Source organism: Pseudophryne corroboree, chromosome 2 (genome assembly GCF_028390025.1).
Source record: "Pseudophryne corroboree isolate aPseCor3 chromosome 2, aPseCor3.hap2, whole genome shotgun sequence".
In the NCBI taxonomy this organism is placed as follows: Eukaryota; Metazoa; Chordata; class Amphibia; order Anura; family Myobatrachidae; genus Pseudophryne; species Pseudophryne corroboree.
Window position 1 is genome coordinate 359,668,012 of NC_086445.1, and position 72,089 is coordinate 359,740,100.

General features: G+C 43.3%; 4 pseudogenes; all 4 read right to left on the reverse strand.

Annotated features, from left to right (window-relative positions):
- Positions 1 to 18,340: 18,340 nt before the first annotated feature.
- Positions 18,341 to 18,459, reverse strand: LOC135052186 (5S ribosomal RNA; annotated as a pseudogene).
- Positions 18,460 to 18,652: 193 nt separating this feature from the next.
- LOC135053538 (5S ribosomal RNA) lies at positions 18,653 to 18,771 on the reverse strand (annotated as a pseudogene).
- A 4,930-nt stretch (positions 18,772 to 23,701) lies between these two features.
- LOC135052188 (5S ribosomal RNA) lies at positions 23,702 to 23,820 on the reverse strand (annotated as a pseudogene).
- A 193-nt stretch (positions 23,821 to 24,013) lies between these two features.
- LOC135053550 (5S ribosomal RNA) lies at positions 24,014 to 24,132 on the reverse strand (annotated as a pseudogene).
- Positions 24,133 to 72,089: the final 47,957 nt, after the last annotated feature.

The window sequence follows — 72,089 nt, forward strand, 5'->3', positions numbered from 1 at the left end:
AGTTTGGCAGCTTTCCTATATATTATTAATGAAAATAGTTCTCTGTGCTGTACAGGTTAAGTCTTTCATCTAAACACACATGCATACAATGATAACTGATCAAAAATAAAGGTAGAAATTGTATGCCTTTGCTTAAAAGACATTTTTCCATTTTACATGGACATCACAATAAATCTATTTTTATTCATAATACAGTATATGGGAAAACTAGGCAGACTAGAAAAATGCACAACCCCTGGACAGCACTAGACAGGGACACAGGGCCTGATTCAGACCTGATCGCTGCTGTGCATTTTTGCAGAGCAGGAGATTATTGATAGACTGCACATGCGTATGCACCACAATACGCACACATGTCACCAAACAACAACAGGCATCACTGAACAGAAACAGGCTGGTGCAAAAAATTCAATCACACAGCCATTTGCATGCTGATTGACAGGAAGAGGTCATTTGTGGGTGGTAACGGACCATTTTCAGGGAGTGTCAGGGAAAACGCAGATGTTTCCAAGCATTTTAAAGAAAGGTATGAGACGTCAGATCCTGAACCGATAAGTAGTGATGAGCGGGTTCGGTTCCTCGGAATCCGAACCCCCCCAAACTTCACCCTTTTTACATGGGTCCGAGGCAGACTCGGATCCTCCCGCCTTGCTCGGTTAACCCGAGCGCGCCCGAACGTCATCATCCCGCTGTCGGATTCTCGCGAGATTCGGATTCTATATAAGGAGCCGCGCGTCGCCGCCATTTTTCACTCGTGCATTGGAAATAATAGTGAGAGGACGTGGATGGCATCCTCTCACTTTGTTTCAGGGGGCTGCAGTGCAAATATCTTTATTCTGGGGACCAGCAGTAGTATAGGAGGAGTACAGTGCAGAGTTTTGCTGACCAGTAACCACCGGTATTATACGTTCTCGGCCTGAAAAACGCTCCATATCTGTGCTGCATTGTAGTATATAGTAGGAGTACAGTGCATAATTTTGCTGACCACCAGTATATAATATATAGGAGTACGGTACAGAAGGCCACTGCTCTACCTACCTCTGTGTCGTCAAGTATACTATCCATCCATACCTGTGGTGCATTTCAGTTTTGCACAGTTTGCTGACCACCAGTATATAATATATAGCAGTACGGTACAGTAGGCCACTGCTCTACCTACCTCTGTGTCGTCAAGTATACTATCCATCCATACCTGTGGTGCATTTCAGTTGTGCACAGTATATATAGTAGTAGGCCATTGCTATTGATACTGGCATATAATTCCACACATTAAAAAATGGAGAACAAAAATGTGGAAGGTAAAATAGGGAAAGATCAAGATCTACTTCCACCTCGTGCTGAAGCTGCTGCCACTAATCATGGCCGAGACGATGAAATGCCATCAACGTCGTCTGCCAAGGCCGATGCCCAATGTCATAGTAGAGAGCATGTAAAATCCAAAACACAAAAGTTCAGTAAAATTACCCAAAAATCAAAATTAAAAGCGTCTGATGAGAAGCGTAAACTTGCCAATATGCCATTTACGACACGGAATGGCAAGGAACGACTGAGGCCCTGGCCTATGTTCATGGCTAGTGGTTCAGCTTCACATGAGGATGGAAGCACTCATCCTCTCGCTAGAAAAATGAAAAGACTTAAGCTGGCAAAAGCACAGCAAAGAACTGTGCATTCTTCTAAATCACAAATCCCCAAGGAGAGTCCAATTGTGTCGGGTGCGATGCCTGACCTTCCCAACACTGGACGGGAAGAGGTGGCGCCTTCCACCATTTGCACGCCCCCTGCAAGTGCTGGAAGGAGCACCCGCAGTACAGTTCCTGATAGTCAAATTGAAGATGTCATTGTTGAAGTACACCAGGATGAGGATATGGGTGTTGCTGGGCTGAGGAGGAAATTGACAAGGAGGATTCTGATGGTGAGGTGGTTTGTTTAAGTCAGGCACCCGGGGAGACACCTGTTGTCCGTGGGACGAATATGGCCATTGACATGCCTGGTCAAATTACAAAAAAAATCACCTCTTCGGTGTGGAATTATTTTAACACAAATGCGGACAACAGGTGTCAAGCCGTGTGTTGCCTTTGTCAAGCTGTAATAGGTAGGGGTAAGGACGTTAACCACCTCGGAACATCCTCCCTTATACGTCACCTGCAGCGCATTCATCATAAGTCAGTGACAAGTTCAAAAACTTTGGATGACAGCGGAAGCAGTCCACTGACCACTAAATCCCTTCCTCTTGTAACCAAGCTCCTGCAAACCACACCACCAACTCCCTCAGTGTCAATTTCCTCCTTACACAGGAATGCATATAGTCCTGCAGGCCATGTCACTGTCAAGTCTGACGAGTCCTCTCCTGCCTGGGATTCCTCCGATGCATCCTTGAGTGTAACGCCTCCTGCTGCTGGCGCTGCTGTTGTTGCTGCTGGGAGTCGATCGTCATCCCAGAGGGGAAGTCGGAAGACCACTTGTACTACTTAGAGTAAGCAATTGACTGTCCAACAGTCCTTTGCGAGGAAGATAAAATATCACAGCAGTCATCCTGCTGCAAAGCGGATAACTCAGGCCTCGGCAGCCTGGGCAGTGAGAAACGTGTTTCCGTTATCCACCGTTAATTCACAGGCAACTACAGACTTGATTGAGGTACTGTGTCCCCGGTACCAAATACCATCTAGGTTCCATTTCTCTAGGCAGGCGATACCGAAAATGTACACAGACCTCAGAAAAAGAGTCACCAGTGTCCTAAAAAATGCAGTTGTACCCAATGTCCACTTAACCACGGACATGTGGACTAGTGGAGCAGGGCAGACTCAGGACTATATGACTGTGACAGCCCACTGGGTAGATGTATTGCCTCCAGCAGCAAGAACAGCAGCGGCGGCACCAGTAGCAGCATCTCACAAATGCCAACTCGTTCCTAGGCAGGCTACGCTTTGTGTCACCGCTTTCCATAAGAGGCACACAGCTGACAACCTCTTACGGAAACTGAGGAACATCATCGCAGAATGGTTTACCCCAGTTGGACTCTACTGGGGATTTGTGACATCGGACAACGCCAGCAATATTGTGCGTGCATTACATCTGGGCAAATTCCAGCACGTCCCATGTTTTGCACATACATTGAATTTGGTGGTGCAGAATTATTTAAAAAACGACAGGGGCGTGCAAGAGATGCTGTCGGTGGCCCAAAGAATTGCGGGCCACTTTCGGCTTTCAGCCTCCGCGTGCCGAAGACTGGAGCACCAGCAAACAGTCCTGAACCTGCCCTGCCATCATCGGAAGCAAGAGGTGGTAACGAGGTGGAATTCAACCCTCTATATGCTTCAGAGGATGGAGGAGCAGCAAAAGGCCATTCAAGCCTATACATCTGCCTACGATATAGGCAAAGGAGGGGGAATGCACCTGACTCAAGCGCAGTGGAGAATGATTTCAACGTTGTGCAAGGTTCTGCAACCCTTTGAACTTGCCACACGTGAAGTCAGTTCAGACACTGCCAGCCTGAGTCAGGTCATTCCCCTCATCAGGCTTTTGCAGAAGAAGCTGGAGATATTGAAGAAGGAGCTAAAACAGAGCGATTCCGCTAGGCATGTGGGACTTGTGGATGGAGCCCTTAATTCGCTTAACCAGGATTCACGGGTGGTCAATCTGTTGAAATCAGAGCACTACATTTTGGCCACCGTGCTCGATCCTAGATTTAAAACCTACGTTGGATCTCTCTTTCCGGAAGACACAAGTCTGCAGAGGTTCAAAGACCTGCTGGTGAGAAAATTGTCAAGTCAAGCGGAACGTGACCCGTCAACAGCTCCTCCTTCACATTCTCCCGCAACTGGAGGTGCGAGGAAAAGGCTAAGAATTCCGAGCCCACCCGCTGGCGGTGATGCAGGGCAGTCTGGAGCGAGTGCTGACATCTGGTCCGAACTGAAGGACCTGCCAACGATTACTGACATGTCGTCTACTGTCACTGCATATGATTCTGTCACCATTGAAAGAATGGTAGAGGATTATATGAGTGAACGCATCCAAGTAGGCACGTCAGACAGTCCGTATGTATACTGACAGGAAAAAGAGGCAATTTGGAGGCCCTTGCAGAAACTGGCTTTATTTTACCTAAGTTGCCCACCCTCCAGTGTGTACTCCGAAAGAGTGTTTAGTGCAGCCGCTCACCTTGTTAGCAATCGGCGTACGAGGTTACTTCCAGAAAATGTGGAGAAGATGATGTTCATCAAAATGAATTATAATCAATTCCTCCGTGGAGACATTCACCAGCAATTGCCTCCAGAAAGTACACAGGGACCTGAGATGGTGGATTCCAGTGGGGACGAATTAATAATCTGTGAGGAGGGGGATGTACACAGTGAAAGGTGTGAGGAATCGGACGATGATTAGGAGGTGGACATCTTGCCTCTGTAGAGCCAGTTTGTGCAAGGAGAGATTGATTGCTTCTTTTTTGGTGGGGGCCCAAACCAACCAGTCATTTCAGTCACAGTTGTGTGGCAGACCCTGTCGCTGAAATGATGGGTTTGTTAAAGTGTGCATGTCCTGTTTATACAACATAAGGGTGGGTGGGAGGGCCCAAGGACAATTCCATCTTGCACTCCTAGATGGGCCAGGTGTTTGTGTCGGCCACTTGTGTCACTTAGCTTAGCCATCCAGCGACCTTGGTGCACCTCTTTTTTCTTTGCATCATGTGCTGTTTGGGGACTATTTTTTTGAAGTGCCATCCTGTCTGACACTGCAGTGCCACTCCTAGATGGGCCAGGTGTTTGTGTCGGCCACTTGGGTCACTTAGCTTAGTCATCCAGCGACCTCGGTGCAAATTTTAGGACTAAAAATAATATTGTGAGGTGTGAGGTGTTCAGAATAGACTGAAAATGAGTGGAAATTATGGTTATTGAGGTTAATAATACTATGGGATCAAAATGACCCCCAAATTCTATTATTTAAGCTGTTTTTGAGGGGTTTTTGTAAAAAAACACCCGAATCCAAAACACACCCGAATCCGACAAAAAATTTTCAGGGAGGTTTTGCCAAAACGCGTCCGAATCCAAAACACGGCCGCGGAACCGAATCCAAAACCAAAACACAAAACCTGAAAAATGTCCGGTGCACATCACTACCGATAAGCCTGTTCTCATCGCACTGTAGGAGTAGGTCCTGGGCTGTGCACAGACTGCACACAGTGGAAAATCATTAGATGGTGAGTGCGGTGCGAACGGATTTGCAGCTGTCCGCTGACTGAGGGATTTTTTGCAGCTCAGCGCACACATGCGTTCACACACATGCAGGGAATATACACTCCCCTTGGGCAGTGACTATCTAATCGCAGGACAACAAATTTAGCAGCCCAGCAATCAGGTCTGAATCACCTCCACAGTCAGAGAGCAGACAGCTGGGATTTGCCACTGGCAGTGGAGAGTAGGGTGCGCCAGCATGGGAGCAAGAGCCTGGTAGGATGTGCAGTGTTGGAATGGCTGGGGGCCTAGGGAGAGCTCATTTGTACATGCCCAAATCATTGTCTGCCTCACTGGCCCAGACAACTGATGGCAGACTGGAGTGCACTCCCATGTAGGTAGAGCAAGGCACAACTTTGTAGAAACACTGGTCTGGCCAATGGGCTGACTGACAGCCTGTCAGTCATTATTATAGGGCTGGCTCTGTAGCACAGCAATACAGCAGAGACATTTTACTCCAGCTGATGGGCTGGTTGGTGGCTTTCAGACCGACAGAGTAAACTGCACGGCCACAGATTTGGTTGGCTAACAGTGACACTACTGCTGCACAGCTGCAATAAAAAAAATAAAAACAACATCAGGCCCTTGTTTGTTTTCACCCATCCCCAGCAATGGACTGGTTTCATTCTGTCTTTTTCTTAACCCAAGCATACCAGAAAGAACGACAGACAGATCGGTCTTCTGTGGGTGACTAGGGCAATTATGTATGTTGGGGTCAGTGCGATTTCTTTTTTCATGTTGGTGGTCATTTTGTTTTATTTTTCCCTGTCTGGGACCATTAGGTTTGTTTCTTTTCCTGTGGGTGTCAATGTGTTTTATTGTTTTCTGTAGGGGCCAATGTGTTTTTTTTTCCTGTGGGGTCTAATATGTGCATTTAATCCTGTAGAGGCCATTGTGTATTATTGTATTTAGTGGGGATCAATATGTTTTACTGTTTTCTGTGGGGGTCAATGTATGTGTTTTTTTTCCATGTGTTTTATTTTTTTCTTGTGCAATGTTTTTAAACTGCACACACTTATTCATACAGAGTTATAGTTCAGATTCAGACCAAGAAATATATTAGAAATGTCTTGGGCACTCTGTAAATACCAAATTGCTTTCTCACAAATATTTAAAATGCCCGCTCTAATATATATTGTAGACGCCTGCACATCTTATTACCATATACGATGAATGTGCGCTATACATCGCAAAACACTGCATCCCATAAGAGAAAACAATACACCCACACATTATCTGAGTTCCAAAGCTCATTGATGTATATATTTGTTATTAAGAGGATATGGATTCAATATATTACAATGTACAGTATACCTATAGTTACATGGTTACAACTCATACAGTAAGTAGTTAATAAATACAGATAAATACAGTTACATACAGTTACAGGCCAGCGATACAATTACCATATCTTTCTCATATAAATTTGTCTCTCCATATCACTCTCTCTCTCTCTCTCTCTCTCTCTCTCTCTCTCTGTAAAATCATGCAGGAACTGATCTGGCAGCAACTCCATCATCATCTGATACAAAACAGCAACTGAGAACTGTGTGATCAGCAATGTTATCTAGTTTGGGGGAGGGAACTTTCTCATTCATGATGAGTCACTGGTTTGTTCATATGCTAAACAGGTTCAGCCTTGAAGACATCCAAAGGACTGGCCTGAGTTTCCTGTCTATTGTACTAATAAGAGTGATTTTAGCTTTCATACATTTAATCATAACTATTTGTTGCAATGTCCTACAACTTAATAACAAGTATCAAATGAATCTACACATTAATCTGCATGATTTAATACCAAATATGACAGGCCTATCTTGTTTCGTTCAAATAATACACATACATGGCATTACTTCATTATATAATTTTAAATCATCATGATGTCTGGCACTTGATATTATTATAATTATGTACTGTATGAAATAAGTGTTGAATCCATCTCTGTGGCATGTCCGTGTAAATGCGTGTGTTACCATATATTGCTGTGCTCGCTGCGCGTATTTGCAAGTATAGCGACTTATGTGTGTGTACAGTTTGTATGTTCTTTCTATGTAATATTTTTGACTTTGACAACTCCTAGGTTGTTACAAAGCATTGGCTAAACAGAAGCAGATGTAATGTAGTATGGGCATGTTGCCAATGGTGGTTGTGTTTAGAGATTCTGAATTGTTCACATTGGAGGCCATACTCAGAGAGATGATCTGTACCTAGCATAGGGCTGGTGAAAGTTTCGATGGTGCGACCGATTGTGGCATCTAAAGATGCACAAAGCATGATTGCTGCATCTGTAAATACTGAAAATGGGCATCTCAGTACTTGCATATTCGAATGTATAGATGTACTGTACACCAGCGAAGGCATTATAGCAGCATTAGCAAAAAGTTGTGCAAGGAAGGTCGCAACTGCATTCAACTCAGAGTCAGGCCCTATGAGGAAGAATCCCGCCGCCTTTTTGACAGACCCCACCTCCTTAACAGACCCGCCCCCATTAGAGCTGCTTCCATAAATTTCCCTGGCTAGTTCATCAATGAACTCATCATCTGTGGACTGCAGCACTGTCTGTGGCTGTGTCAGACTGTCACTGTCATCAGTGAATTGCTGTGGGCTGAAGTGTGACTGTCAGTGAAGATTAAGGGCTTCGGGCTGTGTCAGGGTATGGCTCGTTGGGTCGACCCAACTTAGGTCGACACTCATTAGGTTGACCACTGAAGGCCGACATTGCCATTAGGTCAACATGCATTAGGTCAACATGGGCGTTAGGTCGACACATACTAGGTCGACAGGTCAAAAGGTTGACATAAGGTTTTTAACTGTTTTTGCTTACCATTCCAATAGTAGTCCACGTGGATTGTTAAGTATGAAAAATTTAAAAAATGTAAACAATTTGTGAAAAATGCATGTCGACCTTTTGACCTGTTGACCTAGTACATGTCGACCTACAGATGGGCCCACGGTTATCTTGGCTAGTTTGCTGTGCCTAGGCACAACATGGTTTATTAACACAAACCCTTCATCTATTGTTCTCAGCTGCAATACAATACAGAGAACAATACAGCAGGGGATTAAGTTATTACAGCAGGGGATTAAGTCCGACTGCCCAGTCTCAGTTAATCCTATTAAAGGTCAAGGTAAACATGGACCCATTTGTAACGACCATGTCGACCTAATGCATGTCAACCTAATGGCATTGTCGACCTTCAGTGGACTACCTAATGAGTGTCGACCTAAGTTGTGTTGACCCAACGACTGTAACACCTGTGTCAGTTTCATTAGTAAAGGGTTGTGGGCTGTAGCACTGAAACTGTGTCAATGTTAGGAAAGTCAATATTATAAAAAAATAAAACACGTGTTTAGGACAGGTTCAGGCACCACTGAAAAAAAATAACATTCAATGGGTGCCACCATTACTAATAGTGCTGTGAATCAGAGTGTTAAAAAAATTAAAACGTATGTTGTTCAGGCACTGTACTCAAAAATAATGTTCAGTAGGTACCACAGTTACTAACAGTGCTGTAAATCGCACTGTTAAAAAAATTGAAAAGTGTGTTGTTCAGGACCTGTACTTAAAAAATAACATTCAGTAGGTTCCACAGTTACTTAATGCATTGTTAAAAAATATAAAATGTTTGTGTTGTTTAGGCACTGTACTTAGAAAACAATAGGGCCGATTCAGATGCGATTTTTGTACTGCGATCAGATAGCCGCCACCTACAGGCACACTTTGCAAGTGTGCGATCGCATGTGTAGCAGAGCTGCACAAATTGATTTTGTGCAGTCTCTGTGCAGCCCAGAACTTACTCAGCCGCTGCGATCACTTCAGCCTGTCCGGGACCAGAATTGACGTCAGGAACTCTCCCTGCAAACGCTTGGACATGCCTGCATTTTTCCAAACACTCCCAGAAAATGGTCAGTTGCCACCCACAAACGCTCTCATCCTGTCATTCTCCTTGCGATCGCCCCTGCATTTGGAAATTTGGCACCATCATGTCGCTGCCTGGCGATCCCCATTGCCACGGTCCATCGTGCTTTCGCATTGCGGTGTGTACTCATGCACAGTTCAGATCTGATTGCAGGCTGTGAGAAAACACAGCCTACTGATCAGGTCTGAATCGGCCCCAATGTTCAGTAGGTGCCAGTGTTACTAATAACTATGTGAATTGCAGTGTTAAAAAAAATTAAACATGTGTTTTTCAGGCCCTGTACTTAAAAAAAATTGTTCAGTAGGTGCCAGTGTTACTTTTTGTGAGTCAAAATGTATCAGTGCTGGAGCAGCAACCCAGTACCAGTGGTGTGGATGCTGCCAGTCATGATAGTACTTAAGCATCTACTGAAGGTGATCTAGGGGGCAGAAAATTGAAGAAAGTGCATCTGAAATCTAAACAATATTTCACAATATTAAAGAAACATCAACTCTAAAGGGGAAAATTCACTGTCAAAAATGTAAAATTGTCAACATGCCATACACCACATGCAGTGACAAGGAATGGCTCAGGCCATAGTCTTTGTTTGCTGTGATGGCCCTGCTAATGCTAGTGTTGATTCATGCTCTAGAATGTCTATTGTAGAAGCTGGGGCCAAACACAGTCCGGACTCTTCATCTGTAACCTTATAAGATGATGCAACAACTTTTTCGCTCTGAGTCTAGTAGAGGTGTCACTTTCAAAACAGACAAATCGGTGCACCCCAAAAAGGAAAGTACACTAAAGGCCAATATACACTACAAGACTTGAAAGATGAACAATTTGGAAGATGAGCAATTTCCCTTGAACTCCCTGACAAATGATATTGAGTGTACACACTGAGCAATTTTACAAATGATCTGAATGACGAACGATCTGCTCTGCTGGTATTGAAGGGATTGAGCAGCATGCATGGAAGACTGACAACCTGCTTCAAACGAGCGTGTGTGCATGCATTGTTCATCGTTCGCTGTGTACACAGTAGATGATTTGAACAATAGATTGTTCAAAATGGCCACTATTGCCCAAACCAATTAAAACAATCTTTAGTGTGTATTGGCCTTAAGGCTAAAGAACATACTGTGTGCTCACAAAACCATGAGGAGAGTCTAGGGGTGCGCATGTTAGCTAGGTGTGAGTCTGACATTTCTGACACTGCACTCATAGAGAAGCCTACAGTACTTCCACTATTTCTGCACACTTTCAACATGTGGGAATGAGCAGTGCACATACAGCTGGTTCTATAGAAACTGAGGATGCTACTGTGGAAGTGCAACAGGATGATGGGGATATTTGTGTTTCTGATGCTAATGAGGATGTTGATGATGAGGATGTTCTTTGTGTCAAAGACATAAGTCAGCCACCAGTGGCAGCAGTTCTTGCCCATGATAAAAATGCCATTGCCATGCTTGGTCATTTCACCAGAAAGACAACCTCTTATGTATGGAATTATTTTGACCCAAATCCTGATAATTGTTAAGACATCTGTACCATTTGTGAGGCCACAGTAAGTAGATATAGAGATATAAACTATCTAGGAACATTCTCCCTGTTACGTCATTTGGAGTGCGCTCATGCAAAGTATTTGGGAAAATATGGTAAAATAACACTGGTGCATGCAGGAGATGCTTTCTGTGGCATGAAAAATTGCTGGATATTTATTTTATTCAGCAACTGCCTGTAGAAGATTGGAGCGACTGTAAGACCAGTTCAATTTCTAATGCCACCAACTGAAGCAAGAGGAAGTAACTGGGTGGAATTCCAACCTTTAAATGCTTCAGTGAATGGAGGAACAATAACAAGCCACCCACGTGTACACAAAAAGCCATGACATAGGGAGAGGAGAGGGAATGTATCTTAGTCCAGTACAGTGGCAAATACTTTCCATTTTATGCAAGCTGCTGAAACCATTTGAAGTAACAATCAATGAAGTCAGTTCAGACACTAGAGCACTGAAGTCAGCACAGACACTGCAGTTTGAGTCAGGTAATTATCTTAATTATTAACTATTAATTAACTATTGGAAAAGCAGCTAGAGAAATTGAAGGAGGGAATTAAATGAAGCAATTCCGCTAAGTATGTTGTACTTAGGGCCTAATTCAGACCTGATCGCTCCTCTGTATCTGTGCAGAGGTCTGCAATAAAATAGCTTTAGCCCATAGAGAGTGAAAACCTGGCCCGTGCAAGTGTGTGAATGCATGCATACGCCGTGTGAAAACTTTGCCAGACAGCAGACATCTTCAAATCCATTCGCAACTCACTCACCATTGAATGATTTTTCCAGTCTGTGCATAGCCCAGTACTTACTCCTATAGTGCGATACAAACAGGCTGATCAAGACAATCAGCAATTTGCTCCCAAACCCCAGAAAATGGACAAAAACTGACACTCAGACAAGTTGTTTAAATCAGTTTCAAACAATTTATTTTAATGACAGTTTTTGTTCATTTTCTGTGGTTTAGGAGCAAATTGTTAGTTGTCATTTGCTCACACACATTACCAGATTTTCATTCCAACCAACCAACTAGTTGGATGGTTGGATGAAAGGTGGTCTAATGTATGGCCGACTTATTCATGCCAACCAAATTAGAGATAATTAAACTCAAAAAAAGCATTTAGATCCTACAGATTGTAATTGCTGTATGTGCTGAGTGTAGAAACAGACGCTATATACAAATAGTAAAAGTATTAGAAAAAATAAACAATTTTTGCACTAATTTAATAATTTCAAATGTTCAGTAACATGACAAAATATTCTGATGATGGCTTTTACACTATAAGTAAAATAGTAAGCATTGCTGCACACATTATCAAGACATTACGTCAGCAATTAAGTTAGGCAAACTGTAGAAACTTTAATTAGAAAATATATTATTTGCTACAATCTGCTAAAATATATTCAACTAATTTACAAAAATATGCTAAGAGATAGAATATACAATGTACGAGTAATCTATGTAAAAATAGCATAAACACAGTATCTGTTAAAAGAGTGTAGAAGCCATTTTGGCAAGAGGGGTTAAAGTACTGTAATGGTTTTGTCGTTGGGATTTGTGTTGATTGAGAGTATCCTTTCATGAGCCTATTTATGTCTTAAAGCATTCTTTGAATGTATTGATTGATTCTATTATATGGGTCGTACATGTATCTCTAAGATCTTCATTTAACCTTGAGGAAATAGGATAGAACATAGATAACAAATAACAGATTAAAGCGCCATGATTGTTTGAAACATAAAAAAACTCATGAACAGAAAAGAAAGAGGTTTTACTAAAATTTGTGCAATTCTTGTTGAGATAGAAACTTTTGCAGAGAAAATAATAGTATGTAGAATAGTTCAAAATGCAGTAAAGAAATAAGATCTTATTGGAACACTTTTCTGTGACTATCATAGTTCTTCCCTATTACAATACACCAAACTCATATGACTTATTTATAATACTCTATATCTTAATCATGAAGTACCTGCTGTATGAAAAAGCAGATCAAGAGTGAGTAGGTTACCAAGAAGTTGTAACTATGGAATGATATAATTATCCCATGTGACTTATAAATAAGCTGATGTGAATAGCCCAAAGATGGATGTTTTACTATGTCCCCTTTGACCTTTAACATACAGAACAACAATTAGTTTACTGCTGAAAAAAAATGTTTTCTAGTTGGCACAACCAACATAACGCTTCCCACTCTTCTTAGAGTGAGTGTGTAGTTTATCCATTATTTCCCCATTTGATGACCACTATGTTACTCCCATCACTTCCTAATAAATCAAAACTAATCCACTTTCTTGTCATCAGCATGTTGTTATTCTTGCCAAGAAAACAAAGTGGAAAAAAATAGTATTTAAGTGGGATTTAAGTGCTATATTTGTTCATCACATAAAGAAAATGAGAGAAGATCGGCTTTTTGTACAAGAAATGCAGGGACACCCATTGATATACTGTAGCTAGGAACATTTTTCTATTGTCAGTCTTTATGGCTGCATATTTCATTATATTGATTATTAGGCAGAAAAGTTATTTGAAGGTACTTCTGAGTTCATCAGGTACTCACAATTAAAAAGAAACATTACTTTGTTGATTTTTTAAAAAAAGTTCTGTATATAAATAATATAAATATGTGTTTTCGTATACAGTATATCAAAACAATATTTTGATATACTGTATAATAAAATGGGGAAAGGGGGGTGGAGTCAGGGCCACCTTTTTGTATGGGCTCAATGGGCAGTTGTCCAAGGGCCCCAGGAATATAAGGGCCATAGGCTGAAAGCTAAGGGTCCCCTTTTTCCAGGGGTGCAAATTTTTTAAAATCCACCCTGGGGAACCGGAGATATTCAACTTCAAAGCAGTGGCCCCTTCCTAGCATGTTTAGTTGCTCTTCCCAGTCAGATATCTCGGGTTCTGTCTGACTTAGAGTTTTTCTGAGGGTAGACTCCAAAATCTGGGACTCCCCCCTTTCAGCAGAGACTGACAGCTTGTCTCTACTATAATTAAAACCAGAGCTATCAGCCTTCCAGCAGCTAGTCCTTGCTCCAGCTTCACACGCCTGTTATGCAGTTTTATAGTTTTATCGGTTAATTGCTCTGACTCCTGAACTCTGATTCTCAAGTCCCCAGTACCTCCTGAAAAGTGACACTTTCTACTTTTTATCCCACTGAAAGCTAAGAAATCCATTTCCAGGAACTGGAGTTATCTGCAGTCAAGCAAGCTGTCCTAACACCGGAAAATGATGAATATTAAGCCCACTCCACTATCCATCCATCCCCTGAATATTTAACCTCCCTACCTCCCTGGAAGTCATGTACTGGGACCCCTTCATTCAGACCAATTCACCCTTCTACACTTTAGTGCTCTCCCTTCTGCCTCATCTCCCACCATCTGTGCAGTAAAGGATTAATTAGCAAAAATTTCTGTTCCAGGTCCTACATGCTGAGTGGAAGATAGAACACCCCCTTACCATCCACAGGACATCAAAGCTGCAACTGGGTGCACCGCCTACCGCTGATGGATGCGTAGGGGCCCAAGTGCATTGCTTTGCCCAGGATCCTACACTGATGTTAAGACAGTCCTGGGTGGAGTATGTAGGGGAAAGCTTCCTTGTGTAAAGTGAAAAACACATACAATATCTATTTGGTGGGGGAATACAATTAGTCATGGGGTTTGGCATATGGGGAAAAGCTCTGGGTATGAAACACTGGAGTAATGCATCGTAGCCCATTGAGGCTGTGTAAAAATGTAGAGTAAGTGGGTTTCCCTGTGCATTAAACCCCAGAGGAAGCCTTTTTATCACACACTTTTCCTGAAGCTGCAAGGAAAGGTTACCTTTGAGGTTTAACGTGCAAGTTAAACCCCACTGACTGAATCGTAGGCTTCCGGTAATAAACCGCTAGTTAAACACCTTGGATAATTGGAATCCCCCAATAATGTCAGAAGACAGGAAAGCCCAACAGATACTAAGTAGAAAACACAAAAAATAAGGAATTTGGATAAGGAACTTGGCAAGTTTATGCATTTGGAATAATGGCCAGACCACAATCGATACTTCACTAGAGATAAGGAGACTGAGTTAGAGTACTTCACACCTATTGTCTCTCCAGCATGACTCTTTTAGATGTTAACAATGAAAATAGATAAGATGGCTATAAGCATAGCGTATTTACAGTGTGCTTGAAAATGGGAACTGTAATTACCGAGGAATGCAATAATGCTTGTTTTAATACCAAGCAAGTGTCTCTTTGTACAAGTTTTTTTTAATATTAGATAAAAACTGTTAAATTTCAAAAAAATAAACAAATAAAAGTTTTCCTTGCCCTGATATAGTAGGAGCTGCTGCATTTAAAAAAAAAAAATGAACACAACATAGAAACATATATAATTCTACAATAGGCATCCAAAAATAATGCGTGAATTTAAGAACATTTTTTTATGTGATACAATGAGAACATAAGACATACAGTAGAAGTATAAAGTGGATTTAAATGACTATTATTTTTCCACTACATAAATGGTGCCGTGCACTTTATAGTCGTACATTAATTAAATGTAAATAACAATATCACATTTAAAGTTAACGGCTAACTTGAGAGCTAGACTGTCTATTTTGTTTTAGAAACACCAATAACACTTACTGTAAAAACAAATGTACAGTATATGTTACATCTATTACTACTACTAGTAGAGGGAGATTGTGCTTTTATTTTGTTCCTGGAACAAATCAAGGATAATTAAATCTTTCCATTGTTGTTTTGTTTTGAGCTTTTTTCTAAGGGTTTGATGCACACTATGTATGCCTTAGTTTGTAATCAGTTTTAGTTTGCACTTTAGTTGGAGTTATAGGGTTTACACAAGCACCTGCAGTGAGCAGCCCGGCAGTCTGTTGTGGCTGCTGGCTCACTGAAAAGCACAGTCTGCGTTCCCCTCCTCCATTGCTGTTTTTTTACATTTGTTTGTTTGTTGTTTTTTTGCTTAAGTTGTTTTGTTTCTGTTTACTGAGCCTTTTCGGAAAATCCTACTTTGAATGTTTTCTGTTTAGTTGTTTTGGTTTAATGCAATCTTGCAAGAAAAAAACATGAAAGTTGTTGATTTATTGACTGAGTGAAGACAGCAACTTAGAGCAAAAGTACATAGATTTCTAAGAGTCAGTTTTATTTATTTTTTGCCTGCTTGCATGTGTAATTTAACATTATTGTGTTCATTTAGAGTTAACAGCACATCCTGCTAAAGGGCACAAAAGCAGTTTTATTTTGCATTCAGGGAAAATACTGCCTACTTTTGTGTGTAGCAAACAAATACTGGGCAGTTGAGCTAGAAAATGTTGAGTTAGTTGTATTTGTTTCCTCAGCCATCAGTCATTACAGTATGTCTAGTTTTATTATTCCTGGTATCACCACTAATCATGTATATTAGTAAAACTGTTCCATCACCAATTACTACTTTATCTATGACCCCTTGATACACACTTCTGCAACCGATTGCATTATCCTCTACATTGCAGAGGACAAGTTGGGCTCATCCTCTGCACATACTGTACCTTCAAACTGAAGAGGACAAGTCTCACAACTCGTTCACAATGACAGGGAAGGAGAAAGGATGTGAATAATGGATGGAGAGACTAAGCATTTTAAAGGGTAGATGTATTTAACCTTCTAAATAGGAAAAGTAGAAAAATGCCACATAGCAAGCAATCAGCTTCTTACCAGAGGTGGAACTAGTGGCAGTACAGCTAGTGAATTGCACTGGGGCCCGCCACAATAAAGGGGCCTGCAGCCAGCTGGATTATATTGAGTAAAACTGACTCATTTTACACAGCTGCTATGCCACGGGCCTTAACAAAGAGGGATGGTGCAGTCCGCACCCCTCTCAGTCTCCCAGTTCCTTTGCTCTATCTGCACTTGCTTGTTAGGAGTGTGCTTTGTGAATTTTGTGGATCCGAACTTAACCAAAACCTGATTTGGAACCTCCCATGGTTGTAATTTGGATTTAAAATTTTTTGCAAAAATGACATGATTTTAGCTGTTTTTATATATATATATATATATATATATATGTGTACTGGAAAGATATCAGCGCCACGGATGCAGTATCTTATGTGTTAACACTAGAATGGGAACCCTACAGGTAGTGTGACAAAAAACTGCTTGATATGTTTGCACTCCCTTTTGTATCTCAGGGTGTCAGCTCGTTACCTCAAATAGATATAGGTATTGGTACCGTTACCTATGAAAGTGGTTATGTGGACAAGGGATGAGGTGGTAGAGAGCGACCAAAGGTGCCAAATAATTGTTAAAAGCAGTGTGATGTTATAAAAAAAGGGGTATACAAATTTATTGCAGTGGAACGCACTATACAAAACTGGTTATAAAATCATACAAGCTCATATAAAAAAGATATATATATGACTCATGTAAAAAACATAAAAAATAAAAAATTTTACAATTTAAAAAAGAGGAAGAAAAGAAAAAGGCATGGTGACATAAAACACATGTGTTGTTAAAAAATCTTAGAAGTATCACTCCGGTATAGAAGGTAAAAAATACTTAAAAAAGGTTTAAAAGGCACATGGGAATAAAAAAAAAAAAAAAAAAAACTTTCAAAAGATTTTAAAAAGAGGAATCAAGAATAGCTTAACTTAGTAGTGAGGTTGTGATCAAGGAGTAGCACCCAACGCGTTTCGTCCTATCTGGACTTCATCAAGGGGTAATTTGAGACTAGAGACAAACCATACTTATATATCCAAAATAAAAGGAAGTGATGTCCACATCACTTCCTGTGATCAATTAGCATAACTATTCAGATAATGTAAAAAATAGGTGGTAACACACTATATGAGATGCAGATATTGATTTGAGCCTTGGAGAGGAAAAAACGAGTGAGAAACAATAATAGAAACAACTAAAATTCATAATAGACGCTCAGAGCCGCAGACTTCCGGTCCGGGCTCTGCGTGACGTCATATCCGCCCCACATCCGGTGTCCGGCGCATCGTACTGCGCCTGCGTTGTTCTTGTGCGGCGGAGGTTGCTGTGTTGTTGATTCCCTCTGGACGGTTGCCTGGTTACCCGGCGGGCTTGTTATGTGGAAACATCAAAATCTTGCGGCAGCCATTTTCTTGTAGTCTGAATGCACGGCGGACATTCTTAGGTAATATGAGAAAGACTTGTGGCGGACATGCTTTGAGAGTCTGTATTAACAGAGTATCGTCTGTATGTAAAAACTGGATCCACAACTGGGTCAGCTCCGGATTGAGTATAAAACAGAAGAAGGATAGATTCAGTGTAAATGGTCAATAATTATAAATATGAAAGAAACAGTTGCTTCATTAAAACTGTATGGAAATTAGGGATTCTTAGGTTTTTTAGGATAGAATACTTAATAATAGCCCATAAGAGGACCAACATGGGAAATTTATAAGTGGAAAAATTATGATCCTATGTACATATAAGTATTATATAAAAAAATATAAAAAAAAATATATATATAAAAAAAAATATATATACATAAAAATATATATAAAAAAAAATATATATATAAAAAATATCCCAAAAATTATGCAGAGTCTGCAAATGAGGATGCACTAAAATAAATATAGTAATTTCCATACTTTGGAAATATCTTAAGACGTCATTCATGAGTTGCTGCATATACACAGTTTTTCATCATGCATTTACAACACCCGGTCTTCCAAGTGGGTCTCCCATCCTTGTACTAGCCGAGCCCAGCCTTGCTTAGCTTCCAAGTTCGGACGGTATTGGGCGTCTCCAGACTGGTATGATTGTAATAGTAATAAGGAGAGGCCTTTAGTGTATGCAGCAGACTGATGACGAGAGATATTCGCTAATTTAGAGTATGGTTTTAGTAAAGCAGGGACCCGGACATAGATAAATAATGTAGAAAGACAGGGAGGCAGCATATATCAATAAAATAAGGGTTGAGATCGGGATATTGCTGGGTTTGGGATTCCTTATGCAATCTTTTCTTACAGCACCTGGTCTCCCCTGGAGGTCACCCATCCAGGTACTGGCCAGGCCCAACACTGCTTCGCTTCCAAGATCGGCCGGAATTGGGCATGTCCAATGTGGTATGGCTGTAATGAGGAAGCAGAGGTTCCTTGTAAACCAGAGACAGGGAGGGAAGATAGGTGGGGAAAGGGGAGGGGGGGGGGGGGCGGAGGTAGGAGAGAGTGTGGAACCAAGATTGTATGAAGGAGCGATGGCTTACGTTACAAGAAGGGTGCTATCTCGTATCCTTCATTGAAGCCGTCCGGATGGAGAGTGTTCAATTCATAAATCCAGAACATTTCTCTCCTAGAGAGGAGGTTGGAAAGGTCTCCTCCTCTTTCTCCCAACGATACCAATTCGATACCTTTAAAAGTCAATGACTCTGGATCCGAGTTGTGGCATTGATGGAAATGTCTTGATACTGCGTGTGTGAGGACTTTGTTCTTTATATTCCTGATATGTTCTTGGATACGAAGTTTCAGGATTCTTTTGGTTTTGCCAATGTACTTCAGACCACAGGGACATTCCAGAAGATATATTACAGATGGTGTGTTACAATTGATGAACTGTTTAATTCGATATTCCTTCTTAGTGGTAGTGTTGTTAAAGGATTTCCTGTTGCGATGAAGGTATTTACAAATGTTGCACTTTCCACACTTAAAGCTGCCTACACATTTTGGCATGGGGTTCCTAGTTTCAGGGTTTCTTAGCATGCTAGGTGCCACCAGGTCCTTCAAACTTTGCGACTTTCGGAAAACTAGTTTGGGTTCTTGAGTAAGGTATTCCTTTAAAATGGGGTCCATTAGTAAGATATGCCAGTGTTTTTTGAGTGTTTGTTTGATAAATTTCTCATGTCTGCTGTATGTCGTGATGAACTTAACATTCTCTTCCATATTTTCCTTAACTTTGTACTTCAGAAGTTCGCCCCTTTCCAATTCTTTGGTTCTAGCCATAGCTCCTTCCAAGAGTTGTGCAGGGTACCCCTTTTCCTTGAATCTCTCCTTATAGATTTCCAGTTGCTGATCCCTTTCTTCATTTCTCTTACAGTTACGTGCTACTCTGTTGAACTGGGAGAAAGGGATGTTGTCTTTCCACTGTTGTCGGTGATTACTCTTGTAGTGCACGTAGCTATTCATATCTACCTTCTTAATAAAGTTGCTCGTGATGATATCACTACCTGAGTGTGTCAAGACCAGGTCTAGAAATTCAATTCTTTCGGTGTCCTCCATTGCTGTGAAGCTGAGATTCATATTGTTTACCGAGATATGTGTTAAAAACTCTTTAAAAACCTGTTGATCCCCTTCCCATACAATCAAAATGTCATCAATATATCGTTTATAAAAAATGATGTTGTGTTGGTACGGATTATTTGTAAAAATGTATTTGTTCTCCCATTGTCCCATGAAAAGATTTGCAAAGCTCGGTGCAAAGATAGTCCCCATGGCTGTGCCACAGATCTGGAGATAAAATCCATCTAAAAACTTAAAATAATTATGTTTTAAAATGAAAAGCATAATTTCGCACAGGAAAATTCTGTGCTCCTCTGTGATTAGATGGTCCTTGCTGAGGAATTCGTTGCAGGCTTCAATCCCTTTGTCATGTTCTATGCAGGTGTATAAAGATTGTACATCTATTGTGACCCATCTGTATGTATCCTTCCACTGGAAATTCTCCATCAGGTTCAAAACCGTTGTAGTGTCCTTCAGATAAGCCGGTAGTTCCATGACGTATTTTCTTAAAAAGTGGTCTACGTACTCTGAAAGGTGTGAAGTCAGGGAATCAATACCTGCCACTATGGGTCTCCCCGGGGGATTTTCCAAAGACTTATGTATTTTCGGGAGGAAGTAAAATATGGGGGTGGTGGGGTTGGAATTTAAAAGATACTGGAATTCCTCTTTAGTGATGATTTCACGTCTGAAACCTTTTAAAAGCATTGTCCTTAATTCTTCTACAAAGGTTTCCTTAGGGTCGTTTTGTAATGGAATATATGAAGCTCTATCACCCAGTAATCTGTTAGCTTCTGTGGTATAGGCTTCTCTATCCATAATAACCAACCCCCCCCCCTTATCAGCCGCTTTTATAACGATGTTTCTATTCTCCTGAAGTCTTTTTATTGCTTCTGTTTCTTTATTCGTGAGGTTTCTTTCCTTAATTGGTGTGGTGGTAGTGTCACAGAGGTCCTTTTTCACTAAGTCGTAGAACAGGCCCACATAATGTCCCTTGGATTCAAGGGGGTAGAATCTGGAAGTGGGCTTTAGGCCAGATTTTGATTGTTCATAGTTTTGTATAATTGCATCCTCTTTTTTAAGGAAATGACGTTTGAGGGTGATTTTCCGTATAAATTTGTTTAAGTCAATGAAGACATCAAATTTATTCATTCCTTTGGTGGGTGCAAACAAAAGACCTTTACTTAGCAAGGTGGTTTCGTGTTCCGTCAATACGTGGCTGGAGAGGTTATGGATACCTTTTGGGGCTGCCGGTTCTATTCGAGATTTCTTCTTTTGAACAGGTTCTTTCCTCCTACCCCCACGGCGTCCTCTTCTTCTTCGAACCTTCTTTTCCGTGGGGATGTATTGGTGGTTTTCCATTTTTCTGTGGTCCTTGTCATACCTCTGGGATGGTGAGCAGTACTTGGTGATAAAAAAGGCTCCTCTGTGTTGGAGTCCAATCTCTGTAATGTCGAGAATCGATTGGTGGTTCTGATAGGGTTCAAGGGTTTTCCCCTTGTAGTGGTCTGCGGGTACCTCTGTTTTCTGGGGATGGATTGCCAGTAGTCCTTATTTCCTTTTGGCTCCTGTCGTTCTCCTCTGTTGAACCTACCCCAATTTTTCACCATATTGTTCTCATAGTCCTGTCTGTCTCTAGTAAACTTCTTTTCTTTGTTCTTGATCACTTCTTCCTCTATACGTTCTAGTTTCTTATTTAGAACTTTTTCATTGATTCTGAAATCCTCTTTATCCTTATGCGTCTCCATTTTGTTCTCAGCCTCTTTGATCTCTGATTCCAGGTCTGAGATAATGCGTTTCTTTTCTGCTATGAGTAGTTTCATAAGGTTAATGGAACAGTTATGTAATGTGTTGTCCCACTCCTTCATAAAATCCTGGTTGTCCGTACCAAAGGTTGGTTGTTTCGATAGCCTAAGTCCTCTGGGGATCCTATTTACACTGACATAGTGTTCCAGGCCCCTGATGTCCCACCATGCTTTGACTTCTTTTGTCAGAAGTCTTTCTATACTCCAAAACATATCGTCGAGATTGTTGGTATTTTGTTCAATCTCTGGAGTAGCAGTTTCATTGAAAATTCTTTGACATAAGTTACTCCTTTTGTTGGTGCGTTCCTTTGTTCCAAACATACTGTGTGTGATGCTGGTCTCCTCCAGGCGGCTGAAAGCAATAATACCAAGAGAGAAAATGTGTACTGGAAAGATATCAGCGCCACGGATGCAGTATCTTATGTGTTAACACTAGAATGGGAACCCTACAGGTAGTGTGACAAAAAACTGCTTGATATGTTTGCACTCCCTTTTGTATCTCAGGGTGTCAGCTCGTTACCTCAAATAGATATAGGTATTGGTACCGTTACCTATGAAAGTGGTTATGTGGACAAGGGATGAGGTGGTAGAGAGCGACCAAAGGTGCCAAATAATTGTTAAAAGCAGTGTGATGTTATAAAAAAAGGGGTATACAAATTTATTGCAGTGGAACGCACTATACAAAACTGGTTATAAAATCATACAAGCTCATATAAAAAAGATATATATATGACTCATGTAAAAAACATAAAAAATAAAAAATTTTACAATTTAAAAAAGAGGAAGAAAAGAAAAAGGCATGGTGACATAAAACACATGTGTTGTTAAAAAATCTTAGAAGTATCACTCCGGTATAGAAGGTAAAAAATACTTAAAAAAGGTTTAAAAGGCACATGGGAATAAAAAAAAAAAAAAAAAAAACTTTCAAAAGATTTTAAAAAGAGGAATCAAGAATAGCTTAACTTAGTAGTGAGGTTGTGATCAAGGAGTAGCACCCAACGCGTTTCGTCCTATCTGGACTTCATCAAGGGGTAATTTGAGACTAGAGACAAACCATACTTATATATCCAAAATAAAAGGAAGTGATGTCCACATCACTTCCTGTGATCAATTAGCATAACTATTCAGATAATGTAAAAAATAGGTGGTAACACACTATATGAGATGCAGATATTGATTTGAGCCTTGGAGAGGAAAAAACGAGTGAGAAACAATAATAGAAACAACTAAAATTCATAATAGACGCTCAGAGCCGCAGACTTCCGGTCCGGGCTCTGCGTGACGTCATATCCGCCCCACATCCGGTGTCCGGCGCATCGTACTGCGCCTGCGTTGTTCTTGTGCGGCGGAGGTTGCTGTGTTGTTGATTCCCTCTGGACGGTTGCCTGGTTACCCGGCGGGCTTGTTATGTGGAAACATCAAAATCTTGCGGCAGCCATTTTCTTGTAGTCTGAATGCACGGCGGACATTCTTAGGTAATATGAGAAAGACTTGTGGCGGACATGCTTTGAGAGTCTGTATTAACAGAGTATCGTCTGTATGTAAAAACTGGATCCACAACTGGGTCAGCTCCGGATTGAGTATAAAACAGAAGAAGGATAGATTCAGTGTAAATGGTCAATAATTATAAATATGAAAGAAACAGTTGCTTCATTAAAACTGTATGGAAATTAGGGATTCTTAGGTTTTTTAGGATAGAATACTTAATAATAGCCCATAAGAGGACCAACATGGGAAATTTATAAGTGGAAAAATTATGATCCTATGTACATATAAGTATTATATAAAAAAATATAAAAAAAAATATATATATAAAAAAAATATATATACATAAAAATATATATAAAAAAAATATATATATAAAAAATATCCCAAAAATTATGCAGAGTCTGCAAATGAGGATGCACTAAAATAAATATAGTAATTTCCATACTTTGGAAATATCTTAAGACGTCATTCATGAGTTGCTGCATATACACAGTTTTTCATCATGCATTTACAACACCCGGTCTTCCAAGTGGGTCTCCCATCCTTGTACTAGCCGAGCCCAGCCTTGCTTAGCTTCCAAGTTCGGACGGTATTGGGCGTCTCCAGACTGGTATGATTGTAATAGTAATAAGGAGAGGCCTTTAGTGTATGCAGCAGACTGATGACGAGAGATATTCGCTAATTTAGAGTATGGTTTTAGTAAAGCAGGGACCCGGACATAGATAAATAATGTAGAAAGACAGGGAGGCAGCATATATCAATAAAATAAGGGTTGAGATCGGGATATTGCTGGGTTTGGGATTCCTTATGCAATCTTTTCTTACAGCACCTGGTCTCCCCTGGAGGTCACCCATCCAGGTACTGGCCAGGCCCAACACTGCTTCGCTTCCAAGATCGGCCGGAATTGGGCATGTCCAATGTGGTATGGCTGTAATGAGGAAGCAGAGGTTCCTTGTAAACCAGAGACAGGGAGGGAAGATAGGTGGGGAAAGGGGAGGGGGGGGGGGGCGGAGGTAGGAGAGAGTGTGGAACCAAGATTGTATGAAGGAGCGATGGCTTACGTTACAAGAAGGGTGCTATCTCGTATCCTTCATTGAAGCCGTCCGGATGGAGAGTGTTCAATTCATAAATCCAGAACATTTCTCTCCTAGAGAGGAGGTTGGAAAGGTCTCCTCCTCTTTCTCCCAACGATACCAATTCGATACCTTTAAAAGTCAATGACTCTGGATCCGAGTTGTGGCATTGATGGAAATGTCTTGATACTGCGTGTGTGAGGACTTTGTTCTTTATATTCCTGATATGTTCTTGGATACGAAGTTTCAGGATTCTTTTGGTTTTGCCAATGTACTTCAGACCACAGGGACATTCCAGAAGATATATTACAGATGGTGTGTTACAATTGATGAACTGTTTAATTCGATATTCCTTCTTAGTGGTAGTGTTGTTAAAGGATTTCCTGTTGCGATGAAGGTATTTACAAATGTTGCACATATATACTTATTGAGACATAAAAAGGAAAACATTAATACTGTAAAGTACAAGCCAGGCATATATGATACAATAGGAGGAAAGATATGATTAGTAATAATAGGGTGCATTCTAGAAAGTATAATTGAGAATAGCCCATTCTGTCTATTCTCATAATGTTTCAAAATAAGTAAAAGTAAAAGTATTTATTCAGCAAGACCAGGTTGAATAGAGACTATTTTAAAATGGGGAAGTCCTATTTTCCAACACATACATATTGTACCATGTGGTTAATCTAACTAATTTCCGGATACCATCCTTTTCCATATCAGATAAAGTGAGAATGTGTGGTAGCCATACATCAAAGAACTTGGATGCTCTTGATTCCATATTTAAAGTACACTTGACCCAATCCATATGGTACACATAAATTAACCTAGAAAGCATAAGTGACATGCAGATGTGGGTAGGTTGTATCCATTGGGATATGATAAGTTTTTTAGCGGTGGCTGCTATTTTAGTTAAAAGGAGGTGAACCCCTGTTTTTGGTGTAAGAGTAAGGGATGGAGAGTAATAATTCCACATGGCCCATCGCATAGTAACTGTAAATGGAATGTGGAGAGGATATGTACTGTAAGTTTGGACGTCAGACCAACATTTTTGTACTATAGTACATGTCCATAAACAATGGGCAATGTCGGCCTCAGGTAATGAACATTTAAAACAGTGAGAGTTATTAGAGACCCCAGTAATGTATCCTAATTTTGAGGTATAATAGGCAATCTCCTATATAATAGCCCAGAGTGACTGTGTGGATAACACTGGGCGTGGCTAGGAGCTCTCTTTGGGTTAGCAGCAGGACTATCACACCCAGTCCACAGCTGATTGGGCGAGAAATGCCCTCCCACACAGTTCACATCCAATGGGAGGCTCTGCTCTTTGGCTGCTGTGTGTTCCCAGAGCAGGATTAACAATGGGGCTGATGGAGCTGCAGCTCCATGTCCACACCACAAAATATGCCCACTGCATCTGCAGCAACATACCCTCCAACACTGCAGAGCACTCTCACCTTTTACATTAATTCAGCAAGTCAGTTAGTTCTGCCAGCCAGTCACTATTGTTAGCTCCGGTGTCCAAACGCACTGCATTACAGGGAAGTAGACACACTAAATAAACTACAGCTCCCAGCAGCCCTTAGTGCCGAAACATTCCGGCACTAAGGCCTGCTGGGAGCTGTAGTTTATTGAGTGCATCTTCTTCCCAGTAATGTGGCGCGTTGGAACACCGGCGCTAACAATAGTGACTGGCTGCTTAGCTGCTGTGCGAATATCCGGGAGAGCCACTGCCAAAGGGAGGACAGCAGCTTAACTGCTTCCAGGAGGAGAAGCAGGAGAAGTATTACCCACCCCTCCCACACATGCAGTACCTCCGGGCCCCATCTGTGGCACCTCCACCACCGGCGGTGGCTCCGGACCCCCTCCCCCACCTGCAGCACCCCAGCACATGCCCCTCCCCCACCCAGCACACCACCGCACCCGCCCATCCCCCACCCACAGCACCCCTGCAACCACTCCTCCCCCATCCGCAGTGGCTTTGTACCCCCACCTGCGGCACCCACCACTCCACCACCCATGGCACCACCACACCAGCCCCTCCCCCACCCGAAGCACCCCCGCAACCACCCCAGCCACGGCACCCCCGGACCCCCATCCGCGTCTCCCCTACATCCGCCACTCCTCCAACCACAGCACCTACTAGGTGATTCATCAGGCCCTGCGTGCACTGTTCACACCGTAGCAAGGGGATATGACCCCTTAACAATCGCACGCCCTTTGTCCGTGCAATATTTAACCACTCACAATTATGATAGGAGGTAATACAAATTTTGCACGCTACAAGGGCGTGCAAGGGTTAAGGGGGCGTGGCCCCTTACGACTGTGTGAAGAGCGCCCCTAGGGCGCAATGAAACATCTAGTATTTTATATTGCATTTCTGCAAAAGAGGCCGAAACCAATTGTTTTTTTAGTCGGACCGACAGTCTAGCTATATCTTGGGATGTGAGATCAGGGAAAGAATCTCTCCACCTTGTTAAGCCGCCGACAAGTCTAATTTTTACCGAATTTGATCATATAGCATAGAGGTGGAGATTTTATCTGTTTTTAATGGTTTTTATGAAATTTTTTTATTGATTTTTAACCAAACCAAAAATAAATTTCAACTAAAGCACTTGATGGTGGTTTAGCCAAAACGAAAAACAATGATGAATTAAAAACGGTGGTCTGCACACATCTCTACTTCCTAATAGATCTTTCTTTCCTATAGCTCCATCCAGCATATCGTAAGTGCCCAAGTTACTATATGTAAAAGAGAACTCCAACCCACATAAGTCCCTGATTAACACTGTGCTACCCACTGCGGCCTATATAATCCCTCTGCCACCACTGATAATATACTATAAAACAATGAGTGCAACATCCAGTGGACCACAATGTCCAGCAACTCTACAAAAGTTTATGTCTGCAACTAGACAATACAGATAACCTGTGTCTATTGTAAACCCTTTGTCATGCTGTTTCTAGTTATACCTGGTTAATAAACCTTCACTTGGTTCACTCATCTGCAAACTAACCTACAATGCACACCACTGCCACCAACCACCATACTGTCTACCAAAATTGATGCTCTTACTGCTGCAGAAATATACATAAAGATCTTGTGACCATTCTTGGAGTGAAAACCCAGAGAGGAGAGGAGAAGCCACCCTTTGCCTAATTGCCAGCCACCACAGCTGAGCCAACCACTTAGCAAAGTGCTACAGTCAAGCAGTTACAGATAAAGACTGTACTAAAGAGTAGAGTATGTTTTGTTTAGTCAATAGTATACAGTCAGGGGGTGTATGGCAGCACAGCACCTATAGGGAAAAGGTCCCTCCTTCCTCTTCCTTCTCACCTGCCTGGGATCTGCTCCTCGTCCTCTCTTCCCCCGGCACACAAAGGCGGCTTGTAATTAGTCAATTTGACCCATTACAAGCCACTGACTTGGAATGCGGGCAGTTGCGCCCTCAGGGCGACTGTGCTGTGTGCCAGGCACACCTGGCACACACGTAGTTATGGCTCTGTATCCAAGCATTTAGTCCTAATAAACTCTGTTTTGGGGATTTATTTTAATATTGCCATTGTGTGAGAGCTACTGTAGTATAAAGGTTTTTTTCTTAGTAGCTGCCTTTTTTCTATAGATGTATTTAATGTAGCTGGATTACCAAGTATTATTTTAGTTATTGTTCAGCGAAACTTATTTACAAAGACAGTGGTGCCATTTAATACAAAGACAGTGGTGCCATTTAATATTGTGATATAAATTTTCTGACGAAAATCCTCTATGGATTGAAACTTTGAAATACACCGCTGGTGTGTGTGAGTTTTCTTTACAAAGTGTTTTTGAGCACCACACCTCCGCCACTGTATATTCAATTACTGTGAGGGCACAGAAACCAGATGATTATTTAGATGGAGTGCCGAGTCATTCGTGTATGTATATATATATATATATATATATATATATATATATATACTGCTCAAAAAAATAAAGGGAACACTAAAATAACACATCCTAGATCTGAATGAATGAATTATTCTTATTAAATACTTTGTTCTTTACATAGTTGAATGTGCTGACAACAAAATCACACAAAAATTATCAATGGAAATCAAATTTATTAACCCATGGAGGTCTGGATTTGGAGTCACACTCAAAATTAAAGTGGAAAAACACACTACAGGCTGATCCAACTTTATGTAATGTCCTTAAAACAAGTCAAAATTGGGGGCGTGGCCTGACTGGAGAAGAGAGCAGACGTGTCTCTGCTTTTCTCCTCTCTCCAGTGTTATTAAAATCTCCCAACAAGTGTACTCACCGGCAGTATACCCTCTCTGGGGGCTCCCCCTACCTCCCAGTAGACCCCCTGTGCCAAGCAGTAACTGCTGCAGAGCCGGGGAGCAGTTTTGACTGTTCCCGCAGGTTGCGGCCTACGGACCTCCGGAAGCCGGGGACTTGCGTACTCCCGGTGCCCACGTTTTGAGCTCCATAGCAGGGACGCGGCGCCGGGAAGCGGCGCGGACCTCAACAAGGCCACAGGAGTCATTAGCAGCCTTTCCCAGACTCCCCAGGGTGGACACCCCTGGAGCAGCGGGTCGAGTAGACGCCTGGCAGCGGGGGACAGCAGGGAAACAGTCACCCAGGGAGACGCAGTAGCCATATTGGAGAGCACTGAAGGAGCTGCTCTGAAGTAGTGGTGAGCCTATGTGTGGTGGGGGACTCTAGATTAGGGCTACACCGAGACTGGTGGCCCTCTGGCATTTCTTTCTCTTTGTTCTTACTCTGGGGCCTCTGTTGAAAGATTTGTGCTGTCTTCTCTATGTGGAGCAATGAACTGTCTCTCAGCAGTATTCTCTTCTACTACAATTGCCCCATCTAGTGGCCACTGGGCGTAATTGCATCCAGTTCTCACACAGTGTGCTCGATGTATAATACATATTGAACTGCAGTCTTCATAGGCCTGCAGATATCCCAGCTTCTCCCGAGACGTTCGGCTGCGATGTCCACATGGTTGAATGACCACGATACTATGATGTGACTGCCCTGAGTTAACTCGACCTCCACCTGAATACTCCTATGGCATGACATGACAACTTAACCTTTATGTGGATCCTTCCTTGAATGATAATACAGATGCCTCTTACCTCCAGTCCCTCTACTTCTGCCATTCAGCTTCATTATGCCTCCCAAGAAATATAAGGCCGCTAAAACAGTTTCACAGGTGTCGTTCTTTAAACCTTCTCCTCAAACCGCTAAAACAAAAGATGCACGAAGTGGCGCCTCCAAGCCTGGTGTCCCTGTGCCCTCACCACATCGGGAAGCGTCCGCCACTTCCTCCGTCACCATGCACACCAATTCTATCGAAGACAGTGACGCGCTCACGGTGGGCGCTATAAAGCATCTCCTAACGCAATTCAAGGATGAAGTTGCGACAGAATTTAGAGCGACCATGAAGGAATGCCAGAGATCTATTGACGAGATTGGTGGCTGCACTGATCACTTAGAAACAAAAATGGGTGAAGTGGTGTCTTCACATAACGACCTGATCTCTTCTCATGAACTGCTTCAAAATGAGGTCACGGCGCTCAGGGACAAACTCTCTGATTTAGAGGACAGATCGAGACGTAACAACATAAAGCTGCGAGGTGTCCGGAAGCTGTCGCAAATAGTGCTTTAAACGATTTTGCAGTTGACCTCTTCAGCAAGCTCTTCCCTTCGTACCGCTCAATGGACTTTCTAATCGACCGCATTCATAGACTCCCTAAAGCCAAGAACGCTCCTGATGGTGTCCCTCGAGATGTCCTTATGAGGTTGCACTATTTCCACGTGAAGGAGGCAATCCTGAAGGCTGCTAGACCCTCGGATACTGCATCGGAGGCTCTGGGCTCACTCCAGATATTCGGAGACCTATCCCCTGCCACCCTAGCGAAAAGGCGCGCTCTTTTCCCCATCACGTCAGTGTGACGTAAAGAGAACATTCTTTGCAGATGGGAATTTCCTACTAAACTGCTTATATCCCGAGAAGGATCTACTGTTGTCATAACTAACGTTGAGGAAGGTAAAAAAAATCCTAGCATCATGGATCTCTGCAAGCTCGTCTAAACACACCTCCCCCGAACGGGGCCTTTAGCAGGACTGGGCCTCTTCGGCTGCAGACCTTTGAGTATCGTCCGCCTTACTACGATTGCATTGATTTCATGTTTCTCTACTCTGTTTGTCATGTCATGCTTCCTATGTTATAACAGTTCCTTGGCGGTTGTATAATATAGGTGTTAATGTGACACCTGAGTGCTATTAGATGGTTGTCTGCCTCTGCTGCCCCGACTGCCGCCCACACTTCTTTGTGAGCTGGGAATTTTACCTGAGTTTCTGTTAATTCCGGTGGCTGGCAGTGCGGGGGATCAGAGATGGAGGACCGAGGAACTGTATCTGGTTTAATTTTAGTTCGGGTGCGGGTAGATTGACCACTACCCCCCACAAGTTAACTCTGAGTCGCCATGGTTAGGCGTCCAAATGTGCCCCCGCGAAGGGTCAATGTTATGTTTCTTCTCCTGTTACTCTCCTTTTTTCTATCCTTCTTCTCCCTTTTCCTCTCCTTCTGCCCGGAAAATTGCTACACACATTCTATACATGCCAGTTGGTTGATGATAGGTATGCAACCCTCGTTACTTTTACAGTATGGTTAACATTGTCTCTATAAATGCAAAAGGTCTTAATTCCCCACAAAAGAGGAGGATGGCACGAAATTATTTCCATAAACTTAAAGCTCAAATCATAGCCGTCCAAGAGACTCACTTTATTAAATCTGCCCCTCCACGGTTTACTAATGGGAGATTTCCCCATTGCTATTTGGCCAATGGACCAGCAAAGAAGGCAGGAGTGGCAATCTTGGTATCTCAGCATTGTGCGTTCTCCCTCACATCGCAATACTGCGACCCTGAGGGGAGATTCCTTGTTCTGGTTGGCACTCTCGAAGATAAAGAGGTGACATTAGTCTCTTGCTATGCTCCTAACACCAAGCAATTAGCATTTTGCAGGAAACTCTGTGCCAAGGTGCAACAATTGGCCAAGGGTGCTCTACTCTTAATGGGGGACTTTAACTTGACCCTGGACCCTGCAGTTGACAATTCTGGCAAGCGGCCCTCACTCTCCAGTCAGCTCCATAGAAATGCAAAGAACTTTAGCCAGTTATTGGCAGAATATGATCTATTAGACCTTTGGCGCGTTAAGCACCCAATGGACAGAGATTATACATTTTATTCCCCGGTACATGCCTCCTACTCTAGAATAAATCTAGCTCTAGCAGATAAGTGGACTCTACAGTCCATCCGTAAAATCTCCATTCTCCCCATGTCTTGGTCGGATCACTCCCCTCTATTCATTGAATGGGATATTAATAGTAGAAAGAGTACCCCGGCTCCATGGCGTTTGGGTAAACTAAGTCTTCTACAGCCGGAAACCACACAGGCTATCCAGACCACCATGGACTATTACCTTTCTGAGAACTCTCTTCGGGAGACATCAATTTTCACATTTTGGTGCGCCCTCAAAGCAGTAACACGAGGGACAGCTATTCAAATGGCGGCTAAACTTAAAAGGGCATATCGTAAAAAATTGGAAAAAGCTGAGCTTGCAGTCGCTTCCCTGGAGAGTTCTCACAAAGCACATCCACACGATAAAGCCCTTCTCAATTCTTTGAAGGAAGCCAGAGAGGCGGTAAATGTTTTCTATCTAGCGGAAGTCCTACGCAATCTACATAGACTGAACCAAAAATTCTATGTTTATGGTAACCGGGCTGGTAGCCTACTGGCAAGGAAGCTGAGGGGTAAGAAAGCTAAAGAAAAAATTCACATTGTCCACTCGGATAGAGGTAAGAGAGTCTACGACCCTGACGAGATTGCAAATGTTTTTGCATCTTACTACTCTAAACTATATAATTTGAAGGGGGATTCCTCCATTTTTCAACCCACTGACATTGATGTCCAAAATTTCCTGAGCAAATTCACTCTCCCCTCGCTATCACCGGAGTCTTGTAACTTACTTAGCGAGCCTTGAACTTTAGCCGAAGTCGAAAAGGCTATTGACTCCCTTCCAGCAGATAAGGCCCCGGGACCTGATGGTTACCCTTCTGGTTTCTATAAAACCTTTAGGAAGAGTTTGGCCCCGGCGCTCTTGTCAGTGTTTAATGAAGCTTCAGACGTTGGACACTTTCCCAAAGAGATGCTGGAAGCTCAAATCATCACCATCCCCAAACCAGGAAAAAACCCCACCTCAGTCCAAAATTTTAGACCAATAGCTCTATTAAATACCGATCTAAAAATATATCCCAAATTAGTTGCCAACCGTATCAGTCCACTTCTCCCCTCGCTTATTAACCCTGCCAAGTGGGCTTCGTATTAAACAGACAGGCCCCGGATAATAGGCGTAGGGTGATTAATGTTATTGAGCACTCTGCTTGTAGAAAAGAACCCCTCCTAGTTTTGTCTCTGGATGCTGAAAAGGCATTTGATAGGTTGAATTGGGACTTTATGAGATTAACTCTGGACAAATTTGGCTTCTCTGGAAGAATCTTAGATTCTATCCTGGCTCTTTATTCCACACCTTGTGCGCGGGTCTTTGTTAACGGATGTCTTTCTTCTCCCTTCAATATCTCTAATGGCACCTGTCAGGGATGCCCGCTATCCCCTATTATATTCGCATTGGCAATAGAACCTTTGGCTGCTTACATTAGATCCCGGGATTCGATTAGTGGCCCTGTTATTGGGGGCATTTCTCATAAAATCAGCCTGTTTGCAGATGATATATTATTATGTCTTTCTGATCCTGAGTCTTCCTTGCCAGTTCTTCATGACGTCCTTCAAGACTATTCAGATGTTTCTTTTTATAAACTAAATACTAATAAAACTGAAGCCCTCCCACTTAATGTACCTTCAACTGTGGTCACTAGGTTGAAAGATTTGTACAAATATGCCTGGAAGCCCTGCTCCTTGAGATATCTAGGGATTAACTTAACCAGAGAAGATAATTTAATTGAGAGTAATTATGCCCCGTTATTAAAAGCGTTCACGGAGCTGACTGGGGAGTGGATGTTACAGGAGGTGTCTTGGCTGGGTAGGATTGCTGCTGCCAAGATGGTCTTATTGCCGAAATGAATGTACCTATTTCGCGCCATACCAAGACCCCTTCCCAAACTCTTCTATAATAAATTTTACCAGGTCCTGATTAGATACGTATGGGGAGGCTCCAGACCAAAAATTGCAAAAAAAAATCTTATTATGCCCAAACATTCCGGTGGGGTAGCTTTTCCAGATTTAGAAAAGTACCATGCTGCTTGCCTGTAAAGTCAGTCTAGAGACTGGTTTGACACCTCGAGCCTGAAACCATGGGTTATTCTGGAAGCTTCTTACGTGAATCTGGTTACTCTCTCTGACTTGTTTTGGTTCCCATAGTCTGCTGCTCGAAGTAGGTCTGGATCCTGCAAATCTATCAAAACGACCCTAGATTTATGGCATACACTAGTATCCTCTTCGAAAGAGATTAAACTACCGTCCCCCCATTTGTCGATAATCGCTCTTATGTCATTGATTCCGAATATTTCCCTAGAGGATTGGATTCAGAAGGGGCTTTCCATTGTGGGCGATTTATTTATAGGAGAAGTCTTGATGTCCTTTTACCAACTACAAGAGAAATTTGGGATTCGGACCCAAGACTTTTTCAAATACCTGCTGGTGAGAAGTTGGTTACACTCATTCACTCCTCCACATCTTCACAAACCTTCTCCTCCGGCCTATATTAAAAGCCATTTGGAGATGTCCTCGCATAAATATGGGATCACGTGGTGGTATCATTTTCAAGTGACAAACAGCATACAGACTAAATTAAAAGCTCAGATTTTATGGGAAAGTGACTTGAATAGATCCGTTAGTGATGCAGAATGGGACAGTATATTTAGATCTTGCTTTAAAGTCTCCAAATGTGTTAACCACTCTGAAATGTTCTACAAACTTATACAGAGGGCCTACTTCACCCCTGAAAGACAAAATAGAATCTGGCCTTCACAATCTAAATTATGTTGGAGGAAATGGGGCTTAACGGGGGGGTATCTTTCATATTTTTTGGGCCTGCCCTCGTATACAAACACTGTGGAGAGAAGTCTTCAATATGGCTAGTATGGTTCTAGGATTCACCATCCCCCTGGACCCAGCTTTAGCGTTATTTCATTTGTACGTAGACCACCTCTCTGTAGGTGACCGCTACATCTTGGGGCATATCTTAATAGCCACTAAAGCTGCCATAGCACAAATGTGGAAATCTGAGAATATTCCTTCCTTAGCGGTTATTCAAAATAAGATTCATAAACATTTCATTTTTGAAACAGCGGAAGCTAAATACTTTCCTCACCTAACTCTATCCACTTGAAATGGTTAAGTTGGTCCGGCCATAGGAGTAGAGAAGGTAGGCTAACCGTCTACAGTTCTCCAATTGATTTATCTGTGCTTTGCCCCACCTAGACTGACCCTCTCAAGAATGCTGTGATGTCAGATATTGTTTCTGCTTCTCCTTTTTTTTTGCTTTTGTCTCTTCTCTGGGCTTTCTCACCTTACTGTTTCTGAACGACCAATGTAACCAATTGTTTATGCATCCAACTGTGTGTAATGTGTGCTTTGTTTAAGGATACCATTCCGGACCACCCCTATGTTTCCCATACTTCTTTTTTCTGTTCCCCATTTCTGTGTGAAAACTCTTCAATAAAAATGTAATGTTTAAAAAAAAAACAAGTCAACATTAGGCTCAGTAGTGTGTGTGGCCTCCACATGCCTGTATGACCTCCCTACAATGCCTGGGCATGATCCTGATGAGGTGGCGGATGGTCTCCTGAGGGATCTCCTCCCAGACGGGAACGGGCGGGCCAGTCCATAGCGGCGGATTGATCTACAGCTCTGGCAAATGGTCAGTGACGACTGTAATGTTAATAGATGGTGACCAATGGTTAGATGGTGAGAGTTCTCAATATAAATAAATTGTTTATACAGACACAAACGAACATGTTAAAACACTTGTGTATGCAGACGCAAGATTGTGTATGGAGACGCAGCTAATTGTGAAAAAAGGAAGTATGTACAATGCAAAAACACTGTGCTTTTGAAACACATGTACAGTATGAGCTTCCGAGTTCCCGTGACATTCACTTTATTATATATTTTTTTCTTTGTTATACATTCAATGGAAGGGTGCACACAGGTTTCACATAAATCTTGTATTGTAACCTGATCAGAACTCCTAACTGTCTACTGCATGAACTGTGCAGGCTCCCAGGGGGGAAGGGGAAAGTGGAATGGGGGTAGGGCGAGGCAGTGGAAAATACAGTGTTCAAAGAACGGGCCAATGCTGAAGGAGCGCCAGAATCCCCTAGGTAAAATACACAGGGTCGATAGGGATAAGCGAGGTCTATGCACATAACGATACACCAGACCCCATCGCATCACAAAGTGACAAAATGTTCGAGGCACATGAACCCCCTCCTTGTAGCATTATGTGCATAGACCTCACTTAACCCTATCACCCCTGTGTATTTTAGCTAGGGGATTCCGACGCTCCTTCAGCACTGCCCTGAAGCCTGCAAAACCTCGCTCCATAGCTGAGTGCTGACACAAGGTGGATGTTCATGTGCCTCAGACATTTTGTCACTTTGTGATGCGATGGGGTCTGGGGTATCATTAAGTGCATAGACCTCGCTTATCCCTATCGACCCTGTGTATTTTAGCTAGGGGATTCTGACGCTCCTTCAGCATTGCCCCGTGACCTACAAAATCTGTGCTGTTACTTGCTCCATAGCCGAGGGTCTCCATGGGGCAAGGAGTCACAGGCGGTAGCCATTTCAATTGAGTCTGCCCTGCTACAGAATTGTACACAGAACCTTAACAGTACAACTGCTCCTGCAGCTTTGCCCTGGTTTATGTGAATAACTTCCTCCCTGTCTACTGCATGACCTGTGCAGGCTCCCAGGGGGGAAGGGCGATGGGCTAGCGGGAGGCAGTGGAAAATACCATGCTTCTGAAATGCAAGTATTGTATGAGTCCGAATCCCCAGTATGTTCTTCTAGTGTACTAATTAGCACGAACAGCTTGTAACGTACAGTGGCAAGTTTAATCTTTCTATGTATAATGGAGAGATAAAAGCTCCTCCCTAAGTTCCTAGATGCCAAATCACCGTCCTTAGTATCTCTGTACAGTATGTTCTACTAGTGTACTAATTAGCACGAACAGCTTTTAACTGGATGCCAAATCACCGTACTTAGTATCTCTGTACAGTATGTTCTATTAGGGTACTAATTAGCACGAACAGCTTGTAACGTACAGCGGCAAGTTTAATCTTTCTATGTATAATGGATAGAGATAAAAGTACCTCAGTAAGTTCCTGGATGCCAAATCACTGTACTTAGTATCTCTGTACAGTATGTTCTATTAGGGTACTAATTAGCTGTTCGTGCTAATTAGTACCCTAATAAAAAATACTATACAGAGATACTAAGGACGGTGATTTGACAACCAGGTACTTAGAGAGGAGCTTTTATCTCTCTATATTATACATAGAAAGATTAAACTTGCCACTGTACGTTACAAGCTGTTCGTGCTAATTAGTACACTCGTAGAACATAGAGTACAGAGATACTAAGGATGGTAATTTGGCACCCAGGAACTTAGGGAGGAGCTTTTATCTCTCTCCATTATACTTAGAAAGATTACAATGGAGAGAGATTAAAGCTCCTCCTTAAGTTCGTGGATGCCAAATCACTGTACTTAGTATCTCTGTACAGTATGTTCTACTAGTGTACTAATTAGCACGAACAGCTTGTAACGTACAGTGGCAAGTGTAATTTTTCTAAGTATAATGGAGAGAGATAAAAACTCCTCAGTATGTTCCTGGATGTCAAATTACCATGCTTAGCATTTCTGTACAGTATTTCCTATCTAGCCAGAAACCCTGCATCCTGTGCAAGCTAGGCGGACAACTGGAGGGAACCCGATACACGGTTGCTTCCCGTTTCCCTTTCCAGTGTCACATAAACTAGTGGTTGGTCTTCCCTGAAAGTTAAGAGTCTCCTATTTTGTTTGGTACTAGTCCTGAGTCTCTTGGACTCCCAGAACCAGAGATATCAGTACGCAAAGTGGACCCATTTTCCCATAGACTATAATGGGCCCGTTAATTCAGACCCACCATGGGTTCCAACGCTTGCCATGAGCCTTGTGGGGGTCACAGAGACTTGGGTTTGGTACCCTCCGGTAGCTAATTGTCTCCCCTTCCATACCAACCTAGCGATGAAGGCTCCCACGCTGAGTGTCCCAGGTTTGAGTCTCAAAGTGGCAACCTTTTTTTTTTATATGTTCCCATGACATTCACTTTATTATTATTTTTTCTTTGTTATACATTCAATGGAAGGGTGCACACAGGTTTCACATAAATCAGAGTGGGTGGGGGATTCTCCTACATACAGTAGTATACTGTTGCACATGTCTTGTAAGCTGATCGGAACTCCCTCCCTGTCTACTGCATGTACTTTGCAGGCTCCCAGGGGGGAAGGGGAAAGTGGGATGGGGGTGGGGCGAGGCAGTGGAAAATACCATGTTCAAAGAAAAGGCATAATCAAAACCATGGGGAACTTTGCGGTGTATCGTTAAGTGCATAGACCTCACTTATCCCTATCACCCCTGTGTATTTTAGCCAGGTGATTCTGATGCTCCTTCAGCATTACCCCTTAGCCTGCAAAACCTATGCCATTGCTCGCTCCATAGCTGAGTGCTGCCACAAGGCAGGGGTTCATGTGCCTCAGACATTTTGTCACTTTGCGATGCGATGGGGTCAGGTGTATCATTATGTGCATAGACCTCGCTTATCCCTATCGCCCCTGTGTATTTTAGCTAGGGGATTCTGACGCTCCTTCAGCATTGCCCCGTAGCCTGCAAAATCTGTACTGTTACTTGCTCCATAGCCGAGTGCCTCCATGGAGCTAGGAGTCACAGGCGGTAGCCATTTCAATTGAGTCTGTTCTGCTATAGAATTGTATGTGTACCGTATGGTGCATAGAACCTTGACAGTAGAAACTCTCCTGCAGCTATGCCCTGCTTTATGTAAAACTTGTGTTTTGTCAGTTTGCTATGCGATCGAGCCCGGTGTAATGTAATGTGCATAGACCTCGCTTATCTTTATCGCCCCTGTGAATTTTGGCTAGGGGATTGTGATGCTCCTTCAGCATTGCCCCGTAGCCTGCAAAACTTATGCCATCTCTCACTCCATATCCGAGCACTGCCTGCCATGTGGTGGGGGTTCAGGGGCGGCGGCCATTTTGCCACTGTGCTATGCGATTGAGTCCGGTGTACCGTAATGTGCATAGACCTCACTTATTCCTATCGCCCCTGTGTATTTTAGCTAGGGGATTGTGACGCTCCTTCAGCATTGCCCCATAGCCTGCAAAATCTGGACTGTTACTTGCTCCGTAGCCTAGGGCCTCCATGGGGCAAGGAGTCATAGGTGGTAGCCGTTTCTATTGAGTCTGCCCTGCTACAGAATTGTATGTGTACTGTACGGTGTATAGAACCTTAACAGTAGAACCGCTCCTGCAGCTTTGCCCTGGTTTATGTGAATAAAAATAATAATAAAGTGTCTGGAAAAAACTAACATGCATTCGTACTTTAGGAATCGAACTCGGGACTCTGAGTATAGGAAGCGGAACACTTCACCACTTCGCCGCAGACAGATTAATAAATCCATTGGTTTGATTATGCTGTAATGGCTACGGGATTAGGATGCTAACATACTGTACAAAATTCCTAATCTCAGGAGGCAATAGTGAACTTCTAACACGTCCATTTGCGACAGTGTACACTACTGGTTTTATGTTGTTTTGTCTGCGGGACTTGGATGCTCACATATTCATAAAGTACTGTAGATGGATCATATACTGCATGCTGTTCTATTTGCGTCTGTACCATATATACTGTATAAAATAATGCAGCGTAATGAGTATTTACTGTATGCAGCGTAATGAGACGCTTAGTAAAGTAGTCCTTATTATATATTTCAGTATTGTATTTTACAGGAGACCACACGCATGCGCAGTGGTGATTGTAAAAAGCGACATCTGGTGGATGATCGCAGGTATTACACGTAAAATTAACGCCAAATGCTCTGTCTGCCTCCATGCGATTAGGTACGCCTCTCTGTGACTAGGCGTGCCTCCCTATGCCCCGGTACGCTGCGTATGCTCGATCGGGACAAACGCCTCAGCCAGTAAAGATAAAGGTGGCTACATCTGTATGTGCTACAGTTATTGACAAGTCACAAGATGCATCAGTTTGTATTCTACAGAGTGCAGCATGACTCTTTCATGTATAATGAAAGCAATAAAAAGAATAGAAATATTAAATATGAAGGAGGGCTGACAGTCTCCTGTAAGGTGGTTGGGAAAGAAACAGAAAACCCCAAATGTATCGTAAGAGTATGCATGAATCTACTGGTGCTGTATATTAAGTATTAGAGTATTTAACTGAACAGCCTACTTCACTACTTTTAAAACAACTATAAACCGGAACCTGTTTGCAAATTAAATTTGTTTATCTATAAAATATATATAAATGCGAAAGCCCTCACTCACTCACTGACTGATTGACAAATCACTAATTCTTGTACTTCCCGATATGTTAGGAAGCTGAAATTTAACATAGGTATTCTTCAGGTGGGAAAAAGGAAAACTACATAATTTGAATTTTAATAAACCTCTCCTAAGGGGATGAAAAGGGGATTGACATAATGACATCATTATCGATGTGTGGCTTGTGTTGCGTGAATGATAACGCCCAAATGGACAATCCAATAAAAATTTGGATTGCACCTCTAGTGTGTAGAATTTCATAAACTACTGTACAAAAAATAGTCCTGCCACTTTTTACCGTACATGCTACGGGTGCTCCTTGTGTAATGCCAAGAACCATGGATTAATATTTTCTTACATTAAGACATCCCAAATTTACATCTCTATAGATTTACCAAATTTTTAACACTCATGTGTATTTACAACCGTGAAAATCATAAACTCCCGTGTGAAGGACGGGTAGAACAGCTAATATATATATATTAGAGATGAGCGCCTGAAATTTTTCGGGTTTTGTGTTTTGGTTTTGGGTTCGGTTCCGCGGCCGTGTTTTGGGTTCGAACGCGTTTTGGCAAAACCTCACCGAATTTTTTTTGTCGGATTCGGGTGTGTTTTGGATTCGGGTGTTTTTTTCAAAAAACACTAAAAAACAGCTTAAATCATAGAATTTGGGGGTCATTTTGATCCCAAAGTATTATTAACCTCAAAAACCATAATTTACACTCATTTTCAGTCTATTCTGAATACCTCACACCTCACAATATTATTTTTAGTCCTAAAATTTGCACCGAGGTCGCTGTGTGAGTAAGATAAGCGACCCTAGTGGCCGACACAAACACCGGGCCCATCTAGGAGTGGCACTGCAGTGTCACGCAGGATGGCCCTTCCAAAAAACCCTCCCCAAACAGCACATGACGCAAAGAAAAAAAGAGGCGCAATGAGGTAGCTGTGTGAGTAAGATTAGCGACCCTAGTGGCCGACACAAACACCGGGCCCATCTAGGAGTGGCACTGCAGTGTCACGCAGGATGTCCCTTCCAAAAAACCCTCCCCAAACAGCACATGACGCAAAGAAAAAAAGAGGCGCAATGAGGTAGCTGTGTGAGTAAGATTAGCGACCCTAGTGGCCGACACAAACACCGGGCCCATCTAGGAGTAGCACTGCAGTGTCACGCAGGATGTCCCTTCCAAAAAACCCTCCCCAAACAGCACATGACGCAAAGAAAAAAAGAGGCGCAATGAGGTAGCTGACTGTGTGAGTAAGATTAGCGACCCTAGTGGCCGACACAAACACCGGGCCCATCTAGGAGTGGCACTGCAGTGTCACGCAGGATGTCCCTTCCAAAAAACCCTCCCCAATCAGCACATGATGCAAAGAAAAAGAAAAGAAAAAAGAGGTGCAAGATGGAATTGTCCTTGGGCCCTCCCACCCACCCTTATGTTGTATAAACAAAACAGGACATGCACACTTTAACCAACCCATCATTTCAGTGACAGGGTCTGCCACACGACTGTGACTGATATGACGGGTTGGTTTGGACCCCCCCCAAAAAAGAAGCAATTAATCTCTCCTTGCACAAACTGGCTCTACAGAGGCAAGATGTCCACCTCATCTTCACCCTCCGATATATCACCGTGTACATCCCCCTCCTCACAGATTATCAATTCGTCCCCACTGGAATCCACCATCTCAGCTCCCTGTGTACTTTGTGGAGGCAATTGCTGCTGGTCAATGTCTCCGCGGAGGAATTGATTATAATTCATTTTAATGAACATCATCTTCTCCACATTTTCTGGATGTAACCTCGTACGCCGATTGCTGACAAGGTGAGCGGCGGCACTAAACACTCTTTCGGAGTACACACTTGTGGGAGGGCAACTTAGGTAGAATAAAGCCAGTTTGTGCAAGGGCCTCCAAATTGCCTATTTTTCCTGCCAGTATAAGTACGGACTGTGTGACGTGCCTACTTGGATGCGGTCACTCATATAATCCTCCACCATTCTATCAATGTTGAGAGAATCATATGCAGTGACAGTAGACGACATGTCCGTAATCGTTGTCAGGTCCTTCAGTCCGGACCAGATGTCAGCATCAGCAGTCGCTCCAGACTGCCCTGCATCACCGCCAGCGGGTGGGCTCGGAATTCTGAGCCTTTTCCTCGCACCCCCAGTTGCGGGAGAATGTGAAGGAGGAGATGTTGACAGGTCGCGTTCCGCTTGACTTGACAATTTTGTCACCAGCAGGTCTTTCAACCCCAGCAGACTTGTGTCTGCCGGAAAGAGAGATCCAAGGTAGGCTTTAAATCTAGGATCGAGCACGGTGGCCAAAATGTAGTGCTCTGATTTCAACAGATTGACCACCCGTGAATCCTTGTTAAGCGAATTAAGGGCTGCATCCACAAGTCCCACATGCCTAGCGGAATCGCTCCCTTTTAGCTCCTTCTTCAATGCCTCCAGCTTCTTCTGCAAAAGCCTGATGAGGGGAATGACCTGACTCAGGCTGGCAGTGTCTGAACTGACTTCACGTGTGGCAAGTTCAAAGGGCATCAGAACCTTGCACAACGTTGAAATCATTCTCCACTGCACTTGAGACAGGTGCATTCCACCTCCTATATCGTGCTCAATTGTATAGGCTTGAATGGCCTTTTGCTGCTCCTCCAACCTCTGAAGCATATAGAGGGTTGAATTCCACCTCGTTACCACTTCTTGCTTCAGATGATGGCAGGGCAGGTTCAGTAGTTTTTGGTGGTGCTCCAGTCTTCTGTACGTGGTGCCGGTACGCCGAAAGTGTCCCGCAATTTTTCTGGCCACCGACAGCATCTCTTGCACGCCCCTGTCGTTTTTTAAAAAATTCTGCACCACCAAATTCAAGGTATGTGCAAAACATGGGACGTGCTGGAATTTGCCCATATTTAATGCACACACAATATTGCTGGCGTTGTCCGATGCCACAAATCCACAGGAGAGTCCAATTGGGGTAAGCCATTCCGCGATGATCTTCCTCAGTTGCCGTAAGAGGTTTTCAGCTGTGTGCGTATTCTGGAAAGCGGTGATACAAAGCGTAGCCTGCCTAGGAAAGAGTTGGCGTTTGCGAGATGCTGCTACTGGTGCCGCCGCTGCTGTTCTTGCGGCGGGAGTCCATACATCTACCCAGTGGGCTGTCACAGTCATATAGTCCTGACCCTGCCCTGCTCCACTTGTCCACATGTCCGTGGTTAAGTGGACATTGGGTACAACTGCATTTTTTAGGACACTGGTGAGTCTTTTTCTGACGTCCGTGTACATTCTCGGTATCGCCTGCCTAGAGAAGTGGAACCTAGATGGTATTTGGTAACGGGGGCACACTGCCTCAATAAATTGTCTAGTTCCCTGTGAACTAACGGCGGATACCGGACGCACGTCTAACACCAACATAGTTGTCAAGGCCTCAGTTATCCGCTTTGCAGTAGGATGACTGCTGTGATATTTCATCTTCCTCGCAAAGGACTGTTGAACAGTCAATTGCTTACTGGAAGTAGTACAAGTGGGCTTACGACTTCCCCTCTGGGATGACCATCGACTCCCAGCGGCAACAACAGCAGCGCCAGCAGCAGTAGGCGTTACACGCAAGGATGCATCGGAGGAATCCCAGGCAGGAGAGGACTCGTCAGAATTGCCAGTGACATGGCCTGCAGGACTATTGGCATTCCTGGGGAAGGAGGAAATTGACACTGAGGGAGTTGGTGGGGTGGTTTGCGTGAGCTTGGTTACAAGAGGAAGGGATTTACTGGTCAGTGGACTGCGTCCGCTGTCACCCAAAGTTTTTGAACTTGTCACTGACTTATTATGAATGCGCTGCAGGTGACGTATAAGGGAGGATGTTCCGAGGTGGTTAACGTCCTTACCCCTACTTATTACAGCTTGACAAAGGGAACACACGGCTTGACACCTGTTGTCCGCATTTCTGGTGAAATACCTCCACACCGAAGAGCTGATTTTTTTGGTATTTTCACCTGGCATGTCAACGGCCATATTCCTCCCACGGACAACAGGTGTCTCCCCGGGTGCCTGACTTAAACAAACCACCTCACCATCAGAATCCTCCTGGTCAATTTCCTCCCCAGCGCCAGCAACACCCATATCCTCCTCATCCTGGTGTACTTCAACACTGACATCTTCAATCTGACTATCAGGAACTGGACTGCGGGTGCTCCTTCCAGCACTTGCAGGGGGCGTGCAAATGGTGGAAGGCGCATGCTCTTCACGTCCAGTGTTGGGAAGGTCAGGCATCGCAACCGACACAATTGGACTCTCCTTGTGGATTTGGGATTTCGAAGAATGCACAGTTCTTTGCTGTGCTGCTTTTGCCAGCTTGAGTCTTTTCATTTTTCTAGCGAGAGGCTGAGTGCTTCCATCCTCATGTGAAGCTGAACCACTAGCCATGAACATAGGCCAGGGCCTCAGCCGTTCCTTGCCACTCCGTGTGGTAAATGGCATATTGGCAAGTTTACGCTTCTCCTCCGACAATTTTATTTTAGGTTTTGGAGTCCTTTTTTTTCTGATATTTGGTGTTTTGGATTTGACATGCTCTGTACTATGACATTGGGCATCGGCCTTGGCAGACGACGTTGCTGGCATTTCATCGTCTCGGCCATGACTAGTGGCAGCAGCTTCAGCACGAGGTGGAAGTGGATCTTGATCTTTCCCTAATTTTGGAACCTCAACATTTTTGTTCTCCATATTTTAATAGGCACAACTAAAAGGCACCTCAGGTAAACAATGGAGATGGATACTAGTATACAATTATGGACTGCCTGCCGACTGCAGACACAGAGGTAGCCACAGCCGTGAACTACCGTACTGTACTGTGTCTGCAGCTAATATAGACTGGTTGATAAAGAGAAGATGTCTATGTAACTATGTATGTATAAAGAAGACTGAAAAAAATCCACGGTTAGGTGGTATACAATTATGGACGGACTGCCTGCCGAGTGCAGACACAGAGGTAGCCACAGCCGTGAACTACCGTACTGTACTGTGTCTGCAGCTAATATAGACTGGTTGATAAAGAGAAGATGTCTATGTAACTATGTATGTATAAAGAAGAATGAAAAAAAATCCACGGTTAGGTGGTATACAATTATGGACGGACTGCCTGCCGAGTGCAGACACAGAGGTAGCCACAGCCGTGAACTACCGTACTGTACTGTGTCTGCAGCTAATATAGACTGGTTGATAAAGAGAAGATGTCTATGTAACTATGTATGTATAAAGAAGAATGAAAAAAAAACACGGTTAGGTGGTATACAATTATGGACGGACTGCCTGCCGAGTGCAGACACAGAGGTAGCCACAGCCGTGAACTACCGTACTGTACTGTGTCTGCAGCTAATATAGACTGGTTGATAAAGAGAAGATGTCTATGTAACTATGTATGTATAAAGAAGAATGAAAAAAAACCACGGTTAGGTGGTATACAATTATGGACGGACTGCCTGCCGAGTGCAGACACAGAGGTAGCCACAGCCGTGAACTACCGTACTGTACTGTGTCTGCAGCTAATATAGACTGGTTGATAAAGAGAAGATGTCTATGTAACTATGTATGTATAAAGAAGAATGAAAAAAATCCACGGTTAGGTGGTATTACAATTATGGACGGACTGCCTGCCGAGTGCAGAGACACAGAGGTAGCCACAGCCGTGAACTACCGTACTGTGTCTGCTGCGACTGGATGATAAATGATATAAAAAATATATATATATCACTACTGCAGCCGGACAGGTATATATTATATATTATATAATGACGGACCTGCTGGACACTGTCTGTCAGCAGAATGAGTTTTATTTTTATAGAATAAAAAAAAAAAAAAACACACAAGTGAAGTCACACGACGAGTGTTTAACTTTTTCAGGCAATCACAATATAAGTATACTACTAACTATACTGGTGGTCAGTGTGGTCAGGTCACTGGTCAGTCACACTGGCAGTGGCACCCCTGCAGCAAAAGTGTGCACTGTTTAATTTTAATATAATATGTACTCCTGGCTCCTGCTATAACCTATAACTGGCACTGCAGTAGTGCTCCCCAGTCTCCCCCACAATTATAAGCTGTGTGAGCTGAGCAGTCAGACAGATATATAATATATATAGATGATGCAGCACACTGGCCTGAGCCTGAGCAGTGCACACAGATATGGTATGTGACTGACTGAGTCACTGTGTGTATCGCTTTTTTCAGGCAGAGAACGGATATATTAAATAAACTGCACTGTGTGTCTGGTGGTCACTCACTATATAATATATTATGTACTCCTGGCTCCTGCTATAACCTATAACTGGCACTGCAGTAGTGCTCCCCAGTCTCCCCCACAATTATAAGCTGTGTGAGCTGAGCAGTCAGACAGATATATATAATATTATATATAGATAATAGATGATGCAGCACACTGGCCTGAGCCTGAGCAGTGCACACAGATATGGTATGTGACTGACTGAGTCACTGTGTGTATCGCTTTTTTCAGGCAGAGAACGGATATATTAAATAAACTGCACTGTGTGTCTGGTGGTCACTCACTATATAATATATTATGTACTCCTGGCTCCTGCTATAACCTATAACTGGCACTGCAGTAGTGCTCCCCAGTCTCCCCCACAATTATAAGCTGTGTGAGCTGAGCAGTCAGACAGATATATATAATATTATATATAGATAATAGATGATGCAGCACACTGGCCTGAGCCTGAGCAGTGCACACAGATATGGTATGTGACTGACTGAGTCACTGTGTGTATCGCTTTTTTCAGGCAGAGAACGGATATATTAAATAAACTGCACTGTGTGTCTGGTGGTCACTCACTATATAATATATTATGTACTCCTGGCTCCTGCTATAACCTATAACTGGCACTGCAGTAGTGCTCCCCAGTCTCCCCCACAATTATAAGCTGTGTGAGCTGAGCAGTCAGACAGATATATATAATATTATATATAGATAATAGATGATGCAGCACACTGGCCTGAGCCTGAGCAGTGCACACAGATATGGTATGTGACTGAGTCACTGTGTGCTGTGTATCGCTTTTTTCAGGCAGAGAACGGATTATAAAGAGTAAACTGCACTGTCCTCACTAGTAAACTCTCTCCACTCAGTCTCTACACTTCTACAGTAACAGTACTCCTCCTAGTCAGCTCCAGTAAATCTCTCTCAGTCTCTTATAATCTAAATGGAGAGGACGCCAGCCACGTCCTCTCCCTATCAATCTCAATGCACGTGTGAAAATGGCGGCGACGCGCGGCTCCTTATATAGAATCCGAGTCTCGCGATAGAATCCGAGCCTCGCAAGAATCCGACAGCGTCATGATGACGTTCGGGCGCGCTTGGGTTAACCGAGCAAGGCGGGAAGATCCGGGTTGCTCGGACCCGTGAAAAAAAACATGAAGTTCTGGCGGGTTCGGATTCAGAGAAACCGAACCCGCTCATCTCTAATATATATATATATATATATATATATATATATATATACTGCTATGGATGCTGACCGCACCTCTAAACATGGGCCCCTACCACTGCATTCCCACAGTGGGCCTTTGCACTAGTCCGATACTGTCCTCAGTAGATTCTGCTTGGACGTGTCCACACCAACTTGGTTGCATGATTGCAGCTACTTAGCAGGCCCAGGCCTCGATATGGATACTTTGTACTAGCCTTCTCTGCATCCATGAATAATATATGTTTTAGCACAATTAATGATTGAACCATAATTACACATATACAGTATATGGGTACAGCATGCACATAATTGTGATAGTGCTGAAGAAAGTTATGTAAACATGCTCCAACTTGCACAGCTAGAGTGTTGGTCAGAGACAATTTAATGTGGTTGCTGGCAACTTGATATAAATGTGCAGCGCTAAAACTGAATGATGTGTGCTTACAGTGTTGCTGTACTAGAGAGGCCGTGCCAGGCCTTTCCTGTTTGGCAGATTATTATATCCATGAAAAATGAATCTAATAGGCTCTCTCTCCTTTAGTTTCTATTAGATATAGTGTCAATTTGTGCTCACTCAAAGGGAGAACCATCAAATTAATAAAGCTCTCCTATGGTTACAAATAAATACATAAACTGTATACTGTATAGTATCTTCTGATGACAATCATTACCTCACATCTAGCTAGGCTATATCAGGGATCTTTAAGCTCTGAAAAGATAGCTTTCTGTATTTTGCAGTTGTATTAAAGTAAAATGGTAAATAGTAGAATCTTGGAAAAAAACATGTGCCTTTATTCACTACCAAAGTAAATCATTTTGTGTAAAATAAATGTAAAATGAAGTTTAAGCTAACATAAATAAAACAATAGTATTGCAAAAGAAAAAGTTAGAAATTTCTTGTTCATGAGGAGAGAGAAGAAAAGATTGGCGCCAAATGGAAAAGTTAACCAAAGGTTAAGATTGTACAGCTATGAACTAAGGAACTTCAACCAATAAAGTTTCAGAAAGAGTGGTACAGTAGTTCCAACAATTCTCCTCCTCTAATCAAAAGGGTATTCCTACATATCATAATAAAGACATCAAAGCACCTCAGGGTCCCAAATGAATGTCCAAAGCAAACATACGGCTGACAAATAGTGAGTATAGTTGAATAAATCCTTATCTGGTGGGTCCATCCAGTACAACAGAGAGGACAATGTTTTTCTCCCATTTTACTCCATATACTCACTTGAGGACTACAATAGCTGAAATTACAGGAGATAACATTGCAAACCAAAAGCACTGGTGGGTATCGGTGCAGTTTTATACAAGGCTACATTTTCTACACCAAAAGTTGAGCATTAAACTTGATGCATGATTGTATTATTGTTCCACTTATATTACACAGTATACACTAAATACATTTATTTATTTTTCTCTCAGTACAAGCAAAGCTCTCTACAAATTAACAGTTGGAGAAGTGCTGGAACTACTAATTCTTCCACCAATATTGTTCACAAGGACAATCTAGCAAAGCTGGTACTTAAGAACATTACATGTCTCCATCAAATAATTACATTAAGTATCAGTAATTGGTGCAGGTACTGTAGATTTTATTGATAAATACAACCTACTCCATTGACTGGTTTTGGTTTTGCCTAAACGCTGTGAATGGTTTTGGTTTTCCATTTTTTATTTTAAAAAATGTCAAAAAAGCTAAAATCACATAATTTGGGCCTATTTTTGTTCCTACTGTATTATTAACCTAAATAACATTATTTTCCATGAATTTCTAGTAAATTTGGACCACTTCACAGCTTACGATATTGTTTTCATCCACTTTAGGTCAAAGATGCAGTGAGCTGGATTGTTACTAAGGGTTGGGGATGGAATCCCGGCAGAGCAGCGGCACAAACAAACAGCAATTTATAACACATCTATGAAACACTGCCACAGAGCAGTGACAGAAATGAAAAGTGGTGCAAGATGGAATTGTCCATAGGCTCTCCCACCAACCATTATTTTGGATATTAAGAAGGACATGCACAGTTTAAAAAACCAAGCACTTCATGGACAGGGACTGCCACTTTTGTGGCTGAAGTGCTTGGTTTTTTTGGGTCCCCACAAAACAATCTAACAGTGGGCTTCAGGCAGCTAAGCTAACAGCTTTGCAGTGGTAAAATTTCATAGTCACTACCATTCTCATCCTCACCCTCATTGGTGTGTACATCATCCTCCCACAATATCAATTCATCCTTGCTGGAATCGACCATTACATAAGTCTCTGTACTTTGATGTACAGATGTAGCCCTCCTCATCTATCCCTTTAATAGGATTAATTGAGCCAGGGCAGTCAGACTTAATCCCCTGCTGTAATGACTTAATCTCCTGCTGTATTGTTCTCTCTGTATTGTATTGCAGCTGAGAACAATAGATGAAAGGCTTATGCTAATAAACCTTGGTCCACCTAGGCACAGCAGAGAAGCCTAGATGAGCAAGGCTCCATTTGTAATTGCTTGTAAAGGTCTTCCTCATTGAATTTGTCATTCATTTTGATGAACATCATCTTTTCCACATTCTTAGGATGTAGCCTCCTACGCCGACAATCAGATAGGTTCTACTTATCATTATCTAGCACCTTCTAGAAGATAATAGATGGAATCTAATTGGTTGCTATGGGCAACATCTCCAATTCTAAAAAACCTGCACTTTTTTAAATATACCCCTATGAGTCTGGACACAGCATAGCCACTTGTATACTATTGCACAGCCACTTGTATGAGTCTGGAGTCCACAGCACAGTCACTTGTATACATAGCACAGCCACTATGAGTCTGGACAGCACAACCAATTTAACCATTTAACCATCAGAGTACAGTGCAGCACACAGCAGAGTGCCTGGAGTCAAAAGTGCTGAATCCTGACTACGGAACCCTTATATAGAATCCAAAACACGCATGAATCCTATGCCTGGAGGATGATGTTTTGCCTCGATTTGGAATCCTAGTCTGGTGGGAAACCCCATGCTCGGATTGAATCGGATCAGCAAACTTTGAGGGGGAGGTAGAGCTTTGATTTTCTAAAATCCCGCTCTTCTCTACCAATGAATCTCTTCTGGAAATCAACATTCCTATATCAATTGTAATAAGACTTGTATTTATTTATTTATTTATTTATTTATTTATTTAAGATATTTTTATTTATGTATTTTACAATTCTTGTCCTCTTAGGCTATTATTATTAAAATTTGTTACACAGTCAATTGTGTTCACATTTGTACATGTCTGAATACAAAGGGAAATTATTCAATAGACTTGCTTTTGTAATATGTTAACTCTCCGCAGAGGTTTTATATGTCACTGGAACAAAAGGTATTATATGGTCAGTGGCGGAAGTCTGGGAGGCAATGGAGTCGGTTGCTGCCGGGCTCCAGCAATGAAGAGGGCACCTTCTCCATTGCCTCTTGTGACCATGTGGCTGCCTTCCACCTCCCGCATGACACCCCAGCTCCCGGCCCCTGACAAGTGCGGCTGCAAGGCTCCGGTTCCCGCATTGTTATACCAAGGCTCCGGCTCCCGCCCCTGACAAGTGCAGCTGCAAGGCTCCGGCTTCTTCATGGTTATACCAAGGATCCGGCTCCCGCCCCCCTGACAGCTCAGCTGCCCAGCTCCGGCTTTCGCCGGATGACAGCACGGATGGCCGGTTCCCGCTCAACAGCGCAGCTGTCCGGCTCCCATATGCTGATACCCCGGCTGTCCGGCAACTGGTGAGCAGGGAAGAACTGATGGAGGAGAGTGTCAGGATGGGGACAGTGTGTGTGTGTGTGTAAATATGGCTGTGTGCGTATTTATGTGGCTGTGCATGTGCGTGCAAATGTGTGTTTATATGTGTGAGAGTGTGTGTGTATGTATGTGTGTGTGTGTGTGTGTGTGTGTGTGTGTGTACTGTATGTGTGTGTATACTGTATGTGGCTGTGAGTATGTAGATATGTGGTTATGTGTATGGTGTAATGTGTGTATATGTGGGGTTGGGTGTGTATTTGTATATGTGACTGTGTGTATGCGTGTACCATACAGTATGTGGCAGTGTGTGTATACCCTAAACTCGGGGGGGGGGGCAATATAATCTTTTTTGCCTCCGGGCGTTTGGTATTAACTTACGCCCCGGTATATGGTACTCCATGCATGAAAAAGTTTTTGCATGTATGGTAGGTAAGAAAGTAATATAAGTATTAACGGCTTTATTTAACAGAACATTTACACATTCACCATTTCATAAAACAAGTACAAAACCCTGACCAGTTTCAGCAGTCAGTTAGTTTCAAAAGATTATAACATTTACAATGTGCTAAAATTTAATCAACATTAAATTAGTTTGACTAATTTTTTTATTATAATATATACATTATATTCTGATTTGTAAAAAATATTAAACACATGCATTTATCATTGGTTGCTTAATTATTTATATGGGTGCATTGAATTGAAGCTATTCCACATCCACAACTGACTAGAGGCTACATATTCTTAAGCGCTCTCTTCCTTTCCTTCACCCTCTGTCAATGATTTCTTTACAAGATGGTCTGTTTCTTTCTTCTGATACTGCACTGTACTGTCTAGGGGTATATTAGGGCAGTACGGATGGTGTAATGGTTAGCATTACTACCTCACAGCACTGAGGTCAGGGGTTCAATAAACACCATGGCCCTAACTGTGTGGAGTTTGTATATTCTCCTCGTGCTTTCGTTGGGTTCCTCCGGGTACTCCGGTTTCCTCCGACACTCCAAAAATATACTGGTAGGTTAGTTAATTGGCTCCCAACAAAATTAACCCTAGCATGAATGTGTGTGCATGTACATGTGATAGGGAATATAGATTGTAAGCTCCACTAGGGCAGGGACTGATGTGAATGGCCAAATATTCTCTGTAAAGCGCTGCGGAATATGTGTGTGCTATATAAATAACTGGTGGTAGTAATAATAATAATAATAATAATAATAATATGCATGCACCAGTCACAATATCTCTTGATAACTACAGTTTATGGCAGAAAAAGGAACAGGAATCTTCCAGAGGATAAATACATTCTGAGTATAAACATTGCATGACAGATTACATTAATACATTCTTACCAATAGGGGTGGATTTAAAAAATAAAGTGACCCTGAAAAAAAAAACGTAAGCAAAACCAAGCCAACTGTAGGTGGATCCAACACAGAAAGTAGATGGGGGTTAATATACAGTTTCCCTATCAGTGTAAAAGAATAAAATAGATCACACTGCCTATGCCTACCTGTACCGAACACATAGAGTACCTTAGTGACATACCTTAAAGAGAGAATCCCAGTGAATTCTATACAATACAGAAAGCATCAAAATTATAAAAATACAATATAGTGAGCATACTAGTGACCATCATACAATACTGATAGCATCCCAGTGTCAAAGTCAGAAAAATATCACGATGCACACTGCCATATTTGCACCTCATATGTGTCCCTGCTGCGCATGCGTGCGCTCTCCCGTGCGTGCGCATACTCGCTGTTGGGAGCACCCGCAGGCGCACGGTATGCGCATTTACGGTAGAGATTGTATGCGTCTAGCGGGCGACTCTTTCGTTACATATTTTTACCATATAATGTATTTTGTAGATTATGGTCCCTTTGATAGAATCTGAAAGTTTGGTTAATGTAGAATGTTCATGGACGGAGAAATCCCTCTTTGTTTGATACGAAGGGTCAGACAGGAGTAATACAGTGGTGTTTAGTATCCATCGGAAGAGTATTTAATTAGCAATATTCCGGTGTTGGTTTGAAGCGAATTAATCGCTCGTGCGAATAGTTATGGACATAAGAAGTTTATGTCCATTTACTATTATTTGCACTTACTTATCCATGCGGCGGGAAACCTAGTTACCCACCCACCTGAGCAGTTGGAAATTGTCACAGCCCACCTGTATGAATCAACCTATGACCTTTTGTTATAATGCGAGGAGGAATTCCTGTGTCCAATGAACAATGAGATTGTAGGGACCATTGAATCGTATTGTGTGTGGGGCATAAATAGACAAGCCGATCACATCCAGCACTCACTCTTCAACGGTTCTCATTGCTGATAATCGGGAGCTGGATGTCCAGAGGCGCATGCGATCGTTCCCCTTTGTGCGTAAGTTTTTCTCCGCAATCATATTGTATTTCTTGTTATTGTGGGCCATTTCTCTCTCTCTCTTTTCTCCCCTTTCTCTCTTAATTTTCCCGCAAACGTAATTGTATTATATTGTATTTCCTGTGTAGTTATCTGGTTAGTTAGTCTATGTTATATTGTAGTGTGTGACTTGTATTGTATTATTCTTTTTGCAAGTAATAACATTCATATAAGGCGTTAGACCCTAAGCACGGTATCGGTGTATTTCTTATAGTGTTAAGTATTTTCAGAGCGTCGGTGACGCTCGAACAGCTTTTAAGATAATCAGGCTACACAAGGTTGCATCTACACCCTATCTCTACACTAAGGTTTTACTGCACATTATATTGTTTATGGTTTAGATATAACGGTTTAACATTGTGAGCGTCAGCGCCGCTGGTGATCTCCTCGTGGTCCCGAGCGTCCGCTACGCTATAGCGAATCATTACGTTAGTCGGCAGCCAATAGCGTGCCTGCCTGTGATCTCTTGGCCGTGAGCGAACGTGACGCTTGAGCGTCTCGACTACGGCTAAGCGATTGTTACGCAACGTGCGTACCCTTACGGTACTCCATACGTGAATAGCGTACAGTGTTCTTAGACCTCATAAAGGGTGTTATATAAGATAAATATTTAGCTTTATCAATAGTGACAGCCATACAGTAGAGAACATAATAGTGACCATCATACAATAAAGTTATCACTATTCAGTACAGAAAGCACACTAGTGACTGCCATACAATACAGAGAACATCCAAGTGACAGCCAAACAATAGAGAACATCCTAGTCAGGGCCGTATCTAGCCAATTTGGCTCCCAGTGCGAGATTTCAAAATGCCCCCCCCTCATTGCTATACAAAAAAAATGTGCCCCCCATAGCTGTAAAAAGAAAAAGCATGTGGTGCGCGCTCCCGACAAGGGGCGTGGCCTGCTTAGAATGGGTGGGGTCTCATTAAAGTGGGCGTGGCCTCATCTGATATCATCACGGCCACCACAGGGTAAAAAAATTTTTAAAACAAAAGTCCCCATTTTACACATTACAGCAGGCACGTGTCAACATTTTACACAGTATGGCAGGCAAGTGTCCCCATTTTACACAATACGGCAGGCAGGTGTCCCCATTTTACACAGTACGGCAGGCAGGTGTCCCCATTTTACACAGTACGGCAGGCAGGTGTTCCCATTTTACACAGTACGGCAGGCAGGTGTCCCCATTTTACACAGCACGACAGGCAGGTGTCCCCATTTTACACAGCGCGGCAGGCATGTGTCCCCATTTTACACAGCGCGGCAGGCAGGTGTCCCCATTTTACACAGTGCAGCAGGCAGGTGTCCCCATATTACACATTACAGCAGGCAGGTGTCCCCATTTTACACAGTGCGGCAGGCAGGTGTCCCCATTTTACACAGTACGGCAGGCAGGTGTCCCCATTTTACACAGCACGGCAGGCAGGTGTCCCCATTTTACACAGCGCGGCAGGCATGTGTCCCCATTTTACACAGCGCGGCAGGCAGGTGTCCCCATTTTACACAGTGCAGCAGGCAGGTGTCCCCATATTACACATTACAGCAGGCAGGTGTCCCCATTTTACACAGTGCGGCAGGCAGGTGTCCCCATTTTACACAGTACGGCAGGCAGGTGTCCCCATTTTACACAGTGTGGCAGGCAAGTGTCCCCATTTTACACAGTACGCCAGGCAGGTGTACCCATTTTACACAGTACGGCAGGCAGGTGTTCCCATTTTACACAGCACGGCAGGCAGGTGTCCCCATTTTACACAGCGCGGCAGGCAGGTGTCCCCATTTTACACAGCGCGGCAGGCATGTGTCTCCATTTTACACAGCGCGGCAGGCAGGTGTTCCCATTTTACACAGCGCGGCAGGCAGGTGTCCCCATTTTACACAGCGCGGCAGGCAGGTGTCCCCATTTTACACATTACAGCACGCAGGTGACCCCATTTTAAACAGTGCGGCAGGCAGGTGTCCCCATTTTACACAGTGCGGCAGGCAGGTGTCCCCATTTTACACAGTGCGGCAGGCAGGTGTCCCCATTTTACACAGTGCGGCAGGCAGGTGTCCCCATTTTACACAGCACGGCAGGCAGGTGTCCCCATTTTACACGGCGTGGCAGGCAGGTGTCCCCATTTTACACAGCATGGCAGGCAGGTGTCCCCATTTTACACAGTGCAGCAGGCAGGTGTCAAGAGGGGAGAAGGGAGGGAGAGGGAGGGGGGGGAGAGAGAGAGAGAGACTACTTACATAGAAGATCTTCCTGCTCTTCGGGTCGGGCCGCCTCACCTCCCCTGCGCCGGCTGCCTCTTCCTTCCACTGGCTTGTCTGCTCCTCCTCCCTCTTGAGTACTCCTGCTCGGGGCGGGGTTTCACGGAATGACGTGATTGCGTCGTGACATCACGACGCAAACACGTCATTCCGCGAAACCCCGCCCCTTGAGCAGGAGTGCTCGGGAAGAGGGAGATGGGGTAGATAAACACACACAAAGTGCCGCAGCGGGCGCCCGCTAGAAACGGCACTGATCCTAGTGACAACCACACAAAATACAAAAGCATCCCAGTGACCACCATACAATACAAAGAGAATCCCAATGACTACCATACAGTAAGTAAAATCATTCCAGTGACTGCAATACAATCAGAGCATCTCAGTGTCTATCATACAACACAAGGAGCATGTTATTGAACACCTTACAATACAGGGAACATTCTGGTGACCACCAATTGAGCTCTGGTAATTTTCCTTCCAAACTGATCCTCTTCTGTGAGTGACCTATCAATCTTTTTATGCCTAATGCCCACAAAACACAAACTTCATGAATACAGTATACTGTAAAAAACAAAAATTATTTTTAATCCACCTACGTAAAATCCATGAAAAAAGGGTTGGTTTCCATTGTGCAAAAAAGTCTCATATTAAGTGGGGGGAAGGGGATGTAATGTTGTGCAGTCACAATTTGTTTGAAGGTTAGAGTGGTGGCTGCTTAACAGTCTTGCCAGGGGGACTGGCTGATCTCCTCATGGCTGCAGTTCCTAACCTTCTGGTGATTGACGGCTGATGTCACCAAGAGGCAGGGCTTAGGTCTGTGGCAGCTGGGGTTAGGGTTTAGGGTCGGACAGGGCTTAACTCTGACACTGCTAAACAGGCTGGTTTCTACGGACTGCCACAGCTGCAGCCCGTAGAAGCCAGATAGGGCTGACAGTATAGAAGTGGAGTGGCTTTCTATGGAAATCACTCCCCCTGCTGTCACAGTTTGGACTGAAAGTCCTAGAAGGAGAAACACCTCCTACTGGGACTGACTGTATGGCTGTGATTAGCAGGGAGTGCTGCAAATGGGAAGCAACTGTCACTGCTAGGCGGTCCCTGACGGTGGCAGTTTTTACTGGGGGGTTGGGGGGCTGCAGCCCAAAAGTAACATCGGCCAAAAAGTAAAATCGGCCAAAGTATGGGTATTAGGGTAGAGTGGTATTGAAAATATGACTCTATAATTAGGAAATCGGCTAAAACATACAATTTATTAGGGTTAATATCATAAGGTTAGAGATATAAAGTTAAATGTGTAGTGAGAATTATATTAAGACAGAAAGTAATGGATTAAAATGCTAGCTTTCCAAAGAGGTAACCTCTACTAACATTCTAAAAAATTTAATTCAAATATGTTCAATAAATATGTATAATACAGTGTTACAATGTATAAACTGAAATACATTAAAAATATGTGTATCAGTTCCAAAATGCATAAAATATAAAACATTCATTAATAAATCTGTTTAAATTGTGCAAGCATAACTTCATGAAAATCACATAAAAAACAACAAAAATCAAATGAATAAAAAGAATGGTACAGTAAGTCTGTAGTCTATGCTGCTTTGTGCAAAGAAAGTCTGTGCAGAGCAAGTCTCTTATACTAAATGAAACTGATGATCAGAATTAAAATTATCCACAAAAAAAGAAAAAGGGGGAGTTGTGAGTGTGGACAAATCCGGCCCCAGGCAAAGGAAAACTAGGCAAATACATAGGGTATTTGGTATGCTTAAGGGCACAAGCAGTTTCTGCTGATTAAAATGATATGCGGCATCCCTATATTCTGTGTTTTTTCTGTGTATATTCTGTGTGTGACTGCGGCTGTATCTGCATATGAAATGCTATGTTACACTGTATTCCTGGAAATCACTGTAACGTAGCATTTCGTATGCAGATGCAGGCAAAAAAGGCGCCTTATTCATGCCAGGCATCTCCTGCTGCATGGCATATTGAGGCAAGATGTATGGTGACACATCTGCATCCAAGCAGATGCAGAGGTCACAGTGTTAGCGGCCATGTGAGTGCTGTGTTGGTTGTGCAGTAGTAGTGTTCGGCTTATGTGTAAGGGGCATTATGTGTGTCATTATGTGTATAAATGTATTAATTATGTGTGACATATGTGTAAGGGGCATTATGTGTGTCATTATGTGTATAAGTGAATTAATAATGTGTGGCATATGTGAAAGGGACATTATGTGTGTAATTATGTGTATAAGGGCATTAATAATGTGTGGCATATGTGTAAGGGACATTATGTGTATAAGGGCTTTAATAAAAGTTGGCATAATGTGTAAGGTGCATTATGTTTGTAAGAACATTAATAATGTGTGTCATATGTGTAAGGGGCATTACTGTGTGGTAATATGTGTATAAATGCATTCCTAATGTGTGGCATTATGTGTATAAGGTGCTCTACTGTGTGGTGTAACGTATAGAAATGGTACTACTTTGTGGTCTAAGGTGAATAAAGAGCAATATGGTGTGATGTAATGTGAATAAGGTGCAATTCAGTGTGATGTAATGTGAATAAGGGGCACTACTTTTAGGAGTAACATATATAAGGTAAAATGGCACCACTGTGTGATGTAACATGATAAGGGACACTATTGCATGATAAAATGTGAATAAAGTTGCACTACTGTGTGGCGTAATTTGAATTGGGGGTAGTATTGTGTGACCATGCCCATTCCCAGCAAGAACATGCCCTTTTTTGAGCTGTGCACCGAATGTGCGCACTGTTCCTATTTCAAATATAGAGGGTAGGAGCACCAAAATGAGGACTGCTATGGGTGAGGGATGATGGTGCTGGGAAAGGGGTGCAGGGTCAAAAGCGGAACTAGCGGCGGTACTAGGGGGCACCAGCCAAAATCTTGCCTAGGGCATCATATTGGTTTGGGCCAGCTCTGAGTGTGGACCCTCTGTTCTTGTGTAAATTATTGTTTTCTGGGAATACATAGAAGTTACCGACAGGTAGGATGCCGGCTGTCAAGATCCCAACAGTGGAATCCCGCCCGCCAGCATAGAGTGAGTGGTAACAGTCCCCTTGCGGGCTCGCTGTGCTCATGGTTGTCATGGACACCCACAAGTGGGAATAGCCCCGATGGACTGGGATTCCAACCGTCAGCATTGTTGGCTGTCAGGATTGCGGCGTAGGTATCCTGTCCACCAGGATCCTGACAGCCGGCAAAATGATTGCATCCCATTTTCTGGGAAGGTGGGTGGTTATTAGGGGTCATTCAGATGGGTTTTTTTGCGCTATCATGTGCAAGGCACTGATGTACGGTACTTTTCTCATGTACAGGGCCCATACTGCACATGCGCAAATGGGTTTTGCAACATCACAAGCAACCTGGCATCAGACTGTCAGGGGGAGGGAAGCGGTCAGGGATCTTCATCCTTGGAGAATTCATGGCTTCTGCAACTCGAGGGTGAGTGCTTTGATTCGATGCTGTTGCAGCTTGAATCACTACTGCAGCAGGAGGTGTCCGCTTGTGACAGACATCATCTGTTGCATTACCATACAGCGCAATCACTGCACTTCCAAGGAAGCCGCCATCTTCACTCGCCATCTTCACTCCAGTCATGGAGAGTGTAGCGAGAGGACGTGTCTCCTCGGTGTCTGTGCAGGAAAGTGGTGTGGCACGTGGGGTGGCGACCTGCTCTTTTGTATCATTCCAGTGGTGCTGTCTTGTGCTACATCAATTCAGTGGTGGTGTATTGTGCTGCATCAGTCCAGTCACAGTGGTGGTGTCCTGTGCTGCCATAATTCCAGTGCTGCTGTATAAGTCCAGTCCAGAGGTGCTATCTTGTGCTGCATCAGTCCAGTGGTGATTGTTCTGTGCTGCCATAAGTCCAGTGCTGCTGTATAAGTCCAGTCCAGTGGTGTTGTCTTGTGCTGCATCAGTCCAGTGGTGGTGTCTTGTGCTGCATCAGTCCAGTGGTGCTGTCCTGTGCTCCCAGTGGTGGTGTTCTGTGCTGCCATAAGTCCAGTGCTGCTGTATAAGTCCAGTCCAGTGGTAGTGTCCTGTGCTGCCATAAGTCCAGTGGTGGTGTCATGTGCTGTCTTAAGTCCAGTGCTGCTGTATAAGTCCAGTCCAGTTGTGCTGTCTTGTGCTGCATCAGTCCAGTGGTGGTGTCCTGTGCTGCCATAAGTCCAGTGGCAGTGTCCTGTGCTGCCATAAGTGCAGTGGTGCTGCTGTATAAGTCCAGTCCAGTGGTAGTGTCCTGTGCTGCCATAAGTCCAGTGGTGCTGTCTTGTGCTGCATCAGTCCAGTGGTGGTGTCCTGTGCTGCCATAAGTCCAGTGGCAGTGTCCTGTGCTGCCATAAGTGCAGTGGTGCTGCCGTATAAGTCCAGTCCAGTGGTAGTGTCCTGTGCTGCCATAAGTCCAGTGGGGGCGTCCTGTGCTGTCTTAAGTCCAGTGCTGCTGTATAAGTCCAGTCCAGTGGTGCTGTCTTGTGCTGCATCAGTCCAGTGGTGGTGTCCTGTGCTGCCATAAGTCCAGTGGCAGTGTCCTGTGCTGCCATAAGTGCAGTGGTGCTGCCGTATAAGTCCAGTCCAGTGCTGCTGTCATATCAGTCCAGTCCAGTGGTGCTGCCGTATAAGTCCAGTGGTACTGCTGTAAAAGTCCAGCGGTACAACCGTATAAGTCCAATGGTGCTGTCCTGTGCTGTATATTATTTACTTATTTACCCCAAATAAAAGGGTTATTATTATCCAAATAATTTTTACAGGCTGTGCTGTGTGTGCGTGGTTTAGTGGTACGATCTCCTGTGCTGCATATTATTATAATAACTCCAAATAAAAGAGTTATTATTATTATTATTATTATTATCCTTTATTTATATGGCGCCACAAGGGTTCCACAGCACCCAATTACAGAGTACATAAACAAATAATCAAACAGGAAAACAGCAACTTACAGTTGATGACAGTATAGAACAAGTACAGGGTAAATAAACATAGTTACATCAGCAGATGACACTGGAATAAGTATCAGGTGGCAGAGGACTGCTGGATTTGGTGCAGTTGAAGATTATTAAAGTAAGAAAGGATAAGCACATGAGGGAAGAGGACTCTGCTCGTGAGAGCTTACATTCCAAATAAATTATCCAATTATTATTATCCAAATAATTTTTACAGGTTTTGCCAAGTTTGTGGTTTAGGGGTATGCTCTCCTGTGCTGCATATTATTATAATAACTCCAAATAAAAGGGTTATTATTATCCAAATAATTTTTACAGGGTTTGCCCTGTGTGGTGTAGGGGTACACTCGCCTGTGCTGCATATTATTATAAAACTCCAAATAAAAGGGTTATTATTACCCAAATAATTTTTACAGGGTTTGCCCTGTGTGGTGTAGGGGTACGCTTTCCTGTGCTGCATATTATTATAATAACTCCAAATAAGCAGGTTATTATTATCCAAATAATTTTTACAGGCTTTGCTGTGTGTGTGGTTTAGGGGTACGCTCTCCTGTGCTGCATATTATTATAATAACCCCAAATAAAAGAGTTACTATCCAAATAATTTTTACAGGCTTTGCCAAGTTTGTGATTTAGGGGTATGCTCTCCTGTGCTGCATATTATTATAATAACTGCAAATAAAAGGGATATTATTATTCAAATAATTTTTAGAGGGTTTGCCCTGTGTGGTGTCGGGATATGCTCTTCTGTGCTGCATATTATTATAATAAGTTCAAATAAAAAGGTTATTATTATCCAAATCATTTTTACAGGCTTTGCTGTGTATGCGTGGTTTAGGGGTACGCTCTCCTGTGCTGCATATTATTATAACTCCAGATAAAAGGGTTATTATTATCCAAATCATTTTTACAGGGTTTGCCCTGTGTGGTGTAGGGGCACGCTCTCCTGTGTTTCATATTATTATAATAACTCAAAATAAAAGAGTTATCCAAATAATTTTTACAGTCTTTGCCGTGTGTGTGTGGTTTAGGGGTACGCTCACCTTTGCTGCATATTATTATAATAACTCCAAATAAAAGGGTTATTATTATCCAAATAATGTTTACAGGGTTTGCCCTGCGTGGTGTAGGGGTACGCTCTCCTGTGCTGCATATTATTATAATAACTCCAAATAAAAGGGTTATTATTCAAATTATTTTACAGGGTTTACCCTGTGTGGTGTAGGGGTACGCTCTCCTGTGCTGCATATTATTCTAATAACTCCAAATAAAAGGGTTATTATCCAAATAATTTTTACAGGGTTTGCCCTGTGTGGTGTAGTGGTACGCTCTCCTGTGCTGCATTTTATTATAACTCCAGATAAAAGGGTTATTATTACCCAAATAATTTTTACAAGGTTTTCCTTGTGTGGTGTAGGGGTACGCTTTCCTGTGCCGCATATTGTTATATAACTGCAGAAAAATAATGGAGAACAAAAATTTCGAGGATAAGATAGGGAAAGATCAAAAACCACTTCCTCCTAGTGCTGATGCTGCTGCCACTAGTCATGACATAGACAATGAAATGCATCAACGTTGTCTGCCAAGGCCGATGCCCAATGTCATAGTAGAGGGCATGTAAAATCCAAAAAGCCAAAGTTCAGTAAAATGACCCCAAAAAATAAATTTAAATTATCTGAGGAGAAACGTAAACTTGCCAATATGCCATTTACAACACGGAGTGGCAAGAAATGGCTAAGGCCCTGGCCTATGTTCATGACTAGTGGTTCAGCATCACATGACAACGGAAGCCCTAATCCTCCTGCTAGAAAAATGAAATGAGTTAAGCTGCAAAAGCACAGCAAAGAACTGTGCGTTCTAAGATGGTATCACAAATCCCCAAGGAGAGTCCAAGGGGTATATTTACTAAGCTCACGGTTTTGGCCGATTTTGTGTTTTTTGTTCAAAGTGTCATCTCGGGTATTTACTAAACTCAAATCTCGGCAGTGATGAGGGCATTCGTTTTTTTTTTTGAAGGCAGAGAAAAAAATACGAATGAATACACCATTGGTCAAACAAGCCTGTTATTTTATACAACTCGGTAATTTACTAAAAATTCGTATTCACGATCACTACCGGCAATAGCCAAACACTGCCGTGAAAAAGTACAAATCATAAAAAAAAAGCAGTTTTCAAATAGACCAGCTTTTTTTCACATATTCTGATAGGCATGCATGGATCAGTGAGATCCGTGCATGTTTATCTGTGGGAAGGGGTGTGAAAGGGTTAAAAATCCCAAAAAAAATTTGAGTGGTGTCCCCCCTCCTAAGCAAAACCATCCTCAGGCTGGTTGTAAAAATACAGGAAAAAAATGCATAGGGTTCCCCCATATTTAAACAACCAGCACCGGGCTCTGCGCCTTGTCCTGGTGCAAAAAATACGGGGGACAAAAAACGTAGGGGTCCCCCGTATTTTTAACACCAGCACCAGGCTCCACTAGTCAGAGAGATAATGCCACAGCTGGGGGATACTTTTATATCGGTCCCTGGGCCCTGGCATTAAATCCCCAACTAGTCACCCCTGGCCGGGATACCCAGCCACCCAAGGACCAGGGGTGAAGCCCGAGGCTGTCCACCCATCCGTGGGCGGTGGATGGGAGGCTTATAGCCTTTTGTGTAAAAAAAGAATATTGTTTTTTTGTAGCAGAACTACAAGTCCCAGCAAGCCTCCCCACAAGCTTGTACTTGGAGAACCACAAGTACCAGCATGCGGGGGGAAATAGGCCCGCTGGTACCTGTAGTTCTACTACAAAAAAAATACCCAAATAAAAACAAAACACAGACACCATGAAAGTACAACTTTAATGTACATACATGCACACTTACATACACTAGAGATGTGCACTTGAAATTTTTCGGGTTTTGTGTTTTGGTTTTGGGTTCGGTTCCGCGGCCGTGTTTTGGGTTCGACCGCGTTTTGGCAAAACCTCACTGAATTTTTTTTGTCAGATTCGGTTGTGTTTTGGATTCGGGTGTTTTTTTCAAAAAACACTAAAAAAACAGCTTAAATCATAGAATTTGGGGGTCATTTTGATCCCAAAGTATTATTAACCTCAAAAACCATAATTTCCACTCATTTTCAGTCTATTCTGAACACCTCACACCTCACAATATTATTTTTAGTCCTAAAATTTGCACCGAGGTCGCTGGATGACTAAGCTAAGCAACCCTAGCGGCCGACACAAACACCTGGCCCATCTAGGAGTGGCACTGCAGTGTCACGCAGGATGGCCCTTCCAAAAAACACTCCCCAAACAGCACAAGACGCAAAGAAAAAAAGAGGCGCAATGAGGTAGCTGTGTGAGTAAGCTAAGCGACCCTAGTGGCCGACACAAACACCTGGCCCATCTAGGAGTGGCACTGCAGTGTCACGCAGGATGGCCCTTCCAAAAAACACTCCCCAAACAGCACATGACGCAAAGAAAAAAAGAGGCGCAATGAGGTAGCTGTGTGAGTGAGCTAAGCGACCCTAGTGGCCGACACAAACACCTGGCCCATCTAGGAGTGGCACTGCAGTGTCACGCAGGATGGCCCTTCCAAAAAACACTCCCCAAACAGCACATGACACAAAGAAAAAAAGAGGCGCAATGAGGTAGCTGTGTGAGTAAGCTAAGCGACCCTAGTGGCCGACACAAACACCTGGCCCATCTAGGAGTGGCACTGCAGTGTCACGCAGGATAGCCCTTCCAAAAAACACTCCCCAAACAGCACATGACGCAAAGAAAAAAAGAGGCGCAATGAGGTAGCTGTGTGAGTAAGATAAGCGACCCTAGTGGCCGACACAAACACCTGGCCCATCTAGGAGTGGCACTGCAGTGTCACGCAGGATGGCCCTTCCAAAAAACACTCCCCAAACAGCACATGACGCAAAGAAAAAAAGAGGTGCAATGAGGTAGCTGTGTGAGTAAGCTAAGCGACCCTAGTGGCCGACACAAACACCTGGCCCATCTAGGAGTGGCACTGCAGTGTCACGCAGGATGGCCCTTCCAAAAAACACTCCCCAAACAGCACATGACGCAAAGAAAAAAAGAGGCGCAATGAGGTAGCTGTGTGAGTAAGCTAAGCGACCCTAGTGGCCGACACAAACACCTTGCCCATCTAGGAGTGGCACTGCAGTGTCACGCAGGATGGCCCTTCCAAAAAACACTCCCCAAACAGCACATGATGCAAAGAAAAAAAGAGGCGCAATGAGGTAGCTGTGTGAGTAAGCCAAGCGACCCTAGTGGCCGACACAAACACCTGGCCCATCTAGGAGTGGCACTGCAGTGTCACGCAGGATGGCCCTTCCAAAAAACACTCCCCAAACAGCACATGATGCAAAGAAAAAAAGAGGCGCAATGAGGTAGCTGTGTGAGTAAGATAAGCGACCCTAGTGGCCGACACAAACACCTGGCCCATCTAGTAGTGGCACTGCAGTGTCACGCAGGATGGCCCTTCCAAAAAACACTCCCCAAACAGCACATGACGCAAAGAAAAAAAGAGGCGCAATGAGGTAGCTGTGTGAGTAAGATAAGCGACCCTAGTGGCCGACACAAACACCTGGCCCATCTAGGAGTGGCACAGCAGTGTCACGCAGGATGGCCCTTCCAAAAAACACTCCCCAAACAGCACATGACGCAAAGAAAAAAAGAGGCGCAATGAGGTAGCTGTGTGAGTAAGATAAGCGACCCTAGTGGCCGACACAAACACCTGGCCCATCTAGGAGTGGCACTGCAGTGTCACGCAGGATGGCCCTTCCAAAAAACACTCCCCAAACAGCACATGACGCAAAGAAAAAAAGAGGCGCAATGAGGTAGCTGTGTGAGTAAGCTAAGCGACCCTAGTGGCCGACACAAACACCTGGCCCATCTAGGAGTGGCACTGCAGTGTCACGCAGGATGGCCCTTCAAAAAAATACTACCCAAACAGCACATGACGCAAAGAAAAATGAAAGAAAAAAGAGGTGCAAGATGGAATTGTCCTTGGGCCCTCCCACCCACCCTTATGTTGTATAAACAGGACATGCACACTTTAACCAACTCATCATTTCAGTGACAGGGTCTGCCACACGACTGTGACTGAAATGACGGGTTGGTTTGGACCCCCACCAAAAAAGAAGCAATTAATCTCTCCTTGCACAAACTGGCTCTACAGAGGCAAGATGTCCACCTCATCATCATCCTCCGATATATCACCGTGTACATCCCCCTCCTCACAGATTATCAATTCGTCCCCACTGGAATCCACCATAACAGCTCCCTGTGTACATTGTGGAGGCAATTGCTGCTGGTCAATGTCTCCACGGAGGAATTGATTATAATTCATTTTAATGAACATCATCTTCTCCACATTTTCTGGAAGTAACCTCGTACGCCGATTGCTGACAAGGTGAGCGGCGGCACTAAACACTCTTTCGGAGTACACACTTGTGGGAGGGCAACTTAGGTAGAATAAAGCCAGTTTGTGCAAGGGCCTCCAAATTTCCTCTTTTTCCTGCCAGTATAAGTACGGACTGTCTGACGTGCCTACTTGGATGCGGTCACTCATATAATCCTCCACCATTCTTTCAATGGGGAGAGAATCATATGCAGTGACAGTAGACGACATGTCCGTAATCGTTGTCAGGTCCTTCAGTCCGGACCAGATGTCAGCATCAGCAGTCGCTCCAGACTGCCCTGCATCACCGCCAGCGGGTGGGCTCGGAATTCTGAGCCTTTTCCTCGCACCCCCAGTTGCGGGAGAATGTGAAGGAGGAGATGTTGACAGGTCGCATTCCGCTTGACTTGACAATTTTCTCACCAGCAGGTCTTTGAACCCCAGCAGACTTGTGTGTGCCGGAAAGAGAGATCCAAGGTAGGTTTTAAATCTAGGATCGAGCACGGTGGCCAAAATGTAGTGCTCTGATTTCAACAGATTGACCACCCGTGAATCCTTGTTAAGCGAATTAAGGGCTCCATCCACAAGTCCCACATGCCTAGCGGAATCGCTCTGTGTTAGCTCCTCCTTCAATGTCCCCAGCTTCTTCTGCAAAAGCCTGATGAGGGGAATGACCTGACTCAGGCTGGCAGTGTCTGAACTGACTTCACGTGTGGCAAGTTCAAAAGGTTGCAGAACCTTGCACAACGTTGAAATCATTCTCCACTGCGCTTGAGACAGGTGCATTCCACCTCCTATATCGTGCTCAATTGTATAGGCTTGAATGGCCTTTTGCTGCTCCTCCAACCTCTGGAGCATATATAGGGTTGAATTCCACCTCGTTACCACTTCTTGCTTCAGATGATGGCAGGGCAGGTTCAGGCGTTTTTGGTGGTGCTCCAGTCTTCTGTACGTGGTGCCTGTACGCCGAAAGTGTCCCGCAATTCTTCTGGCCACCGACAGCATCTCTTGCACGCCCCTCTCGTTTTTTAAAAAATTCTGCACCACCAAATTCAAGGTATGTGCAAAACATGGGACGTGCTGGAATTTGCCCATATTTAATGCACACACAATATTGCTGGCGTTGTCCGATGCCACAAATCCACAGGAGAGTCCAATTGGGGTAAGCCATTCCGCGATGATCTTCCTCAGTTGCCGTAAGAGGTTTTCAGCTGTGTGCGTATTCTGGAAACCGGTGATACAAAGCGTAGCCTGCCTAGGAAAGAGTTGGCGTTTGCGAGATGCTGCTACTGGTGCCGCCGCTGCTGTTCTTGCGGCGGGAGTCCATACATCTACCCAGTGGGCTGTCACAGTCATATAGTCCTGACCCTGCCCTGCTCCACTTGTCCACATGTCCGTGGTTAAGTGGACATTGGGTACAACTGCATTTTTTAGGACACTGGTGAGTCTTTTTCTGACGTCCGTGTACATTCTCGGTATCGCCTGCCTAGAGAAGTGGAACCTAGATGGTATTTGGTAACGGGGGCACACTACCTCAAGAAATTGTCTAGTTCCCTGTGAACTAACGGCGGATACCGGACGCACGTCTAACACCAACATAGTTGTCAAGGCCTCAGTTATCCGCTTTGCAACAGGATGACTGCTGTGATATTTCATCTTCCTCGCAAAGAACTGTTGGACAGTCAATTGCTTGGTGGAAGTAGTAAAAGTGGGCTTACGACTTCCCCTCTGGGATGACCATCGACTCCCAGCAGCAACAACAGCAGCGCAAGCAGCAGTAGGCGTTACACGCAAGGATGCATCGGAGGAATCCCAGGCAGGAGAGGACTCGTCAGAATTGCCAGTGACATGGCCTGCAGGACTATTGGCATTCCTGGGGAAGGAGGAAATTGACACTGAGGGAGTTGGTGGGGTGGTTTGCGTGAGCTTGGTTACAAGAGGAAGGGATTTACTGGTCAGTGGACTGCTTCCGCTGTCGCCCAAAAGTTTTTGAACTTGTCACTGACTTATTATGAATGCGCTGCAGGTGACGTATAAGGGAGAATGTTCCGAGGTGGTTAACGTCCTTACCCCTACTTATTACAGCTTGACAAAGGCAACACACGGCTTGACAAATGTTGTCCGCATTTCTGGTGAAATACTTCCACACCGAAGAGCTGATTTTTTTGGTATTTTCACCAGGCATGTCAATGGCCATATTCCTCCCACGGACAACAGGTGTCTCCCCGGGTGCCTGACTTAAACAAACCACCTCACCATCAGAATCCTCCTTGTCAATTTCCTCCCCAGCGCCAGCAACACCCATATCCTCCTCATCCTGGTGTACTTCAACACTGACATCTTCAATCTGACTATCAGGAACTGGACTGCGGGTGCTCCTTCCAGCACTTGCAGGGGGCGTGCAAATGGTGGAAGGCGCATGCTCTTCACGTCCAGTGTTGGGAAGGTCAGGCATCGCAACCGACACAATTGGACTCTCCTTGTGGATTTGGGATTTCGAAGAACGCACAGTTCTTTGCTGTGCTTTTGCCAGCTTGAGTCTTTTCATTTTTCTAGCGAGAGGCTGAGTGCTTCCATCCTCATGTGAAGCTGAACCACTAGCCATGAACATAGGCCAGGGCCTCAGCCGTTCCTTGCCACTCCGTGTGGTAAATGGCATATTGGCAAGTTTACGCTTCTCCTCCGACAATTTTATTTTAGATTTTTGAGTCCTTTTTTTACTGATATTTGGTGTTTTGGATTTTACATGCTCTGTACTATGACATTGGGCATCGGCCTTGGCAGACGACGTTGCTGGCATTTCATCGTCTCGGCCATGACTAGTGGCAGCAGCTTCAGCACGAGGTGGAAGTGGATCTTGATCTTTCCCTATTTTTGGAACCTCAACATTTTTGTTCTCCATATTTTAATAGGCACAACTAAAAGGCACCTCAGGTAAACAATGGAGATGGATGGATACTAGTATACTTATGGATGGACGAGCGACTGCCGACACAGAGGTAGCTACAGCCGTGGACTTCTGTACTGTGTCTTCTGCTAATATAGACTGGATGATAATGAGATAAAAATAAAATATATATATATATATCACACTAGTACTGCAGCCGGACAGGTATATATATATTATGTAATGACGGACCTGCTGGACACTGTCTGTCAGCACTGCAGACTCCTAAAGTAAGCTACTAGTATCAAGAAGATAGAAAAAAAAACCACGGGTAGGTGGTATACAATTATGGATGGACCAGCGACTGCCGACACAGAGGTAGCTACAGCCGTGGACTACCGTACTGTGTCTGCTGCTAATATAGACTGGATGATAATGAGATAAAAATAAAATATATATATATATCACACTAGTACTGCAGCCGGACAGGTATATATATATTATGTAATGACGGACCTGCTGGACACTGTCTGTCAGCACTGCAGACTCCTAAAGTAAGCTACTAGTATCAAGAAGATAGAAAAAAAAACCACGGGTAGGTGGTATACAATTATGGATGGACCAGCGACTGCCGACACAGAGGTAGCTACAGCCGTGGACTACCGTACTGTGTCTGCTGCTAATATAGACTGGATGATAATGAGATAAAAATAAAATATATATATATATATCACACTAGTACTGCAGCCGGACAGGTATATATATATTATGTAATGACGGACCTGCTGGACACTGTCTGTCAGCACTGCAGACTCCTAAAGTAAGCTACTAGTATCAAGAAGATAGAAAAAAAAACCACGGGTAGGTGGTATACAATTATGGATGGACCAGCGACTGCCGACACAGAGGTAGCTACAGCCGTGGACTACCGTACTGTGTCTGCTGCTAATATAGACTGGATTATAATGAGATAAAAATAAAATATATATATATATCACACTAGTACTGCAGCCGGACAGGTATATAAATATTATGTAATGACGGACCTGCTGGACACTGTCTGTCAGCACTGCAGACTCCTAAAGTAAGCTACTAGTATCAAGAAGATAGAAAAAAAAACCACGGGTAGGTGGTATACAATTATGGATGGACCAGCGACTGCCGACACAGAGGTAGCTACAGCCGTGGACTACCGTACTGTGTCTGCTGCTAATATAGACTGGATGATAATGAGATAAAATTAAAATATATATATATATCACACTAGTTCTGCAGCCGGACAGGTATATATTATGTAATGACGGTCCTGCTGGACACTGTCTGTCAGACTCAGCACTGCAGACTCCTAAAGTAAGCTACTAGTATCAAGAAGATAGAAAAAAAAAACCACGGGTAGGTGGTATACAATTATGGATGGACGAGCGACTGCCGACACAGAGGTAGCTACAGCCGTGGACTACCGTACTGTGTCTGCTGCTAAAATAGACTGGATGATAATGAGATAAAATTAAAATATATATATATATATCACACTAGTACTGCAGCCGGACAGGTATATATTATGTAATGACGGACCTGCTGGACACTGTCTGTCAGCACTGCAGACTCCTAAAGTAAGCTACTAGTATCAAGAAAATAGAAAAAAAAAAAACACGGGTAGGTGGTATACAATTATGGATGGACGAGCGACTGCCGACACAGAGGTAGCTACAGCCGTGGACTACCGTACTGTGTCTGCTGCTAATATAGACTGGATGATAATGAGATAAAATTAAAATATATATATATATCACACTAGTGCTGCAGCCGGACAGGTATATATTATGTAATGACGGACCTGCTGGACACTGTCTGTCAGACTCAGCACTGCAGACTCCTAAAGTAAGCTACTAGTATCAAGAAGATAGAAAAAAAAAAAACACGGGTAGGTGGTATACAATTATGGATGGACGAGCGACTGCCGACACAGAGGTAGCTACAGCCGTGGACTACCGTACTGTGTCTGCTGCTAATACAGACTGGATGATAATGAGATAAAATTAAAATATATATATATATATATCACACTAGTACTGCAGCCGGACAGGTATATATTATGTAATGACGGACCTGCTGGACACTGTCTGTCAGACTCAGCACTGCAGACTCCTAAAGTAAGCTACTAGTATCAAGAAGATAAAAAAAAAAAAAACACGGGTAGGTGGTATACAATTATGGATGGACGAGCGATTGCCGACACAGAGGTAGCTACAGCCGTGGACTACCGTACTGTGTCTGCTGCTAATATAGACTGGATGATAATGAGATAAAATTAAAATATATATATATATATATATATATCACACTAGTACTGCAGCCGGACAGGTATATATTATGTAATGACGGACCTGCTGGACACTGTCTGCAGAATGCGTTTATAAAAAAAAACACCACACGACGAGTGTTTAACTTTTTCAGGCAGACAATCACAATATACTGGTGGTCAGCAGACAATCACAATACTGGTGGTCAGTGGTCACTGGTCAGTCACACTGGCAGTGGCACTCTGGCAGCAAAAGTGTGCACTGTACTTAAAATATGTACTCCTGCTATAACTGCTCCCCTGTCTCCCCCACAATTAAGCTGTGTGAGCAGTGAGCACTCAGCACAGTCAGATAATGATATACAGTATTACATATGATGCAGCACACTGGGCTGAGCACAGATATGGTATGTGACTGTGTCACACTGTGTATCGTTTTTTTTCAGGCAGAGAACGGATTAATTAAACTGGTGGTCACTGGTCACACTATCAGCAGCAAGTAGTACTCCTCCTAATAATATGCTCCCCAAAATTTGTGTCTCTCTCTAGTACTCTAGTCTAAACGGAGAGGACGCCAGCCACGTCCTCTCCCTATCAATCTCAATGCACGTGTGAAAATGGCGGCGACGCGCGGCTCCTTATATAGAATCCGAGTCTTGCGATAGAATACGAGCCTCGCGAGAATCCGACAGCGGGATGATGACGTTCGGGCGCGCTCGGGTTAACC